Source organism: Cibotium barometz, chromosome 11 (assembly GCF_041138505.1).
Source record: "Cibotium barometz isolate CiBa-2024 chromosome 11, ASM4113850v1, whole genome shotgun sequence".
In the NCBI taxonomy this organism is placed as follows: Eukaryota; Viridiplantae; Streptophyta; class Polypodiopsida; order Cyatheales; family Cibotiaceae; genus Cibotium; species Cibotium barometz.
In genome coordinates, this window is record NC_141056.1 from 27,854,404 (window position 1) to 27,926,492 (window position 72,089).

General features: G+C 38.9%; 2 protein-coding genes across 2 annotated transcripts; both read left to right on the forward strand.

Annotated features, from left to right (window-relative positions):
* The first annotated feature begins 24,608 nt into the window (after positions 1–24,608).
* LOC147633995 (actin-like) lies at positions 24,609–27,368 on the forward strand. Its single transcript, XM_086805074.1, has 5 exons — positions 24,609–24,924; positions 25,363–25,446; positions 25,684–26,077; positions 26,238–26,851; positions 27,123–27,368. Exons 2-5 carry the CDS (start codon positions 25,387–25,389, stop codon positions 27,186–27,188), a joined length of 1,134 nt encoding a protein of 377 aa, XP_086661200.1. The 5' UTR covers positions 24,609–24,924; positions 25,363–25,386; the 3' UTR covers positions 27,189–27,368.
* Positions 27,369–47,065: 19,697 nt separating this feature from the next.
* LOC147633996 (small ribosomal subunit protein eS1-like) lies at positions 47,066–50,395 on the forward strand. Its single transcript, XM_086805075.1, has 7 exons — positions 47,066–47,257; positions 47,373–47,420; positions 47,500–47,605; positions 48,930–49,067; positions 49,176–49,361; positions 49,820–50,020; positions 50,107–50,395. Exons 1-7 carry the CDS (start codon positions 47,247–47,249, stop codon positions 50,203–50,205), a joined length of 789 nt encoding a protein of 262 aa, XP_086661201.1. The 5' UTR covers positions 47,066–47,246; the 3' UTR covers positions 50,206–50,395.
* Positions 50,396–72,089: the final 21,694 nt, after the last annotated feature.

Genomic DNA, 72,089 nt, shown 5'->3' on the forward strand with positions numbered 1-72,089 from the left:
GTAGCAAGGTCGGCCGAGGTCTTGACCAGCCTCGGTTCGATTAAAATGGTGAGCTTCCGGTACGGTGGATGAGGGACCAAGGAAGCGGCCTATGAGTGAAGCGCTAGGTCACCTGCGAAGGATCCTAGAGGGTGCTGACCATACGGTGCTCGGGCTCTGGGTCGCCTAGGATACCCACGCGTGCATCGAGGAAGATATTGGAACAAGGAGTAAGAGTTGTTTTCTGGAACCGGGCATGGATCTGGTTGACTGACCTTGCTGGTCCTCAACGGATGAGTCCATGGCTCTTTTATATGGATCTGTTGGTTGATCTTGCTGATCTTCAACGAGAGTCCATCTTGATAAGTGATTATATTGTTGAGTATTATGGGCTAGGAACTATTGAAACGGCCCCTGTGTGGACAGGTGGTGAGTGTTCTAGTTGCCAATGATGCCATAGATACTCTGATGAAGGAATGATGGGAAATTATGAATCAACTGGATAAATTGGGAGATTGTGATCAGTGGTACTATGGTTTCATTAAAGGATTGTTTTAAAGTTAGCTGATGCTAAGAAAAAGGCAATTTTCATATTGGGTGTGTAAGTGGTGTGGCTAGTTTTATGTTTGCATGAAATTCCGGCTAGGGGGCCTTGGAACTCTTTTCCTTGGTACCCGGGACAAAACCTAACCAAATTCCAAATTGGATCCCATCACTACAGTGGTTGGGCGGTTGGCTAACCCATGGGATCGGATGGGGTTAGGCTGGACTGATGGATCCATAAATCGAGACTCAACTTTGTTTTCACGATAGATAAAGTAAATCCCAGATAGAAATTGTTCTATGGATAGGAATCAACGGCTGTGCCTCTTGGTGGGGAAAAAAGCGTTGATCCCAATGATCCAAGTGCAAGTTTCTACCTTGAATTGACCAAGTACCGTTAAAGGTGCAGTCAGATCAGTTGATCCGTAATGATCTTGACTACGTTAGAGTAAAGAGTTATCCTGGTGGAATCGCCCATGCTTTCCGAGTAAAGGAAGTTTTTCCAGTTCCGGTTTTGGACAAACCGACGGATTAGTCTCTTGTCCGGATATCCGTGGGCGAGGCCCGAGTGTGAGACCCCTACCCACGCATGATGTGCTACTTCCGCTGCTAGTACCCCGAATCCGTTGATCGGTGGGGAACAGGGATCTCACAGTTGGTATCAGAGCGAATTGGTTAATAAAGATCAACTGAGAAGCCAAATATGTCAAAAATTTATCAAGAAGCATAAAAAGGTTGTAATTGTGTGATATAATTCATACAATTTGATATTCAAACTGAAATTCGTAATTGGTAATTGGGTCTTCAGATGGAGGTACCGTAATTATATAGAATCCCTGACTTGTTTGAGGCCTAGACATGATGGTATTTACCTTATAATTCCAAGGGCCGTGACTACCCGTATATACCGAGAGTATACTGCAGCTCTTTACTGACAGAATATACGAGTAAATCTAAGACTTGAAATTATAAGCGTTAATGCTATCCAGAGGATGATTTCGAATGTGGTTGATATGATTTTTAATTCTGTTTGAGAATTGATGAATTGATTTGGATTCTGACTGAAAAATGATGATCCCTGAAATTTGGTTGAAATGTAATAAGCTGAGCGAAACCTCAATGAGGATGAATGGGACGAGTCCCTGTGATGATATTCATAACTGGAATGATGATAATGATTTCAGCAAATCACTATGAGATTAGTGGATTGTGCTGTCAGATTGCTACTATTAATACTTGACCGTTAGATCAAGTTAAGGGATGACAAACTGAGAACTTACTTGACTAAAATTCCCGTGGAGGAATGTTCAGAAGGAAATTTTTCGGTCTAATGGACCATTATCATGTTAAAGATATGAATAATATGATCTGAATGAATTGTTGATGAGTTCTAAGGGATATTTATCCCAGTATTCTGTTGGTTGACCAGAATATAAGGAACCCCAGAATAAAATTGGATCTTAAGAAAAAGAGTTATCCTCTACCTTGCGAGATGAGGACATCTCGCACTTTTTTAAGTGGGGAAGAATGTAAGATTCCTCCCCAACCTTCGAGGTATACAGGAGTAAGAATCTCCCTTTCTGATCTTATAATTATTCCCTCTCTAAAATAAAAGAAAGTTTTGTTTAACAAAGGAAGACCCTTTTTCTAGAATACTTCTCAAGAGTCCCACCTGTTTTAAGGATTCAGAACAATGAGTTCAGAAGTGAGAATCGATGTTTTGGATATCAAGGTTTTGGTCTTCATTCGAGTACGGCCCAAAAGAAGTTCTTTATCTCTTGGGAAGAAGTTATCTCCCAGATATTGTGGACCAAACAAAGTAGGTGATTTAGCTTACGAGCTTCTTTTATCTCCTCATCTCAAAGTTTGAATGCCTTCTATAGAAAAATGTGCCAAACCCAAATCATGGAAAGACGGTAAAACTTCAGTGGCAAGTTACCGTTGGCTTCTAAGTTACGCTAGCTCCTTCCTTTATATAAGTCGTAATTATACTTGTCGTTCACAGTAATCTTACTTCCATCGATCTCCTTTCTTTCTTAATCTCCTTCATGGCTTGGCAACAAGAATTAGTTTTATCCATGATGATTTCTCACCTTCAAGACGCAAGGGAGTCTGTGAAGAAAGATTTTATAGAGCAGTATGAGCGCTCACTTTTCCCTCACTTGGGAACTTCTGTAGCGCAGACAAAATGGCGGACCTATCAAGACATAACTAGGGTAACACCCTGGGGTCAGCAGCACTTTCGTAACAATGTCCGCTTGGCCATGGTTATTGAAGCTTTGGGTTTGGGTCCCCGATATTACTGTGTCATGAGATCAAGGCATCTTGGGTTTTCTGAGCGGGTCTTCTTACTGGCATGTTTTCTTCCTCATGAGAAGATATGCCTCTATCCCGTTTTTGGCTTGCCTCTCAGAGGTTCTTTTGTTAGATCACCTCATACCACTGAGATAGGTGCAGCAATAACCAACAGAATTATTCCCATAGATGAGTTACCTTATACTTGTGCAGCTTGTGAGGACTGCTTTTGTAATCATATGATGGACGGGCTTATGGAAGTGTAAAGAGTTCTTCTATCTTTACTGTATAAGTTCCGAGAATGAATAAAGTTTAAATCTTGTTCTAATTTTGAATCTTGCTCTCTTTAAGACGTTTCTTGGTGGTTAATCTTGATTAAAATTTTTCTTTAAGTCTCATATTCGTGCATCTTGCGAAATTTTCCCAGTTTGCGAGATGAGGACATCTCGCATTTTTTAAGTGGGGTAGAATGTAAGATTCCTCCCCCACCCCCTTTTTGATGTCTAGTATCTTTCCCTGTAATCAATCCCTCTTCAGAAATATAAAGACCTTGTTTCTATCTGTTTTAGCCTAGAGAGAGAAAAATATTCTAGAGAGAGAATATTCAGATTTTGAATATTTTTGGATAGAAAAATATCTCTTCTAATTCAGATGAGTTCCCCTGAAACAGAAATTCAAAAAGAATTTTCCAATGTGCAATTGGAATTAATTGAAAATAGGTATAAAGAACCTTAGCCTAAGGGTCTAGATTTTCAGAAATCTTTAGACTATGGTCCAATTAAGGTTCCTATGGACCAATAGCATCAGTCCATGTGTAGGGAGGAGATAAATCCAACTTGTAAAAAGAAAATACCCAAAAATGAGTAAATGCTCACATGAGGTGAAGAGTTGAAAATGTACAAGGTTTATTAGTAAAAAAACTATGTGCAATATTAAAAATATGAGATATTTTGGGTATAATGATTTTATTATGACACATATGTAAGGAAGGGGAGTCCCTTAAATGCTCACATAAGATGAAGAGTTGAAAATGTACAAGGTTTATTAATAAAAAACTATGAGCAATATTAAAATGATTCCATTATGACACATATGTAAGGAAGGGGAGTTCTTTAAAGGAGGTGCATATTTCACATAAGATGAAGAGTTGAAAATGTACAAGGTTTATTAGTAAAAAAACTATGAGCAATATTAAAATGATTCCATTATGACACATATGTAAGGAAGGGGAGTTCTTTAAAGGAGGTGCATATTTCACATGCTTGAATGAGTTTTAAACTCATAAAAATTGAGATATTTCATCTCTCCTCTCTCCTCATTCAAGTCTAGTTCCAAAAAGTTAGCTTAGCTGACCTAAAAATGGTCAAATATTGACCAAACTGATTTAGAAAATTCTAGAATCAGTTTGTTTGGTTAGGAGCTCAATTTTTCCTATAAATAGAAGCCTCCCCCTTGTTGAAAAATATATAGTGTTTATGCATCGTTACTCTACTCCACCTAAGCCAAGAACTGTGAATTCATTTAATAATTCACTAGTTTTTGGAGCTTCCCTCTTTCTTCAATCCCCATTAGTGGCTCCATCAACATACTTAACCAATTGATTGGTTGGGGGCCTCTACCGTGAACAAAGAATCAAGCAATTTGTAAGGTAATTAGTGAATATTGATCTTTCTATAATTTCTCAATGTTTCTCTCTTCTCAACCCCTCTCAAGCTTGAGAAGCTTAATTGGTATGATTTTTTAAATGCTATTAAAGTTAATTGGTGAATAGTAGTGAAGAGTTACATAATTTAATAAATGCTATTGAAGTTAATTTTTATTTATGTTTAAATTCTAATGGTTTTTATGTAATTTCTCTCTCTCACTCAAGAAATGGTCATACTCATGACCCATTCTCAATCCACATGAAGCTTTTCATAAAGCTTTTCCTTAATCCAAGATTAAGCTATGCTTGAGGATAAATTAATGGCTTTTTCTTATGCTTTTAGTTTATGCATATTGATGATTCAATCCATTATAGATTAATGATCCAATTAGAGATCATTTTAATTATTTCCTTAATGATAAGCTTTATCCCTTAGAAAAAATTGAGATTTATCAGTCATAGCAGCGGAGCTATGGCAAAATTTTTATAAAAATTATGCATAAAATAATTTCATGCAAAGCATAAAAAGAGGACTTCCTACCATATTCTAGGAATTATCATCCTAGATTAATTGAAAGAATTTCATTATAATCATGGAGAAATTGAATTTTAATATCATGCATAAAGGATAATTTTTTTATATTAAAAGTGTTACTTTTATCATTTTTAATTTTCATACATAGAAGTATGCATAAAGGAAATTTTTTTATATCAAAAGTGTTACTTTTATCATTTTTAATTTTCATGCATAGAAGTATGCATAAAGGATAATTTTTTATATTAAAAGTGTTACTTTTATCATTTTTAATTTTCATGCATAGAAGTATGCATAAAGGATAATTTTTTATATCAAAAGTGTTACTTTTATCATTTTTAATTTTCATGCATAGAAGTATGCATAAAGGAAAATTTTTTATATCAAAAGTGTTACTTTTATCATTTTTAATTTTCATGCATAGAAGTATGCATAAAGGATAATTTTTTTATATTAAAAGTGTTACTTTTATCATTTTTAATTTTCATGCATAGAAGTATGCATAAAGGAAAATTTTTATATCAAAAGTGTTACTTTTATCATTTTAATTTTCATGCATAGAAGTATGCATAAAGGATAATTTTTTAATATCAAAAGTGTTACTTTTATCATATTGGATTTCATGCATAGAGGTATGCATAAAAGTTGAATATTTTATTATAAAAGTGTTACTTTTAGCATAATTGAATTTCATGCATAGAGGTATGCATAAAAGATATGGGAAGTGATAAGATATGATAAGATGCATGTGGATATGGATATGGATGTGTATGTATGAATGTGGATATGGGAAGTGGATGTATAAATGAGGATGTGAAAATGGAGATAAGCATGTAGATGTGGATGTATGGATGTGAATGAGGATATAGATGTGGATGTATGGATGTGAATGTGCATGTAGATATGGATGTATATATGTGAATGGGAATGTGGATGTGGATGTATGTATGCATGTGGATGTGGATATGGATGTGTATGTATGAATGTGGATATGGGATGTGGATGTATAAATGAGGATGTGAAAATGGAGATAAGCATGTAGATGTGGATGTATGGATGTGAATGTGGATGTGGATGAGGATGTATGAATGTGGATGTATGGATGTGAATGAGGATGTGGATGTGGATGCATGGATGTAAATATGGATGTGTATGTATGGATGTATGCATGTAGATGTGGATACATGAATGTGGATGTATGGATGTGAATGAGGATATAGATGTGGATGTATGGATGTGAATGTGCATGTAGATATGGATGTATAGATGTGAATGGGAATGTGGATGTGGATGTATGTATGTATGTGGATGTGGATGTATGAATGAGGACGTGATAATGAATGTATGCATGTGGATGTGGATATGGATGTGTATGTATGAATGCGGATATGGATGTGGATATGGATGTGTATGTATGAATGTGGATATGGGATGTGGATGTATAAATGAGGATGTGAAAATGGAGATAAGCATGTAGATGTGGATGTATGGATGTGAATGTGGATGTGGATGTGGATGTATGGATGTGGATATGGATGTGAATATATGATATGTGACGTGAAGGAATCTGAAGTGAAGAGATGGAAAATGATGTGATTGGATGAGTACACATATAAATGAAATGTGGAATAAGTAATGTGGATTGTATGAGGGATAATGTGGAAAAATGAGAGTTAACATAGAAATTGTATTTGTAAACTGTTTATAAATGCTGTTTGTAAATGGGTGTTTTATGTCAAGAATGCTGGGAAAGCATTTTGACCGTCTTGTGATTAAGGTCGTGGAGACCTAACTGATAAAGTTGCAACTGCTGACGGAGAGTCAATGGAGGACGTCTCACGTAGCAAGGTCGGCCGAGGTCTTGACCAGCCTCGGTTCGATTAAAATGGTGAGCTTCCGGTACGGTGGATGAGGGACCAAGGAAGCGGCCTATGAGTGAAGCGCTAGGTCACCTGCGAAGGATCCTAGAGGGTGCTGACCATACGGTGCTCGGGCTCTGGGTCGCCTAGGATACCCACGCGTGCGTCGAGGAAGATATTGGAACAAGGAGTAAGAGTTGTTTTCTGGAACCGGGCATGGATCTGGTTGACTGACCTTGCTGGTCCTCAACGGATGAGTCCATGGCTCTTTTATATGGATCTGTTGGTTGATCTTGCTGATCTTCAACGAGAGTCCATCTTGATAAGTGATTATATTGTTGAGTATTATGGGCTAGGAACTATTGAAACGGCCCCTGTGTGGACAGGTGGTGAGTGTTCTAGTTGCCAATGATGCCATAGATACTCTGATGAAGGAATGATGGGAAATTATGAATCAACTGGATAAATTGGGAGATTGTGATCAGTGGTACTATGGTTTCATTAAAGGATTGTTTTAAAGTTAGCTGATGCTAAGAAAAAGGCAATTTTCATATTGGGTGTGTAAGTGGTGTGGCTAGTTTTATGTTTGCATGAAATTCCGGCTAGGGGGCCTTGGAACTCTTTTCCTTGGTACCCGGGACAAAACCTAACCAAATTCCAAATTGGATCCCATCACTACAGTGGTTGGGCGGTTGGCTAACCCATGGGATCGGATGGGGTTAGGCTGGACTGATGGATCCATAAATCGAGACTCAACTTTGTTTTCACGATAGATAAAGTAAATCCCAGATAGAAATTGTTCTATGGATAGGAATCAACGGCTGTGCCTCTTGGTGGGGAAAAAAGCGTTGATCCCAATGATCCAAGTGCAAGTTTCTACCTTGAATTGACCAAGTACCGTTAAAGGTGCAGTCAGATCAGTTGATCCGTAATGATCTTGACTACGTTAGAGTAAAGAGTTATCCTGGTGGAATCGCCCATGCTTTCCGAGTAAAGGAAGTTTTTCCAATTCCGGTTTTGGACAAACCGACGGATTAGTCTCTTGTCCGGATATCCGTGGGCGAGGCCCGAGTGTGAGACCCCTACCCACGCATGATGTGCTACTTCCGCTGCTAGTACCCCGAATCCGTTGATCGGTGGGGAACAGGGATCTCACAAAGATGTGGTATTTGCAGAATAGCCACACTCAGTGGAGGAAGGAGGTCCATCCACTCTATCATTAGTCGGAGAAATAGTCCACCAACCCACTAGTCAGATTTCCTCTCAAGGAGGAGGAGTTTTCAGAGGATGAAGACTCTCACACATCACAATAGCCTGCTGCTGCGCCACAAGGAAATCCACTTCCAAAGTGAGCACAATAGCTCTTTGATGAGCGTAATCCAATACCTAAGAAGCCAAAATCTTTAGCAGATGGACCACGCAGATCAAGGAGAATAGAGGAGCAGAGAAGAGAATCTGATCTCATTGTCAATATAGCCTTGATGGCTGGGATAATGGGAACAGTGAAGGAGCCAGTCACCTTGGATGAAGCCTTAGAAAATCCAAAGTGGAAAGCCGTGCTGCAATCTAAGGATGACAACCTCAAAAGGTAATTGGTAACAAATGGGTTTGGAAAGCTAAGTATAAGGCTGATGGCTCACTTGAAAAATAAAAAGCTAGGTTGGTTGAAGCATGAAAATATTTCTCAGGCACCTATCTTGCATCTTCACACAAGGATGATTTTTGAAAGTTATTAAATATTTGCTATATTGGTTTCCAGTATGAGTTGGTATAATTTGATGGTCAATGATGGTATCTGGGAGTAAGATTTCTTGGTCTCCTTCAATAAGAGGTGGTTCTTCATATACTGGATGAGTGGGAAGTTGTCCTTTGGAAGGTTTTAATAAGCTAACATGAAATGAATTGTGAATGTGCTAATGAGAAGGTAATTCAAGTTTATATACAATATCATTAATTTTGTGGATCGCTTTAAAAGGTCCATAAAATCTTGGTGCAAGCTTAACAGCTATAGGAATTTTTCAACACTTTGAGTCGATGTTTTTTAATTTTCAAAAGTACATAATCTCCAAGTTCAAAGGATATAGCTTTATGTTTACGATTTTCTTGCTTAACATACTTTTCTTGAGCATGAGCAATGGAATGTTTTATGTCATTCAGAATGGTCGTAAAATCAATAGTGACTTGATCAGCAGCTTCAATTTTGTGAGAAAGTCTAGTTGTCGGAATAGGCAAAAGTTTTCCATATATAGTTTCGAAAGGTGCTTGACTAGTAGCTCAATGAGGAGTATTATTGTAAGCAAATTGGAGAAGATGAATGTAGTTATCCCATGAGTTAGGTTGTTGGGTAACTTAGGCTATGAGTAGATCTAAGATAGTGTTATTAGTAACCTCAGTTTGTCCATTTGTTTCCAGATGGAAAGTTGTTGAGAAATCTACTTTAGTGCCTAAGTTGGAGAATAATGTGATCCAAAAATTACTTCAAAATCTTGAATCTTTGTCAGGAACAATGACTTTTGGCAAGCCGTGTTGTACAAAGATTTGTTTGATAAACATATTTGTGGCTTGTTAAGAAGTCAAAGTTTTCTTACAAGATAAGAAGGATGCTTGCTTACTCAAACGGTCAATTATTATCCGAATCATATTGTTATGACTCGATGTGGTAGGCAAACCTGTGATGAAGTCCATGGATATTTGTTTCCAAGTATCATTTAGAAATTGGTAGGGAGTAAGGAGTCCTTGGGTTTTACCTTTGTAGCTTTTAATCTTCTATAACAAACAGAACATTCAGCCACAAATTTTGCTATATCTTGTTTCAGATGAGGCCAAAAGAATTCCCTAGATACTAATTGTAAGGTAGCTGAAACACCTCGATGACGAATGTATGGTGGTTGATGCATTTCCTCCAGTATGAATTGTTTGAAAGGTTGTGTAATACACAATCTTTTTTGGAAGAAAAGATAACCATCATGGCATGAGTAATCACCAATAGGGTTCTAATTATTGTCTCTAAGCTTAGTCCAAATTTTAGAAAAAATTGGGTTTGAATCATAGGATTCTCTCATAGGACTTAATGGTTGACTTTGAATAACAGAAATGTTATGAATACTAGGATGTCTACTTAAAGCATCGGTCACAACATTTTCTTTAACTGGTTGATATTGAATCATGGATTGAAAACTTTGGATAAATGAAGCCCATTTGATATGTCGATCAGAGATCAATGGTTGGGTCAATAAATGACGAATGCTTTGTTGGTCTGTCTTAATTAAGAATTCAGATCCCATTAAATAATGTTTCCAAAGTCTTAAAGCATGGACAACTATAGCTAATTCTTTGTCATATGTATTATAATTTCTTTCTGGTGTTTAAGCTGACGACTTTCATAAGCAATTGGATGTCCATCTTGCATAAGAACATCACCAAAGCCTTGTCCACTAGCATCAGTAATTACAACGAAGAACGGTCGTTGTTGAAAATCCGGTAATGTAAGAACTGGTGCATTGGTCAATGCTTTCTTAAGTTCAACAAAAGAGTGATCCTGTTGACTAGTCCAATCAAAATGTCTAGCTTTATTAAGAAGTTCAGTCAAAGGATGTGCAATATATGCAAAATTTCTAACGAACTTCCTATAGTAGCTACATAATCCATGAAAAGATCAGAGTTCTTGAATATCATGTGGTCTAGGCCAATTAGTAATGCTTTCGCTCCTTTATGATCTACTCTAATACCATCAGTAGAGACAATGTGTCCTAGATATTCAATTTCTTCTTGGAAGAATTTACTCTTTTCAGGATTGACATAGCGTTGATTCTCTTCTTGAAGAAGTGAGAATACTTTTTCTAAATGTTGTTCATGTTCTTAACGATTCTTACTGAAAACTAAGATATCATCGAAAAACACTACAGTAAAGTTTTGATATTTCAAGAATATCCTATTCATCATTCTGTTGAAAGTAGCTGGAGCATTAGTCAAACCAAATGGCATAACTAAAAATTCATAATGGCCAATTTGGGTCCTGAAGGCAGTTTTGTAGATATCTCCTTCGTCCATTCGAATCTGATGATAACCAGACTTTAGGTCGATCTTGCTAAAGACTTGGGCGCCTTTAAGTTTATCTAGCAAGTCATCCACTCAAGGTATTGGATATCGATTCTTAATAGTAATTTTGTTTAGTGCACGATAATCGATACACAATTGATATGTACCATTCTTCTTTTTAACTGGAAGAATTGGAGCACCAAATAGAGAACTACTGGGTCGAATCAATTCCTTATCTAATAGTTCTTTGACTTGCCTTTGAATCTCCTTTTGCTCAAGCATGTTAACTCTATAAGGAGCTTTACATGGCGGTGAGCTAGACCAAGAATTATTTCAATTTTATGGTCTTCTGGTTGGATGAGGTCTTGGTAGTAAGCTAGGTGGTAAGTCATCTATGAAGCAATTAGAGAATTTAGAAACGAAAGGGTCATGAGACATATTTGATTTTGAGTCATCCTGGGCTGTAAGTTGGTTAGAGACAAAAATAAAAAATGTCTTCTCCTTTTTTTGTATAGCTCTTTTGCTTGAGTATGAGTAAAAAATGGGCCTAATTCACCTTTGTTTTGGCATTAAAGATAAATTTCTTGGTCATCTTTTATTAACCATATGGTATGGGTGTCATAGTTAATATAGGGGTTATGGTCATGTCTCCATGGCATACCTAAGATGACATCCACACCTTGTAAAGGTGCCACTAGGAATGTTCTCTTTCCTTTTAGTGAACCCATTTGTAATTCTAATTATTTAACCTCCTTGGTGCAGTTGTACTTAGTACCTTGAAATACAACTTTTACTTTGTAACTAGAGTACGATGCATCTAGGTTAAGTGCTCTCAATGCTTTCTCAAAAATAAAATCATGCGAACTACCATCATCATGCAATACAGAAATTGATTTTCCTTTTATTTTCCCATTGAATTTTCAATAAAGCATGAATTGAAAACTTACCTTGATCCGAATAGTCGGGATCAATCGTCGTCTTGAGTCGAGCCATCGATGTGGAATTCTTCTTTTTGTGAGGGCAATCTTGTGCGAGGTGTTCTTCCTTATAACAATTGTAGCATTTGAAGATTCGATTCTTTGGTTGTCCATTTGAAGGTTTGCTGTTGTTGTCCTTCTGAATACCTCCTTTAGCCATATCTTTACCCTTTTGCATCCTGGATTTATCAAAAGTACTAGAAGGGAAAGAAGATTTAGTAGATTTTGTAAAAGATGTGTCCTGCATATTGAAATATCTAGATATAGCTATTTTACGTTCTGAATTTAAGGCAAGGTTCATAGCAGTGCTAAGGTCATGTGGATGAAACATTAGGAATTTTTTGAGGTCATTTTTGGGCCTTGTAAAAGGAAGTTTGATCGGAATATTCCCTCCAAAAAGGGGCACCGGATAAAATTTTTACAAACGAACTCCAAATTTGTCGGACCTCACATATTTAGATTCTACTCTTCAAAAGCTATCCATTGATATATAACACGATAGGGTTCAGAGAAGGGACAAGATAGATACCTAGAAGATTCCTTTTTGCCTAAGGAAGATTCACGCTATCCATTGATATATAACACGATAGGGTTCGAAGAAGGGACAAGATAGATACCTAGAAGATTCCTTTTTGCCTAGGGAAGATTCACGTTACCTATCGTGTTATATATCAATGGATAGCTTTTGTGAAGAGTAGAATCTAAATATGTGAGGTCCGACAAATTTAGAGTTTGTTTGCAAAAATTTTATCCGATGCCCCTTTTTGGAGGGAATATTCCGGTCAAACTTCCTTACAAGGCCCAAAAATGACCTCAAAAAATTCCTAATGCATGTTAACGTCAGCCTTAATGGTAGACTTAAGTCCAGCAATTAAATTTTTATGTTGCTCTTTTTCCTTGACTTTTTCAATTACTTAAACTTGTAAAAGAATATCCCAAAATTTGTCAATATAAGCTTGGACATTCTCTTTATCAATCTGGCATAGAGTGTCCCATCGTTGACGTGCTTTAGCTTTGTACTACGATGGTAGAAAATGTTTCTTTAAGAGTTTCTGAAACTCTTTCCATATTGAAGATCAATGTTTACCTTATTTAATCACGTTTCACCATAAAGCCGCACTTTCGATCAAATGATTACAAGCACATTTAATTTTATCCTTTTCTGAGAACTTCTCGTCGTCGTCGTCAGAGAAATAGTCATCTAGTTGGCTAATCTAAGCAATGAGAACTCGTGCATCCTTCTTGCCATCATAATTTTGGAAAGTGAATGCCTTTCGATTTGTGAGTCTTTCTTAGAATTTTGAGCATGCAATGTAGCTTTAATAGTGAGTCTAACATGATCACTTTCCTCCTCATCTGAGTAGGAAGAATTAGAAGCATCACGTTTGTATTTGGTACACTTGACTTGATGCTCTAATTTGCGTCGAAGTTCTCGTTCATTAGCAATTTGTTCTTGAAGCGCTAAGATTTGTTCTTGTATCGTGGGCGGAATGGGTAAAGTAGACATTGCAACTAAATTAAAACGGAGAGTTTAGCTTATGAATCAGTCACAAAATGATGGGTTCAATTCCATCCTGAAAAAGATTTGAGATTTTTTTCTTTTGTGGGAAGTGATGAGTTCTCTTGAAATGTTCTCTTTTGAAGTGATGAGAATAGGCTTTATATATATATATATATATATATATATATATATATATATATATATATATATATATATATATATATATATATATATATATATATATATATATATTTTAAAGCCTATTAGCGAGTTTAATTTGCAAAAAACTTGCTTCAAGAGAAACTAAGAAGTTTTCTCTCCTAGAATTTGGCCATAGGGATGCGCTAAAAGAAACAGAGGTGGATGTGATTATCTATATATATATATATTTATTTAAAGCGTGTTATATAAAACTTATCAAAGCTTTATTAGTAAAAGCTTAACAAAGCTTTTGATTGATTAACCTAGCGCAAATTAGCCCCCCGCCTTCTCCCTGATGAATTCGCACAGCGCCACCCGTCGGGTTAATTTGAAATTATTTTTCCCTTGGAAGTAATAATCCAGTCGCCGTGGATAGAAAAGGGAAGGAAGAAAGAAAAAAAATCTTATTAACTAAGTCCCTTTTTTTGTTGAAATTTTCCAAACTCTAGACAAGGGGTTAGAGAGAGTGTAAGATAGAGAAAAAGAGTGTTAGAGAGAGAGAGAGAGAGAGAGAGAGAGAGAGAGAGAGAGAGAGAGAGAGAGAGAGTGGGGGGTTAGAGAGAGAGAGAGAGAGAGAGAGAGAGAGAGAGAGAGAGAGAGAGAGAGAGAGAGAGAGAGAGAGTTAGAGAAAGGTAAAGAGAGTTAGAGAGAGAATGTAGAGAGAGAGAGAGAGTTGGCTAGCTTGAGAGAGTTAGAGAGAGTAAGATTGGGTTAGAGAAAGGTAAATAGAGTGATTTAGAAAGAGAGAGTGAGTGTGTGTGCGTGTGTGTGTGTGTGTGTGTGTGTGTGTGTGTGAGAGAGAGAGAGAGAGAGAGAGAGAGAGAGAGAGAGAGAGAGAGAGAGAGAGAGGGAGGGAGGGAGGGAGGGAGGGAGGGAAAGGTAAACAGAGTAAGTTAGAGAGAGAGAGTGAGAGAGAGAGAGAGAGAGAGAGAGAGAGAGAGAGAGAGAGAGAGAGAGAGATTGTGTGTGCTTGAGAGAGTTGGCCAATTCAAGAGGTTTAGAGAGAGTTAAAGAGATGTTGAGAGAGAGAGAGAGAGAGAGAGAGAGAGAGCCACAGAGAGTTAAAAAGAGAGAGAGCTAGAGAGAGTTAGAGAGTGAGTTAGAAAGAGAGCTAGAGAGAGTTAGAGAAAGGTAAAGAGAGTAGGTTGGAGAGAAAGAGTGAGTATTAAAGAGAGAAAGAGAAAGAACTAGAGAGAGAGTTGGCCAATTTGAGTGAAATAGAGAGATATGAGAGAGAGAGAGAGAAAGTAAGCGATACAGAGTGAGTGCGAGAGAGAGAGAGAGAGAGAGAGAGAGAGAGAGAGAGAGAGAGAGAGAGAGAGAGTTGGCCATTTCTCCCATGCTCTTCCTTGTTGCCCTGTTCTGTCTCTCTGTGCCCATATACATGTTCTCTTCCTCCCGTTCTTTTGAGCTTACTTGCCCCCACTATCTCCATTATTATTTTTCGCATGCATTCTCTACGTGCATTGTCTCATTCGAAAAACTCAAAGTCAGCAGATCTCCTCTCTCTTCCTCTCCCCCATTGATAATAGCTGCTTGAGAAAATGTATGCATCTTCGGTGGGTTCTAAACCTTACAACCTATTATATGGTTATCAACCAGTTTGAAACCTGTGGTGGTAAAAACCCCTTAGAGGTGCCCCAACTATAAACTGGTTTTCAACCAGTTAGACAAACCATGAACCAATTATCAACCAGTTGCAAAGCTCTTTGTTGGAAATCACCTGCTTTGCTTGTAACCTCAAAATAGGATAATTATCGGGTTTAAACTAGTGGTTGAAAATTGATTGATGAATTACCATATGTGTTGAAGCGATTTGTGTATGTGTTCTTCTAATAATTTGAAAGATGTGTTGCTACTAATGAATTTCAAAATGTGAAGGCTATACTTTAGCACAGTCTTTTAGTAGGCAAGGAGGGGCAGAAGTAAGACATGAACATGTTGATCTGAGTGAGGTTGTGGAGGATAGGTTTCATTTTCAGATGTAGAGGAAACCCTAGAGCAAATGTCTCATGTGGGAAGAACGCATGGTGAGTGTTTTTTGATCTCCATCATCATGCTTTCTGATGATGAGACCACACTATTGATTCAATAAGTGTTATCATTGTTGGCTTGGAAGAAGGGGAGGGCGACGTCAACAAGGAACCAAAGAGAACCACTCTGAGAACTAAGGTGAGTGTAGGAAAGCCGTCACTCGTCGTGAGGCATGATGGAAGCTCTCTAAGTGGGCACAATCACATTGCAAGTGCAGAACCGGGGCAAGAATGTACTAATCGCATGACTCATTCTAGGACACCAAAGAGGAAGGGTTGTGATGATCAGGTGAGATAAATGTTCAACTATCACCCATGATGTAAGAAGCAAGCTCTCCAAATGGGAAAGCTTGTACTAACCGTGTGATGCGTTCTAGGACGCCAAAAAAGGAAGAGTTCTGATGATCAAGGTGAGCTTTATTTATGAGTCATCTGAAAAGACCCTAACCAAAGTCCCTAGTGCTAGCCAATTATATTTTCTTGTTCTTGTAGTTGAAGAAACTTCACTGGATGTGACCTTGTAGCAACTAGCAAAGAGGAGGAAGAAGAAGAGAAAGACTGATGTTTTGCTGCTCTCAAGGGATGTGCAAGAGAAAGAAGATAGTGCACCCAAGAAATCAGCAAACAACTACAGCATTTGGGTTTGTAGAGGATGAGAACAAAGAATCCAGAGTTAGACATGAGCAAGCATCATGTGAGAATGAGAAGATAGGTATTGCTGGGCTAAAAGAAGCCAACGATTTAGTTGGTCGAACCTTAAAACCTAAGGGGCACAAGCTATGCTTGTAGCCATTTGTAAACAGAACACTCCTCTTTTTTTGCTCCTTGATCTCCTAATATATTTCAAGTTTCATTTTCCTAGTATCCCTCCACATTCCTCTTTTATTTTCCTCTCTATTCTTCTATAATTCTATCATCTTTGTCTGTGCGTTGTTTCCTTATTTATCCATGTCTATGTGTATCATGTTGCTCATGAAATTTAGTGCTTAGGAACTTTGCATGCAGGAAGTGTGTAGGTTGGGGTGTAAGTGGGCATCTTATGGTTTTGATTGATGAGTTGTTTATACACTGATATATGTTTTTTGGTTTGAGATTATTGAGATAATACGTGTGGGAATGAAGATCTAAAGTTTACTGAATTAGGTCTGAGTTAGAAAGCTCTAATTTGAGTCTCAGCAGGGTCTGACAGAGTCAGCTGCAGTCAACTGTGTGTTTGGTTTAGTTAGTTGATGTTGTAAAAGAGTAGATTTTGTCTAGTTTGTCTATGAAGTCTAGGATGACCATTAGAGAGTAGTCAAAAGTCAGTTGGATTGGTTGTGGACTAGATGATGGTTTAGGTCAGCTGAGGGCTGATTCAGATCAGTACGGTGTTAGCTAGGGTCAACTGAGTATCAATAGGAGTCAATTGAGGTTATACAAGGGTAGATCTTGTCTTTTTGGGTTGAAAGGAATTGATATAGGGTTTTGTTCTCACTATCAGATTTTTAGTAGTCAGTCAACAGCAAGCAGACAGATTTGTAGAATTGAAAGGGAAAGTGTTCCAAAGTCAGCAAACCATCAATTATTGTCAGCCTTAAGTCTGTGGAGTTGAGTCTTGGTGGGATTTAAGGTTTTTGAGGGAGTGGAAGTGTTAGAGGGCACTGGAGTGGTGAGATCTGACTCAAGGCTCAATTAGATGAGGTAGCTAAGTCAGATTTTAGTCTCAACAGGGAAGAGATAATAGAACCAATGAAGTTCTAAAGTAAGGAATTTGAATTTTGCTGATACTAGAGGACTTTTTTGGAGCTTGGAGGACATTTTTCTCATTGGGGTCAACGGCATACATCCGACTCAGGTTACGGTCAACAAATGATCAGTTGAGTTTCATTTGGGAGCTGTTTGGTCAACTGGGTGTTAGCTGAGGTCAGTTGAGGACTTAGGAGTGAAGATTAGAGCTATGGGAGATCAGATCTGACATGGGAGGACAATTGGAGGAGTTAGTTGAATCTGTTTGTTGACAGGTTTTGAGGTGTCTAACTATGTCAGCTGAAGGACTTAGGATATCAACTGAGTTGATTGGTGCTCTAGAGGATTCATATTTAGAGATCCCTTATGTAGAGGATTCATATTTAGAGATGCAGCACTTTTCTAACCATTTTTTACATTTTTTATTCTATACATCACTGAAATCTAAAATCTCCCATGTTTACATTTAGCCCCTAAAATTCTCTCATGCATACATAGAGTGACACACGTATATTTTCTAAAGTATATGAATACATCAATTGAAATTCACAAAATATTGAATATTGTTGTCTCTTTTTTTTCATTAGAAATATGTCAAGTATACTAACAATTGGATGGAATATTGTTTTACATAGCTTTGTATCTAACAAGTATGCTAAAAATTGAATGGCATACTATTGTACACAACTTCATGTACCTCAATAGATAGGACAAATAGATTTTTGTTAACTGGGTGTGTGGGTCAATTGGAAATTTGATTGCTCATACAAGATGCGTTGCTCTGAAGATCGCCGACTTGTCATCCCACAACTCGTAGGTTTGCTCATCTTTAGGTGCATAGAAGAATACTTTCACAAAAAAACAACCTCGTGCAATGGCATTCCCCTATCCGTCCTTTGTAGATCTCTTATAGAGATCTTTCTCCTTTGTGCATTTCAAGATGTAGAAGTCCACATTCTATGGATTTCCTTTTTTGGCTGTCAACCAAAAAAATTGTCTCCTACAAGAAGGTCATCACTAAGGGTATCATGGTGCCCTTTGTAGGTGGCCTCCTCAATGTTTGCGATGTTAACATTAATGTCAACATTCTCTTCTTCAATGCCATCTACCAATGGTTCAAGGGAAATGTAGTCCCATCTATGAATATGAGATTGATTTTTCCATCTATGCCATAAGTTTTCCATACAATTACTACAATAACATGATAATCGATGCACTCTCAATGATGTTGCATCGTGCTGAGAGTATGTAGAGACTGAATGTAGGGATCTTATATTTGTTATAGCCTTGACATCCCATGTCTCATCTCTATCTATATCACCTAAATTTATCTCCCAAAAGACTCTACTAACGTACCGAGCTTGTGATGCATATGTGGACTTGGATCCAATGGGGTGATCATTTCTTGCAAAAACTTCATGACATTAGCTGCACATTGGATCTTAGCACCATTAAGCTTGAGTTGTTTATGAGTTAGTGCTCTTTCTATAGCCCCTACACCATTGTGCTCTCCCTTTCCATGACCAGAGCCAAGACCAGAGCCAAAGAAATTCCAAGTCATTTGCAACCCTGTGATGGCAGTGTACCTGGAAACAAAGTAGAAATGCCTTTTTGATTTGAATTAAGATGCATCACCATCAAACCAAACCCAATGACGTTGTAGGGGAATGCCAAAAGGTAATACCCAATTATAATGTAGCATGAAACAATGTTGCACAATATGGGTATCATGCTTCTTATCATTAGAGATATAAAAGTGTATCATTTTGTGGATGTCACAGTTGATGTTACCTGAGATTGATTGAGAAGGTGTATCAGATGCTTAACATAAGATTTTCTACTAAGGCGCTTGCAATATACATCCTTTTTGTTGGGTGAAACACGAGCATGGATTAACCAAAAATTGAAAACAAGCTGTTTAACTTCATCACTGATTATGCTTACTGCACGGGCTTGCTAATGGCATGAAGATAACGGTAAAATAACATTAGGAGAGGTTTGCAAATGCTCTTTAGCTGCATAAAAATTATGTCCATATATGTTCAGCTACCTTGAAGCATCTGCAATGTTAAGAGAGGATGTATTTGTGCGGGTGCCATTCATAAGAATCATTGGAATAAACCTTTTAAGAAATACCTCCTGAGAGTTTTAGGCACTTTCACTGCTTCAAGTGTATTTCGTATGCCCTCTATTAGATTTGTATGGTTCCATAGTGGAAAAGTGCTGGAAATTTCCTTCATGGAGAAATGTCTTATTGTTCACCCGACACCAACTACGAAGGTTTAGCACTATGGGATGTAAGGGGAAAAGAAAATATCAACTGGGTCAGTTAGAATTATATCCCCCCATAGGATTCCCATTACTATATTTGGGTATGCATCCCTTTTTGTGTTTTGATGAATCAGGGTTAGGTCTCCTAAACTGTCTTCAGTTAGGTTAATTTTGTATTGAAGAAGAGAGAGGGTTAGTGTAGATAAAAACAATGTTAGAGTCTGAGGAGGGACCCGAGGAGTTACTGGAAATGAACCTATCTCCGCCGAGGCGCATTCGATGAGTTGCTGTAATTCATCCGGTTGATTGGTTTTTTGAGATCTTTGTTGGAGGGAGAGCTGGCATTCCAGTTCCTGAATCCTAGAATCTTTGGTGGTAAGTAGTGTGGAGATGGTTACTTCCCGCGTATCTCGAGCAGTGGTGGCCAGCTCTTCATATCTTCTTGCAACTTCCTCCATTGCAATCCTGGAAGTGGTGGTTTGAAAATTAGCCTCTTCAATCTGCTTTAGCTGCTCCTCTGCTAAGCTTTGGCTACTAGTTAATTACTGGTGTACATGCTCAAGCACCTGTTGATAGCTGACCAGCATCTGATTGATCTCCATCGACTTTATCGTGATCACCTCACTGAGGGCTTTCAGTTTCTCAGCATGTGCTTTGTTCAATTGTTCTCTTTCTATTCTGCTTTAACATGAGCTTTGTTCAGTTGGAGGATTACCACTTTCTATTCTTCTTTAGAAATGTCTTCATTAGTGCATTGAGCTGCCCCCTGTATATCCTTCTTCATTAGCTTGGAACGTGGCATGGGCTTCCTTTAGCTATTGTGTATGTTGCTCTTCTTTCTCCTTGGTATGTGCCACTTCCTTTTGAAGCTGTACCTTGGCTTGCTCTAATTTGGCCTTGAGCTCCTCATTTTCTTTGGTGGTGTAGACTATATTGCTGATTAGCCTATTATTGCCCTCCAAGGTTTGGAGCCTTTCCTCCTATTCTTTAGCTACCTTTAAACTCTTTAGGATCACTTCTCTTTGTGTGTGGCATTCGTTGCGCGGCTAGTTGCTTCTTAAGCGCCTTTACCTGGTTAGTGGAATCCTGGACTTGTTTCCATAATTTGGCATCCCTGTCATACGTCACATGAGCAGTAAGTAAATGACATCACCATACCCTTTGCTCTTGGGTCCAAATATTTGCACTTGTGGAGGTTGAGCCTTCTGTTTGGTGCGTTGTAGAACATGTCAATGCCTTCCATGGTCTCTTCTAGGAAGTGATCAACTTTGAGATTGTGCAAGAAGGAATCTTCACCTATTGTGTCCTCAGTGTCCATTCGCCTTTGCTTGCTGGGACTTGGAGTCTCATCGACTCTCTTTCTCTTCTCAATGTCTTAAGCTTCTTGAGTTGCCTCTGGTTGTGCTAAGGTGGCCTCTTCATTCCTCTCACCTAGATGTGTTTGTGGAAATTGTTGTTCCGCTGGAGCCTTGCACCAATCTCTGCTGAGGTGGGCTAATATGAAATTATTGAATCGCAAAGTGGGGAGAGGTTTTTGAAGACTAACTGGGCAAGTCTTGAAAGGTAGTGCGTGTAGTGCTGACTCTGGAATGGCACTTGCTGTCAAGCTTATATTTTCCCTTTCTTTTTCTTCATGTTGCTCCAGAACCTATTGAAAGGATGTGATATCCTAGGCTACCTCTTCTTCCAAACGTTGCATCTCTGATTTAACCTGTCGGAGGCTTCCCCGCATCTTTTTACTTTTCTTTAAATTCTTACCACCTTTCAGCTCTTGAATTAGCTCCTTAGTCTCCTTTAGGACCACTTGTCCTGTTGCAACTCTTTTGGAATGAGGGTATATACAAATATGGCACAGCGGAAAGAGATAGCAAGACAATGCAATAGATACACAATGGAGAGAATTTAAAATTCTGATTATACCAAAGAGGTACAAGTGATGGTGCTATCCACCCGTGTGCTCTCAAGTAGAGCTTAGATGGCGATCTAGACAGACTCTAGATGGAGTTTATACGAGGTGTAGAAGGGGGTGGATACTCACAAGCATTGGATGCCTTAGCTCATGACAACCATATCCATATATAGTATTATAGGCGGTGTGGTAGATGTGTATACAACGAGGGCCATTACACTGTATAAACACGATCATCACCCGCATATCAAGAACGCGGCCCACCAACCACCGACCACCGTGCCCGACTACTGGACCTAGTATTTGAGGGAATATTCTTTATACCATTGCCTCGAGGGCTCCCGCCCTACTAGCCCTCCTTGGGACCCCCTAGCCAGGGTGATGCCCCAAACCCCAGCTGACGCTCATACCCCTGACCATCTTTAACCATCATCAATGGTCATAATAATGACCCCATCGGCGTCTAAGACGGGGTTCCCACTAAAGACATATGCACCATGGCTACTCGCCCAACGCCAAGTCGATGAAGATGCCGAATGAGATGGTCCTTCCCCCAAGAGCCTTGGTGAAGATGTCGGCATAGTTTTGCTCTCTGTAGAGCAATACTCTAGCTCCACTATCGACTTGGCCCAACGCCAAGTCGATGAAGATGCCGAATGAGATGGTCCTTCCCCCAAGAGCCTTGGTGAAGATGTCGGCATAGTTTTGCTCTCTGTAGAGCAATACTCTAGCTCCACTATCTCATCCTCTATTAGCTCCCACATATAATGATACTGCTCAATGTGCTTCATGCGAGCATGAAACACAGGGTTCTTAGAGATAGCCATGCAACTCTGATTGTCACACCACAAGACTGTAGCCTCCTTGATTTGAACTCCCATGTTAACCAAGATTCTCCTCAACCATACTACCTCACATGCAGCAAAGCAAGTTGCCTTATACCCAGTCTCTGTGGAAGAAAGTGCCATTCTAGGTTGCTTTTTGCTGGTCCAAGAGAAAGCACCAGAACCAAGTGAAAAACAATATCCAAAAACTGATTTCCTAGAATCACAATCTCCTGCCCAATCTAAGTCACAATAACCTGTCAGAGTGTCACCCATGCTGTAAGTGATGCCATACTCAAGAGTACCTCTGATGTACCTAAGTACCCTCATCCCTTCCTTCCAAACAATGACTCTCTCGTGGCTTGTTGGAAAACCTACTCTGCACACCAACTGTGAAGCTAATATCAGGTCTAGTGTTAGTGAGAAAAATCAAACTCCCCACCAACTTCCTATACTTCCTGATGTCAACAAGTGATGAAGAATCACTTCATGTTCACTTCCATTGGCGTAGACACAGGCTTGCAGTTTGTCATCCCAAATGCTTTGAGAATCTCCCAAGCATACTTTTGCTCTGTGAAATGAATATTTTACCTAGACCTTAATCCCCAAAAACAGAAATGCATAAGACCCAAGTCTGTCATCTCAAACTCATGGCTCAGCATATCCATTGTCTTCATTATCACCTGAAATGTTTAAGTCATCTACATATAAGACAACCAAAACAATCTTGCTACGACTTTTTAGAACATACAAGTTAGCATCAGAAGCACTTCTTATAAACTCAATCTTTTTGAAAAATTGGTATATCCTGTGATACCATGCCCTTGGGGCCTATTTCAGCCCCCCGTACAATGCCTTCTTCAGCCTTTAAACTTTTTTTTTCTGATCTGGGCATCTCAAAACCTGGTGGTTGAGCTACATATACCTCCTCCTTGAGATGGCCATTCAGAAATGCTGATTTGACATCCATGTGAAAGACTATCCACTTTTTGTGAGCAGCCAAGGTAAGTACCACCCTGATAGTTGTCATACAAACTATGGGAGCAAAGGTTTCTTCAAAGTCGAAACCCTCTACTTGTGCAAATCCCTGATTCTCCGTTCTTTTCATCAACAAACCGGCAATTGAGAGAAATTGCAAACTCAAGCAAGAGGGGATGTTATGGGAATATATTTTAAGCCCTCTTATAATATTATTCTACCCTCTTAGATAATTCGGGAACGCTTATTATCTTTGCATCATGCCAAATTATGTGAATATCATGGGTGATACCATTATAAATATTAATACGTTTGGTGGATATTGACGTATGTTTGGGGTCTCCAATGTTTGTTTCAGGTGATTCGTATGTAGGGGTGATTCCCGAGTTACTTACACCTGGCAAACATGTGTGTGATGATGGTTTGTATGCTTATGGAATATTTATTTCACCAATTTATTGTTGATTATTTTATAGGTGAAGAGGAGAGAAGTCGCACAAATTTATTATTTGGCACACCATTTTGTAAACAAACTTTGTATATACATGTGCTAGCTTGTGCACATTTTGATTTATTTTGTAAAAGCCCTAGTTTATCAAGCATAGACTTGATCTTTAATATTTGGTAAAACGTGATATGCTTTAAACCTAAGCCTCAATTTATAGGCACTCTATTTTTGAAGATAAGAGAGTGTCGTGCAAGAAAGGCACTCTTTTCGTATTTTTGGAGGCTATGGCTTAAATTGGAATAAAGTATCTCGTAAATACTCATGTGCGGGGAAAAATTAGGCCATACACACATGAGGGGGGATGATTGCACCCAATCTTGGAGCCGAATCTTTGTGAGCTAAGTGTTTTTGAATATTTTGGTCATGATCATGTGATGTTTGCTGAATTGTTTGAATTTAAATCAATTCTTGCAATTTATTTGATTTCTATCTCCCTAGAAATTTAGATCCGTGACTCTCTCTCTCTCTCTCTCTCTCTCTCTCTCTCTCTCTCTCTCTAATAATAATAAAATATATATATACGTATATCCCTCAAATAAGTAATATATATATATATATATTACTATATATATATACACGGAAGAAAGGAGGAGCTTCTACGTGGGGCAGCTAGGAGCCACCGAGTGGCATCTCCCAAATAAGATAAAGAAGAAGTCTCCCAAATAAGATATAGAAGAAGAAGAAGAAGAAGAAGAATAAGAAGAAGAAGAAGATGGTCTTTTGTCTTATCCTTCAAAACAAGGATGGTTCCAATTCTTATAATTGAGAACAATGATACAATGCTTTCAATGATTAGCTCCCTTAAGCTCTGGTGATGTTGCAAAAGATTGATGCTTTTCCAACTCAAGTTGGAAGAGGCGGATTTCACAACGCAAGCTTGTTTCATTTTGGCATTTAGGTGAGACCATATGAACATTAACGCACGAAGGCCCTTAAATGGCTATGAGCCCAAATGGGAAAGGAGTTGGCGGCCCGCGTGTCAAGAAGCGCCGCCACAGTAAAAGCACGGCCACCTGTTCCTACAGTTTCATTCTTTACAGTCCGATAAGCATCCCAGACTCCATAGCCAGATTGCGGGTAGTGCCCTTCCGATCTTCTTGCAGGTTTTCTTCTCCTTTCTAGCCTCTCTGATCTGTCTTTGGTATTGTCTTCTCTAGCACTTCTCCCACTTACATGCCGCTGCACATCAGTTAGCTTCATACTGCTCATCTTGGCATCATTTTAGTAGCTCTCTGTATATCAAAATGCATGCATTCATCTATGTTTACAGTTAACGATTATGTCTGCAGCAGTTCAATTGATTGCAGATGCATTGTTGCCAAGCACATGCTTTTTCTGCAGTATTTTGATCACATAGAGAAAAAAAGCTTTTTCATGTATGGATACTCCAATGCGGATGTCTGCACTCTGTGAAAGCTGCTCTATAAAATACAATGCTTCCTCTCACCCCCAAAAAAAAACTCATATATTTTGAGCTTAGTATAATTCCTCTTGTATCTACATGTAGTACTGAAATAAGTATATTTTTTAATGTTTTGCAGTTGGACAGGCAATTTTCCTTTGAAATGGGAGATGTCGATGAGGCCCAGCCTCTGGTTTGTGACAATGGGACCGGTATGGTCAAGGTAAGCAAGTGTGGATTTGATAACGGGGCTATGGCTTAAGTTTTTTTGAGGGGATAATGAAGCTATGTGTTGCAAGTAGGAAAGGCTTTGACATATTGATGATGTGAATTCACATGATTTTATATCCTTTGGTGCCTAATGCAGCTCTGAATTAATGTACATTCACTGCATGCTTTGTATGCCAATTGATGACAGACTGAAGTGGCTGGCTTTTGATGTGTAATGCATGTTGTGCAGGCTGGGTTTGCTGGAGATGATGCACCACGGGCTGTGTTTCCTAGTATAGTCGGAAGGCCACGACATACCGGTGTCATGGTGGGGATGGGACAGAAGGATTCATATGTCGGTGATGAAGCACAGTCTAAGCGGGGTATCCTCACATTGAAGTATCCAATTGAGCATGGGATTGTAAACAATTGGGATGATATGGAGAAAATCTGGCACCACACTTTTTTCAACGAGCTTCGGGTTGCCCCCGAGGAGCACCCTGTGTTACTTACAGAAGCCCCTCTAAATCCAAAGGCCAACAGAGAGAAAATGACACAAATTATGTTTGAGACCTTTAATGCACCTGCCATGTATGTGGCCATACAGGCGGTGTTATCCCTATATGCGAGTGGCCGTACAACAGGTAAACATTCTATCCTCATGTCACCTATTGTTAGTTTGACATATATTGACATCTATGGTGTATGGGATCCTGCTTGTCATCTATTGTTTGACATATATTTCTAATATGTACTTCATCCCTGCTCTTATGCTAAGCTCCACTAGCTTTTCATGTGTTGCAGGCATTGTTCTTGATTCTGGTGATGGTGTGACCCATACTGTCCCAATCTATGAAGGGTATGCATTGCCACATGCCATCCTTAGGCTGGACCTTGCTGGGCGTGATCTCACTGATGCCTTGATGAAGATCCTTACTGAAAGAGGGTACTCATTCACAACCACGGCCGAGCGAGAAATCGTCCGGGACATGAAAGAGAAGCTTGCCTATGTGGCTTTGGATTTTGAGCAGGAGCTAGAGACTTCGAAGAGCAGCTCTTCGGTGGAGACTACTTATGAATTGCCTGATGGCCAGGTAATCACGATTGGAGCTGAACGCTTCCGATGTCCAGAGGTCTTGTTCCAGCCATCCTTGGTTGGTATGGAAGCTGCAGGCATCCATGAGACTACATACAACTCTATCATGAAGTGTGATGTGGATATTCGCAAGGATTTGTATGGAAATATCGTTCTTAGTGGTGGATCGACGATGTTCTCTGGCATTGCTGATAGGATGAGCAAAGAGATTACTGCACTTGCTCCCAGCAGCATAAAGATCAAGGTGGTTGCACCACCAGAGAGGAAGTATAGTGTCTGGATAGGAGGATCTATACTGGCATCCCTAAGTACATTTCAGCAGGTCTGTTGCCCTACCTAGTTGTGGTTGGTTTGAGGTATTTTCAGTCTAGTGGCATGCATGCTTGAGCTTGTTCAATGGCTTGCACGCGCGTGTATGAGAGAGAGAGAGGGGGGTACATATCTGCTTGCATCCCCTTCTCATATTCTGTTTGATGGCATGCATGATTGGTTTTTAGTACACATGCATGCCATTCTCTCCCTTTTGAGAAGATGTTTATTGATGTTCCTTCTGAGATGATGCTCACCATGAAATCTTGTTTCACTGTGCACAGATGTGGATAGCGAAGGCAGAGTACGACGAGTCGGGACCTTCGATAGTGCACAGGAAATGTTTCTGATATGATGGTGTGGATCCCTGTCCTGCTTTGCATAGTTGTAGCTTTTTGAAGTGCTTAATAGTCTCTTGGTCACATTGAGATATGCAGAGAGACAAGTCTTATGTTTCTATAATCGTCTAATATTTCTCCAAGAAAAAAAACAAACAAATTGTAACGTGTTCTAAGACAGCTTTTTGAGATGCTCTTTCTTGACCTTGTATATATATGTATATCATGTATATGAAAACCACATACACTAGATGAGGTATATATATATAGACCGCATATTCCTGGATTCACCTAGGTATATATATATATATATATATATATATATATATATATATATATATATAGACTCCGTTGGACACCCACACGCTTAATAGCACAACTTTAAAACCACAAATTTGAAATGGACAACTTAATACAACTTGAAATTGAAATGAAATGAAATGGAAAGATGGACACCAGCACTGGGGCCGGAACGGGCCGACCCCCCCCCCTCAATATATGATATATTTATCCAGAGTATTTAACAAATACAATGCTCCATGGGTTCCAAGAACCAGATGATGTCCATGTACATATGAAAACAGTACCAAACAAATAGGTTCGAAGTCGATGTTCGAAGTAGATACTCGAAGCAGAATGACCACTAGCGTGGTCCAGTCTCTACGGTCCTGTGCTTTCACTGATTCCGCGGAGAGCGCCTCACTGGTGTTCCGAGACCACGCACAAACAGGCGCTCTCGTACTAACACCCGGCTCTCCCGATCTCAGCACCTTTGGACCGAGGTTCTCCAATAGAGCTTGGACTACCCGGCACCGAATGGGTGTTGGCCGTATATATATATATATATACATACATATATACATATATACATACATATATACATATATATATATAATGTATGTATGAGTGTATGAGTGTGTGTACACGTGCACGTATAGGTATTCACGTGTATGTACATACATGCATGTGTGTGTATAAATCACGTGTACATACATGCATGTATGTTTGTGTGAATATATATATGCACAGGTATGTGTATATCTACAAAATGTGTGCACATGTACATACATATGGACACTTATGTACACACATACTTATATGCATGTACATACATACATGTATGTGTGCATGTATGGTATACATACAAACGTATACATATATTATATATATATATGTGTATGCACCCATGTATGCATCAAACTTTAGAGCTATAATTTACAGATATAGCTAAGAGTGGCACTATGGTGCACAAATATATGAAGAGTTAGCATTAATATAGCATTAATATTGAAATGTCTTTCAACTCATTCAAAAGATTGTATATACATAAGTGGAGTCCTTGATTTTCAATGCACTTATAGTTTGTCACCTCTCTACCTATATGTATGTCATGATATCATTCAAAATTTATTGAGTCCCAAATGGTGTAATGCATCCCTTAATCAACGATGAAACAATATATATTTTTAATGATTTCAATATGAGCTTAATGTGTAACCACTTAACTAAGTGACTTTCATAGGCCCACCCTCTAGGCATAAGACTATCAAATATCACATTCTTTACTAGTGGAATTTACTTGAAAGAATAGAAATTTATAATAGGGGAGTGTGTTGGCTTTGTTTACTTCACCAAATTGTAATTTTTTCATTTTTGTTAGAGTTTGAAATTGCGAGCTTTGATACATCAATTGCACAAGGCTTTGCTAAATAAATGTGAGGATTTTCCCAAAAAAAACCTAGCAAATGGCTTACATTCACCATTACCAAGGCATAGCTTCCAAGTAGAGTAAAACTCAGAATGGGTTAAAGTTTGCGGAAATTAAATGAGAAAGTATCCTCATTAGGAGAAATTTAAAGAAAAAATGTAAAAGCATTCGTGTATCTTTTGGTTGTGAGTTAGACATATAGAATTTAAAAAAAAAATTGGTTGGAATTAGATAAGAACAACACACACACCCTACCATTTGGAGAGGGGGCTTGAACCCATGACCTTGAGACTTTTGTGAACCACCTTAACTACTCTTAACTCGCGGTTGACATACACATAGAATTTTTGAAATTGGCATCTACTAACACCATGGCTCTCGTGGAAACATGGCCCGAGCTAAATGTGTGCAATTTCTTTAGTGTTCTCTACTCGCAGAGCCATCTTCTACTTGTAGCTTGTTCATGCAAATGGTAACCCAAGCTATCCGGTGGGTATCCATGATTGAACTTTGGTTCACATGAAGATTTAAAAACCTTGCATTTACTACAGCTTTTGAGGTTGCGTAGGAGATGTTGGAGGGTGTAAACAAACTAGAAATTGCCACCTACCCAACAAGCATTGGTTTTCAAATTTTGGGCCGAAGGGGAGACGGTTGCCTACTTGGAGTCCGAAACCTAGGTGGTTGGTATCCTATTTCTAACCACCCTTCCTGTGTAAACACGCCCTAGGTTACACACTTGATGGATAAGTCTACTTCTTGCCTTTAGTAGTGATATGAGTAGTCTTCGCTTTGGCTTTTTTACATTATTTGGTGCTTATGCCCTGACCTACGAATGGATCATAACCATCTTGTTCTTGCGGATGCTACGTCTTTGCATGCATGAAGAATGTGAAGAAAAAGAAGGTGCCATGTAGCTTTTTCTTCTTCCTCCTCTTCTTGTTGCTTGAAAATGAAGAAGAAGAGGAAGATGAAGAGTCCACATTGTTTCTTCTTCTTCTTCTTCTTCTTCTTATTCACATGCTTCATACATGTCACATAAGAAGAAGACGAGAAGAAAAATCGTGGCTTCTTCCTCTTCTATTTCTCATTGTTCTTCTTCACTAGTCTTCTCATGCATGAACAATGTGACGAAGCAAATGCAGAAGAAGAAGTAGTAGCATAGCTTTTTTCTCTTGTCCTTCTTCTAGATCTTGAAAGAAAGGACAATCCCCATGGAGAAGAAAGAAATGACAAGGAAATGCTAAAGGCTTACCGAGATGGAACTCTTAAGATGATGTACACTTATGGGTTATTTTCTTCTTCTACATCTTTATCTACAACACATAGAATATTTAATTAGCAATATGGTAGGCCAAACAAAAAAAAAAAAGGAGATGGGGGATGAGATGACTCCTAGGAAAGGAAAGAGAAGAAGAGGCCATTCTTTGCAATCCCATTGATAAGAATACAGAGACTAAGAAGAAGGTGGTTATTTGCATCTTTCTCTTCTTCATCCTCTTTATTGCAATCCCATTCTCTAAAAAGAGGCCATTCTTTGCAAGCCTATTGACAAGAATAAAAAGCAAAGAAGAAGGTGGTCATTTGCTTCTTTCTCTTCTTCCTCCTCTTTATTGCGATCTCATTCTCGAAAAATTGCAAGAGATTTCAAAAGGGAAAAGAATAGTCACTTCTTACAAATTTCGAAAAAAGTCTTAAAAGAAAATGAAGCTTGAGTTAGGCCCCAAGAAGATGGGAAGATACAAGTTACAGCAATAGAAACATATAAACCATAAAAATTCAAAAATAGCATTCAACTACTTCATATAAAGCTTGATATGAATCTAAACTATCAACAAACAACCCAACCTTAAGCCTAAATAATATAAATACACCCACAATACAAGCATCCATCAATTGACAAAAAGAAGAAGAGGAAGAAAAGCTTGGACACAAACCCACAAATTAAAGAATAAGAAGAATAGGGGCTTGGAGAAGAAAAAGAAGAGCTTATAGATAATCCCACGGATTACATAATAGTTTGGCACACCAAGTGAGTAAGCCACAAGCCTACATATATCCAAAGATTAGGGTTAAGAACTACAATAATGAGATTAAGAAAAGCCCTTTTAAAAAAAAGGCCCAAATCAACACATGGATCAATACATGAAGAGAGAGAGAGAGAGAGAGAAGAAGAAGAAGAAGAAGAAGAAGAAGCCCTTTTTAACATTGTAGGAACAATCCCAAGAGACCAAATATGATCTATCCAATGGGAGTGAGATTCGGACACAAGACGTGTTGAATAACAACTCCATGAGCTAATCAATCTACCACACTTGGGTGATAGAAAGGTTAGCCCATTTTGTTTATTTACCCACACACCCAATGAAGAAGCCATTGAGAGAGAGAGCTTTACCTTGAGATTTTGATGGTAGAAAAGATGGAGAGGCATGAGGGCAAAGCTTGACTTTTGTTGGAGAGTATGGAATATGAGGGGTATTATTAATAAGATTGAGAGGGGTAAGTATGAAAGATTTATCGACAATCATAGATGGGAGGTTGTCTTAGTGGAGAGGGAGAAAGAAAAAGATGGAGCTCATGATAACGTTTTAAAAAGATCCTAGTTGTGCATGGGTAAAAGAATTAAATTGAGTAGAGCCTTGATATTTTGTGGATTTCCAAATAGCAATCTATGTTAAGAAACATAAATTGGATTATAGAGCATGCATATCAATCAAGATATCAGGCAATTAATAGCATAACGCCTTCAAGTGTGCCTTTTCTCTCTCAAATGTATTCATATTGGTCCATAATGCCTTCGAGTGTGCCTTTTTTCTCTTGAATATATATCCATATCAATCATGTATTCTTTAATAAGGAATCCAAAAAAAAAACCAAGCTATGTGTGCATTGAGCCTTTGAGTATGCTTTTTTGGTCTCAAATGTATCCATATTGGTTATTGTATTTTTTTTAAAGAAACCCAAAAGAAAACAAACCAAATACATAGTGCTTAAAATAAGAAACCATTATGCATGCACATTGAGCTCAAGAGTTATGTATAGCACAAGCACAAGAGCATATAGAGCTATTCATAATCTCTATGCATATCTCTATACATATCTCTATGCATAGAGATATGCTGAGTGCTCTACAAAAGCTCTATAACTCTATTCATAGAGATGTTCATAAGATATGTAGTGTGCTCTACATAACCTCTATACATAGGGGATGTATAGAGGTTAGAGATTTATGCATAAGCTCTATGCGTATAGATTATGCATAATACGTATAGATTATGCACAGAGATCTGTTATGCTATTCATAATCTCTATGCATAATCTCTATGCATAGAGATCTATTATGCATAATTTCTATGCATATAGATTATAATCTCTAAGATCTATGCATAGGGCATGTATAGAGATTATGCATATAGCTATAATTTTTATACATAGGGCATATATAGAGCTTATGCATAATCTATAAACTCTATACTCTTATGCATATAGCTCTATGCATAATCTTTATGCATAGAGCTATATGCATAAATCTCTATGCATAGAGCTATTACATAGAGCTTATGCATATATCTCTATGCTATAAGATGTATGCATAAGATATACATAGATATCTACAAGCTCTATGCATAAAGTGCTATATAAGATCTATAAGCTTATAGAGCACTCTATGTAGAGAGAGCTTATATAGGTATGCATAGAAGTATTACAGATAGCTTATACACATAGCTCTATATTATAAGCCATATGCATAGAGATCTATAAGCTATGTGCATAGAGCTATTATATAGACATCTACACATAACTCTATGCTACAAGTTGTATGCATAAGATATACACAGAGATCTCTATACTACAAGTTGCATGCATAAGCTTTACAAAGAGCACTATAAGCTCTTTGACTAGAGCTATCCATAAGATATACCTCTATGCCCTATTTATAGCTCTATGCATAGAGCTATTACATAGAGCTTATGCACGTAGCTATATGTACATAAACTTTATGCCCCATTACATAGCTCTATGCTATAAGCTATATGCATAAGATATAGAGATCTATAAGATTATAGAGCTAGGTGAAAGCAAGAATTGGTGTCATTCTTTTTTGTGGTTTTAAGCATGAAAAAACAAGCACCTATTCAAAGGTATGGAAGTTATAAGTATAAAGTGAATTTGCAATATTTACATTAAAAATACATTAAATAAATCTTTTGTTTATTCACGTTTCAAATTATGAGTGTGGGAGTAGTGGGTAGTACGAGTTGGAGTGGTGGGTTGTAACTAAAGTACTAGTCAAATGCATGGATTTTGGCACTCTGTTTAGTTTGGACCCTTGTGCAACCGCTCTGCATTGCGCTCATCTCCTTGCCTATCCTCACCATACTTGCCGAGTTGAGAAACATAAGGACTTGGATAACAAGATGGAGAGGTCGAAAAACAAAGAAAGGATGTTGCGTGGAGGTGAAAGGCCTCGTGATAACATGGGATTGAGTTAGTCTTGGTCGAGTTTCAATCGACATATTAGATTGTGAGGTTGGAAGGAGTTTATGCACATGCTCAAAGGGATGATAGTATTGGCCAACAAAAGGCAAGATCCTATGATGGATGATGTGTCAAAAGCATCATGCTCCCTTGAAGTAGCAATGCAAGAATTGCATCATGTGGCGAAGGAGTCTTAGAGAGAGCACAAGAGATGTCTGGTCTAAGAGACGAGATATCGGATTAGATACAAGAACTCCTTTGTGAATTGAAAGAGAAAGGGGTAGCACCACTAACTGTCTCACTAGCCAACAAAGTTTAGCAAAGTGTTCACTCATGTTGACATGTCAAGCTTTAGAAGAAGGTTGATCATGCAAAGGTATGATGTATACACCAAACATTGTGTTGTAATGCAAATTGTAACTCATGCATGATGTTCTGTAATGCCTTGCATATGCTTTTCATATCTTATGCATGACATTGCATTTGTAGGTTACGTGGCCCTTATGCATGATGTGATTCAAAGAATTCCTAGTGGTTATAATTTTTCTATTGTGTTTTAGAGCATAAAGTCCTCTCCTTGAAGCATTAACATATTACATCACAAATATCTAACTAATTGCATGCCTTGAGCTTTTTTAAAGGTCACAACATAGCAAAAAAAAAATTACAGCATGTGCTTCTCTTGAAGTTGTGATTCATAGTACAATACAATGCTGTAAAGAACTAATATACTTTGTAAACACATATTTATTGTACTCCTTGTGCTGTTAATGTATTATGTTATGCTTGATACAATGTGCTTCTAGCCCTTTTATGCTTCATATCACAATCTATATGCTTTAGAGAGGAGATTGTATGAAGAATTTGCACTATGATATAAAGCATTCTATGTGTTTTCTTTGCTTGATAGCAGAATGAATATTAGTTTATAGCGTGTGTTTAAAATGTTTTATGCTTTCTATTGGTGCTTTACAACACAATAAAGTGTTGTAAAGCACCAATAGACTCTGTAAACACATATGTATTGTACTCCATGTGATGTTAATGTATTATGTTGTATGTGCTTCCAACCCTTTTGTGCTTAATATCACCATCTATATGTTTTAGAGCACAAGAGGAGAGTGCATAAAGCATTTGCACTATGGAATAAAGCATTTTGTGTGTCTGCTCTGCTTGATAACAGAATGAATGTTAGTTTATAGCATGTGTTTAAAATGTTTTATGCTTTCTATTGGTGTGCTTTACAACACAATACAATGCTTCAAAGTGCCAATAGACTCTGTAAACACATATGTATTGTGCTCCTTGTGTTGTTAATGTATTATGTTGATAGCATGTGCTTTGAGCTCTATTATGCCTGATATCACAATATGTATGCTTTAGAGTACAAGATGAGAGTGCATTTGCATTTGCATTATGATGATATAAAGCATTCTATGTTTCTGTATAGCATGTGTTTAAAATGTTATATGCTTCCTACCACAAGTGATGTGCTTAAGAGCACAAGTAGAAAGGGAAGGTGTATGGTATAAAGCACTCATGTGGAACTTGTGTTTTTCCTATTGTGCATCTTGCTTGTATACTGTGATGTAAAGCACAATATGTGCTCTTAAAGCACAACAATATTGTGTGGTTGTTCTTGTTCTTGGGTCCACAAATTGCCTGCAAAGTATCATGTGTCCTATACTTATACTACTGACTATTTATTATTGCATTCAAACTTGTGTGAAAAAAAGATGTACAAAGAAGAGGTAGACTTTTCAAGTTTCTATTTGCTTCTAAAGGCCACGACTGAACATGGGCACCTTCGTGGTGCTCATGCACTCCCTCCAATTTTCTTAGTTGGTACAGGAGACGTGGTAACAATAGGTGGCTGTGAAACCTATAGTGGTTGTGGGTTCCCTTTTCATGATGCAGGAGCGTTGCAATGCTTCTCTTTACCTTGTGGTCATGTCTACCACTACATGTGCTTTGTGTTATTGTGCTCTCGGTTTATTTAATGTAGAAGGAATGGTTGTGGGGAATCCATCCCCCATAAACCATCAAGATGATTGGTATTAAAGCAGCATCCATGCCCAAGATATCTAGGAGCACAAGTAAACATCAAGATATTATAAGGCTACTATGTTATTATGTATGTATGGTTGATTCCTTTCCATGCCATAGATATTGCCTCCATTGCAAAGATGTATGCTCATGGTGGTGTGGCAAGGAAGGTGAAAACACAAGCACTGTGAACACCCATGACACTTGTGGTATAACTCAGACCAATAGTCTTGGAATATGCAGTAGTGGGAAACATGCTGATCGTGTGCCTCTTTTTGTTTGCAGAACAATTCCCTAATGTAGTGTTCAAGTATGATGATATGGTGCAAGTTGATGCCTTCTTATTAGTAGAAGGCAATCAGTGAGTTTTGCAGAGCAAGCGATTACTTCAAACAAAGGTAAAAGTATATATTTTGCACTCAATGCACGTTTGGCTTCTGTGGTATATGTCCCTCAATGCATGTTCGTGGACTAACCTAGAGTAAAATGTGGCAGGTGATAAAGAGGGTGGTGTAAAAGAAGGTGCAGGATCATGTGTAAAGGTAAAGGAGAAGAAGTATTCAATAAAGGCCTCCCTTGAGTTTGCCAAAGAAGTATTCAATAAAGGCCTCCCTTGAATTTGCCAAAGAAGGTCCTCCATCAACCATGCTTGAAGAGAAGACTGGGGACAAAGTGGGCACACCTAGAAGACAAGGGACTCGGTCTAATGCTGAGTGGAAAGAAGAGGCTGCTCTGGATATTGCAAAGACACCAAGGAGGACCTCTCCCAAGAAGTCTCCTAGGAAGGCAGATAGCCCAATCAATCCCTCCTTCAATGAGTTTGCTGCTCCCTTGTCCTCTCGTGTCCCAAAACATAAGCCTCGTCCTCATAAACCTAGTCAGCTGGTCCCAAAAAAGAAGAAAAAGAAAGGCAAGAAAACCAATGCCATGTAGCCATCAAAGCAATTATGTGTGTGTGAGTTGGCATATTTGCCATATGATGAAATTGGAAAGTAGTTAACACGGCTGTGGTGGGCTTTTGCATGCCACAGATATTGCCTCCATTGTGAAAATGTATGCTCAAGGTGGTGGCAAGGAAGGGGAACGTGCTAATCTTGCGCCTCTTTTTGTTTGCATGATGAAGAGGGTGATGCAAAAGAAGGTGCAAGATCATGTGTAAAGGCAAAGGAGAAGAAGCATTCAACAAAGACGTCTCTCGAATTTGCTCATGTGAAGACTTTGGAAACTATCAAAGAAGGTCTCCATCAAACATTCTTGAAGAGAAGACTGGTGGCAAATTGGGCACACCTAGAAGACAAGGGACTTGATCTGATGTGCTAAGTGGAAAGAAGAGACTGCTCTAGATATTACAAAGATGCCAAGAAGGACCTCTCCTAGGAAGTCTCTTGGGAAAGTAGAGAGCCCAATAAATTCCTCTTCCAATGAGTTTGATGCTCCCTTGTCCTCTCTTGTCCCAAAACGTAAGCCTTGTCCTCATAAACCTGGTTAGCCGGTTGCACAAAAAAAGAAAAAGAAAGGCAAGCAAACTAATGCCCCGTAGCCATCGAGCAATTATGTGTGTGAGTTGGCATATCTACCATATGATGATATTGGAGAGTCCTCTCCTTTTTTGTATTCAAATTCTTATTCAAATGCCGATTTCAAGCATCCACACACAACAAAAACTACTTTTTCACATATACTTCTGTTTTGTAAAGAAATATACTTCTTTTTGTAAAGGAAGATACTCATATTTATATGAAATGGTTAATATGTCAGCTTTGGGTATCTTAAGCTTCTTATACATGCCAATTATTTAATTAAACACTTTTGTATATGTATATAAAGTGTTTTGAGTCTCCTCTAAACCTATACAATATTTGTCATGCTGTGTGCTTTATAAAAGATAATATTTGTGCTTTATAGCAAACAGAATCTTTGTTTAATAGCACATAGTCAACTTAGGATGGTGATGGAAACACTTATAGTACCACGTGGTTTAGATAACATCTAGGTGCTTGATAGCACACTAACTGCAAGCTTTACAACACACTAACTGTGAGCTTTATAGAGATGTTGTGCTTTGAAGCGCACAAGTTAGTATAGGTATCATGAATGCATAGAGCGAACAAAGATCTGACACTGTGCCATAACTATGAGCTTTATATTACTATTGTGCTTTGAATCACACATGTTAGTATAGATAGGTATCATGAGCTTTATAGGTGTATCATGAATGCATAGATAACAAAGATCTATGTGCTTTATATAGCACATTGACAGTGTGCTGTAACTATGAGCTTTATAGTACTATTGTGCTTTGAATCACACATGTTAGTATAGGTATCATGAGCTTTATAGTAGTGACTATGTGCTTTATAGCACTGATTGTGTGCTTTACAGCACACTAAATGTGAGGTTTACAACATTGTTGTGCTTTGAAAAGCACATAGGTTAGTATAGGTATCATGAATGTGCACATAACAGAGATCTATGTGCTTTATAGCACACTGACTGTGTGCTTTACAACACATTGACTATGTGCTTTATAGCACACTAGCTGTGTGCTTTACATTTCGAGTCCTTGTAGAATGTATGCTTTATACACACACAAACATGCTTGCTAATAGCATTTGCAGCAACCCCTAAACCTAGTTAAACTAATGTGTAAGGAATTTGCAAGACTGAGAAGATGTACTTTGTATTTTAAAACATCATGGGGAAAAAGAATGAAGTGCAAGAGAGTAGACACAAAATAGATTTTGAAGTAGAAAAAATTCTTGGTTACAAGTAACATGATATTCGGCAATGTCATATGGCATAATACTGCCATACTGTTGAGAATAGGATCATGAACCTTAGAGGACAAGTAGTATTTGTTAGACTCCTTGTCCATCTTTTCCATTGGAAACTTAATGGATTTTACTAAATGAGATAGTTCTATACCCAATTTTATCTCCTAAAAGAATCATAAAACTTCCTTCTTTTGAAGGCTATTTGTGAGTGTTGTGCCACTAAGTGTATCCTTCAAGAAAGCCACTACATCAGCTACATTTTTCAACCTCACCCCATTTGTCTTAAGTTGCTCGTGTGTAAGATTCCCTTTCACAATTGTTCTGTGCCATCATGTTCACCTTTTCCATAACCAAAGCCAAAGTAATTCCAAGTCATCTCTACATTAGTGAGACCATAGTACCTTGGCAACAAAATAAGATGGTCTCTTTGCCTTGAATTGTACTGCACACCCATCTGACCACACGTAGTGCTAGCCTTGTTCTTGCAACCACTTTACATGCAACAAAAAACAATGTTGCACAAAGAGTGTGTCATGATTTTTATCATCTGAAATGTAAAAGTTTCTCTTTCATCAAGGTTTCCTCTACATCCTCATCTCCACTCTGGCCTTCAATAATGGCTTTGGTTACATGGCGGCGGTAAGTGATGTGTCCAAGATTGATTATAAGCATACAGATTGTGATTTATGTAGAGAGTGAGCATCATGTGTTTGTGTTATGCTTTGCAGATTATAGAGCAAGTTATAGCATGTGCTTTGCATGTGTTTTCTTTGTGCTTTGTAGGTTATAACATGTGCTTTCAAGCACACAGATTATGGTTTGAAGCTTCTTAAATGTGCTTTCAGGCACACCAACAGCTTATTATATGTGTTTGGGTTATAGCATGTTTTTTGCATGTGTTTGCTTTGTGCTTTACATGTTATAGCATGTGCTTTCAAACACACGGATTATGGTTTGAAGCTTCTTAAATGTGCTTTCAAGCACACTAACAGCTTATTATGTGTTTGGGTTGTGCTTAAAAGAAAAAGGGCGATCTTTCAAGCAGAAAGAAGGATCCTTGTGTATATTCATTGTGTTTTCAAGCAGAATATACATGATTTCAAGCAATAGGCAAGGGCTCATGTGCTATATTTATGCTTTCAAGTAGACTGTCAATGATTTGAAGCACAAAGGATGTAGTACAAGTGCTAAGAGGTTGTACTTGGATGTGCTTCTTCTACGTTTTGTAGACTCTATAGCTCATTCCATAGAAAGTACAACATATTTTATTTGCTATAAAGCATGTTTTATGTGGTAGAGAGAATATATTCTCTACTTATGAGCATATATAAAGCACATTAAACACATACTTTGTGCAGAACATGCAACTACTACGTGCTAATGAAAGTGCAGAAGCCACTCATGTAGTTAAACATATGCTTATAATTATGTTGATTGCCTTAAATCTTATGTGTGAGTCATCAAGAAAATGGATAGGGTGCTCAACATATACCCTTCTTATGATTCTTTGGGGGAAAATGTCTTTCTCATATACCCATCACATAATAGTCTATTTTGGGCTTTGTAAAGGGTTTGAAGGTAAGGCTATCCCTTGGTGGCAATGCACTAACTAAATAAGTTATTGTGCTTCTCTTGACAAATAGTTCGTTGTGCTAGATTTTGGATTCTTTAGCGATTGTATTGATTCCTTAAGTGGCATAAGAAATTTCTTCCTTGCATGATGCTGCTCCTCCACAAGTCTTAAAATGCGTGGGATCTAGACGCATGAGTGATGGGGTAAGGTCATCCCTTGATGACAATGCACTAACTAAACAAGTTAGTGTGCTTCTCTTGATAAATAGTTCATTACTAGATTTTGGATTCTTTAGGAATTGTATCGATTCCTTCAGTGCCATAAGAAATTTATTCCTTACATGCTACTCCTCCAAAAATCTTGAAATGCATGGGTCACACAACACTTGTATAATCTCAGACCATGTCTTCTTCCCAAATCTCTTCCAAGTCGTAAACAATCTTGTCAACAAGTTTTACCTTCTTAGTACTCTCGTCGGATTTGGGCTTCAGCTGAAGTTTTCTTTTCCTCTTCTCCCTTTGTTCTCCTCTCCTACCTACTTCCCATGCCCTTATGGCCTTCCTTTGAGGTGAGCTAAATGCTAAGAGTGAGGTAGCAATGCTAGCCCTCCTCGTCGTATGCATGCTACACCTAACCTGATAAGAATTAGGATCAATATGTACCCCTTCCAAACCTTGCAAATATGAATGATACCCACTCCATATTCAAGCTCTTGTATTTCTTGTATCCCTGAACCCATGGAGAGAAACTAATTCAACATCTTCCTCTTGTAATACTAGCATGTATGTGTGCTGCATGTGTGTGTGTGTGTGTGTGTGTGTGTGTGTGTGTGGAATCCCTTGCATCTATTGGCGTTTCAGTAGATGATGATGATAAGGTGGAAGTCTGTCTACGTGGTCTCGGGCCACAATACAAGGCGTTCAAGACGTCTATTCAGACTCGGGAAAACATTCCCAATTTCTTAGATTTGGTGTCTATGTTGATTATAGAAGAGAAGAGCTTGGGTGAAGACCAACAGACTTCACAAAACAAAGAGTTCAGAGCAACAGGCCTTCTACACAAGTTCAGGAAGAGGACGAGGTAGAGGAGGCGTGGACACGGCCAAGGAGGTGGCTGAACAGGTAATCAAAATTATGGCCACAACAGCAACAGCAACAACAGTCCCAAAATTCACAAAACAACAACAACACGCAGGTGGAAGAGGCCAATTCAGAGGGAGGGGGAGTCAAAGAGGTCGTGGAAATTGGCAAAGGCAGTATAATGATACACGTGGATGCTTTTATTGTGGTAAGCCTGGACATGTGCAGGCACATTGTTTTATAAGAAGCAGGCTGACATGCAAATTGGAAAATTGCAGCAAAACAACTATGCATCCTCGAGAAGAAACAATGAGGATAATGAAAGGTTGTTTGTTATGCAGCATGTCGTTAATGCCATGTCTAAAAATGTTGAAGCAGCACATAAAGATGATGTATGGTACGTTGATTCAAGTGCTTCGAACCACATGACAAGTCATGGGGAGTGGTTCAAGGAGATGACAAACCTTGAAAGACTAGGTTTTGTAGAAACAAGGGATGACACTGCTCATCCAATTGCCCACGATGGAGATGTGCCAGGAGTGGTTCGGGGCGTGAAGTTGCAGAAAACAATTTATGGCGCGAACATTTTCCTGTAGTTTCACGTGGAAACTTCCTACGTCGACTATTATGATTTTGGGTGCAAAATACTTATCCAACCGTTCCCAAAATGGTTGTGCCATAGGAATATAAGTTCAAGGCATAGTCTGTGGCTTCTTATTTTTTAGAATTTTATGGATTTTTGGAAAAGAATAAAAATAGAACACTAACCTGCTCATTCACGTTGATGCTTCCAATGATGCAAATATCAAAATTAACTAGAAAAAACAGTGAAGCTCTATTCCAAGACCACTCCACCACACATATACACAACAAGCACAACCAATTTCACACGATGTTTTACTTCCACACAATTCTTATCCATTCATTTCCTACACAATGCACTGCTAGAATATAAAGGCAATCTTGAATCTTATGCAATGGGAGCTGAAACTCCAAGAGGAAGGAAGAAACAAAGTGTTTCCTCGGGAACGGTGCCAATAATGTTATGGGCTAGCTACCACACCTCTAAGAGGGAACTCAATGCATTCACCTAAAGGTTAAGCAATAGATCACAACTATCGTAGGGCACTTACCAATGCTTCAAACTTGAGTCCCTTGAGACCTCCAAGCTCACTTGTTAAGCTCCACCTCCACGCTGTCACCGTAGAGTCGCTCACACTGTCGCATAAGACAATCACTCTCTCTCACTCTCCCACACATGCATGAATCATACAAGCATAGAAGAGGCACAATGCTAGAATGCTCTCTATCTCTATCTCTCTCAAGACACAAAGAAGAGCTCTCTATAGCACAGAAGGGGATTATGTCTTTTCATTTATGAGAAAATGCCTTATATACATTTGGCCCTTATTCACACTTGGGTGTCCAAAAATTACTTAATTAGGGCTTGGGTGGCCAATATCTCATAATGTACAACTTTTATAGTGCCGTTTCATGACACTTATTAATGTCCTCAATTGGTACATGTTGACTAAAGTTGACCAGTGGAAAAGTCAACCACTTTAAGTTGACCGGTCAAACGATTTCCGAATCAGGCATGCTTGGGCTTGATGGAAAGCACTTGATATATACTTTCATGCTATGCGATCACTTTTCCATCAGCTCAAGGGATTTATGTGACTGGGCCAAGGTTTTGTACAATCTGTCCCAAAAACAATGTGGTGGAAAATGTCAAAGTTCACCATCTTTGCAAATTTCGAATCGGGGGTTCTAATGCTTGTTTTAGGAAGCTCTTTAGTAGTGCTATCTAACACTCCAAACCCCTTTAAAATAGCCCTCACCGTCTGTGACTGAATTAAGCTTTTCTACACTACTTGCGTGTAATCAAAATTGCCCCACTAGTCTCGAATGCATCAAACTTGACCACCAATGATCTTACCAATGTCAAATAGCATGTATTGACTCAAGATAAGCATTTGGCATTATATTTTAAAGAAATTTTGGTGTGACTTTTGGGCAATTGCTACCAAAACTCAATCCAAAATGTGATCACAAATAATGCCCAAGCATAGGCAATATGCATATACCAAATAATTGCAATCTTTTCCACTTTTCTTGTGCCATTGCTTTGCTCCAAATACAATTACCAACTTGTGTCATGTGCCATTGCTTTTCTCTAAATGCAATTACCAACAAGATGATTGTTGGTGATGAAGCATGTTAAAGCTTACTAATCTCCTAGCTAAGCTCTTCCAACCCTTGTACCCAAGTTTGAATTCATAGGGCTTAAGTTTGGGCCATGTCTTCTCGCCAAGTACCTAATCCCTCACCGTACCACTTTACCAAGGCACTCATGGCACGATGAGTTCAAGACACACAGTCCTTGCCTCTTCTCCTTATTGCCAAGGTACCCTCACCACATATTTAGCTTTGTACTTATGCAAGAATCAATTGAAAGCTTATAAATGGATGAGAGTGTAGATCACTTACAATTGAACGCATGAACTCATGCTATACAAAATCATGGCATATATCATATGCCCATCATATGATTCCCCTTTTGATCCATAACATGATCCATGTAATGTAGCTCTCCAACAGCCCTATGCTTTCCCAAAGGGTTCCAGTACAAAGCCCCTCACCCCATGGGCTCAAGAAATCCATGGAAGGCATCCAAATAAACCATAAGTATGTGCCATGTCCATCAAAATGCATCCAATAAGCTTAATGCAATTCCCTTTTCACCATGGAAGGCATCCAAATAAAGTATTAAGCATGTGCCATGTCCATCAAAATGCATCCAATGAGCTCAATACAATCCCCTTTTCACCATAATGCATTCAATCAAGCCAATACTAAGATATTATTGCCAAATGAACCACTAGTTTGGTGTGGATTCAAGAACAAACTAATCTATGCATGTATGGCTATTATAAAACCCTCATGAAATCAAGAAAATAGCATAGAAGCTCCATTGCCACGGTTTCTTGATCAAAGAACCTCACAATTGCAACCAATAGTGCCATTATGGTGAAAAATCAAGCTTACTATGAAGAAAGTCACCACTTCTCGGGAATAGGTAGGGTTTCATAAAAAAACCCCCAAATCTTGAACCTCCTTTGCAAGAAATGAGCCATTGAAGCAACAAATTGATGGAATATGCTTGAGGGACTCACCAATGATAGAAACCCTAATGCTTGCAGTTGATGGTGAAGAGTTCCGTCTTCCTCCAAAACAGGTTGCTCTTTTTTTGTTGTTGCTACTACAGCCTTCCAATATCGTTTCTTGCTCATGCTTGCATTTGATGGTGAAGAGTTCCGTCTTCCTCCAAAACAAGTTGCTCTTTTTTTGTTGTTGCTACTACAGCTTTCCAATATCGTTTCTTGCTCAAGAGGCAAAATAATAAGCATTAGTTGAAGCTTAAGCTCACAATCGCCTATGGCTAACCCATTTCAGTGCTCAATATAGTAGTGGATTTTGAAGAAAACAGGTTTGAAACCCGCTTGTTTTTGTGTGCTTCAAAGGCGAGCTCGAAATGAGGTTATGATGTGCTATTCGAAACTAGATTTGGTTTGCTTGAGAGACTCACCAATGATAGAAACCCTAATGCTTGCATTTGATGGTGAAGAGCTCCGTCTTCCTCCAAAACAAGTTGCTCTTTTTTTTCTTTTTCTTTTTTCTTTTGCTACTACAGCCTTCCAATACCGTTTCTTGCTCAAGAGGCAAAATAATAAGCATTAGTTGAAGCTTAAGCTCACAATCGCCTATGGCTAACCCATTTCAGTGGCTCAATATAGTAGCGGATTTTGAAGAAAACGGGTTTGAAATATGCTTGAGCTCGAAACGAGGTTATGATGCGCTGTTCGAAATTAGATTTGGTTGCGCCTGCAAATGCCAACTCGAAATGAGGTTATGATCCGCCTGTTGTGTGCTGGTTGCTACGCCTATTGTGTGCTTCAAATGCCAGCTTAGAATCTGTTGTGAGCAGCGCTATGGAGGAAACAAACACGGTGTTGGGAGTGGAGGCGTCATAAGAAATAGCTACACTGCTCCTCCACTGCTCTCCGTCTCTTTCTCCCCTCAGACCTACATTAAACCCTAGATGCACAGGTGGCCATAGCTCCACGATGCATAATTTTTTTCCCTAATTTTTTTTCTCTTACAATAAAAATTAATCCCCTCACCATTTTTGGTCCCATCTCATTTAATTGAAGCTTCCATCATCACCACTTTTCCCAAATTCATCAAACCTAACTCAAATTTGATACTATCTTCTCACTCCAAATCAAGAATCATCAAATCTATGCAATCTCATGTAATTTTGCCAAGAAATCAAGAAATCCAAGGAAATTTCAAGAAAATCAAGAAAGGTCAAAACAATCGAGAATTTCTCAACACTTCTATTGATCATAACATCCATAATTGAAACATTTCCATGTTAAGATCAAGATTTCCAAGAAATTTTCAGATGAAATTCAAGAAAATCAAGAAGATCAAGAAAATCAAGAACTTCAAGAAAATACTAAAAATGGATAAAAAGCATGAGCTCTGATACCACTGCAAGAAGGAGGCCCGCTCATTACATGGAGTAGACAACATGAGTGTTGGTCACCATCCTAGAATCTCATGAAGGGAGAAGCTCACCATGGAAGCTTGTGCCATAGGCATCAAGGTAATGTGTATTCATAAAAGATATTAAAGATTGGTACAAACTATCCTGTAAGTGACTTATATAGTCACTTACTCATAGGCATCAAGGTAATGTGTATTCATAAAAGATATTAAAGATTGGTACAAACTATCCTGTAAGTGACTTATATAGTCACTTACTCATAGGACCTTTCACACATGTGCCACCCATAAACTCAAGTCCTATGCCCCATATCATGTGCCTAGGCCCTCATTCCACATGTGCCTAGGCCCTTGTTCCACATGTGCATGTGTAGTACAACCAAGCACATAATTTCCTACATTACACTACTAGAAATCATGTCCACAACATCACCACTTTTGACTTGAAGAATGTGGACTATGCAAAACAAGACATGTTATTATGTATTCAAGTAAGGTTATAATTTTGATACCCTTAAGTTCCATCATATTAATAAATAAAAACTACTAGAAATCATGTCGCCAACCATGTCTGAACTAGAAGCTTGCTCATTTAGCATATGCTTGTGTATATAGACACTTTTGTGGGTCTTGTATATAGTCGCTCATTTAGCATATGGTCATGTATATAGTCGGTGGTTTATGGCCCCCTTCATAACCATTCTACATAGTCCCCACATAGTCTTTCTACCTTTTGTGTGTTATACTACTAGACGTGGCTCATGTGGTGAATTGGCATTTTCTTGTTTTATCAGCCAAAGGCTTCATTTTCCATTATGGCCTCTTAAAGAGTTTTGCCTATTGCATTGGGAGAGATAAGGGCTTCTACCCATCGGTGAGCAAACAAGTTTACTAACGATGTTGTAACTCTTATCACTCTTGGATATAATTATTGAACATTGGTATTCTTAGAGAAGTGGGGTTGTTTCTTTCAACCCGGAGGTCTCAAAAATTATCCTTGTAATGTTGAAAGTTGTGCCTCATAAAGTTTCATGGGGGGGCATCTTGGAGGTCAAGCCATGAGCCTTGGTTAGTTGAAATGTAGAGAAATTACCAATTTTTTGATTGGACATGTGAAATTTGAACATACATGGCGAAAGGAGACTTTATTTATAGCTAGACCAAGATGCACAAAAGACAGGTCATACTCAAATTCTTAACAGAGAAACCAAGATGCACAAAAGAAAGAAAGATCGCACTTAAATTCTTAACATAGAATATATATTAGTATGTAACATTCATGCAAATTAAACCTAGTTTATGGGGCTTGATTCACCTATTCCTCACTCCTCATCTAAAAAATCGAGATGAACATGAAAGGTCCATCGTACCCTTTGTTTGAGTCTTTACAGATCACACAAACATTTGCATGAGGTGAAGTCCTTGCTCATGGAATTGACAACCAATTGCATTCTCGACTTGTCCAAGAAAAATCTTCCCTATCCCATCCGAAAATCTTGCACCACAATGTTTTGAGCTTTCTGGCATGAAAGTTTGTTTTAGATGTTCCCATGTTTTGCTTGTGTTTGGTCAACTCAAAGACCCTAAGGCTAGTTACACAAAGCTTTGGGTGCCCTTTGCTGCTCAGGTTATGATGGCAAAACACAGGACGGACGGGCGGGCGAGCGGGCGGGATGGATTTGGTGCGACGGCCATATGAAAGCCAATGTGAACTGTGATCTTGCTCTAGGGTTTTTCGTTGCAATAATAAGTATGCAGACAAAACCTAACATGGATTCTTTTGCGAAGGAGCCCTCTTCGTGCTGTATCGCGTAGCTTTCTTCGCCCCCGTGAGGAGCGATGGCCGTCGGGTAACATTATTCACATCCAGGGTTCCTGTACCTGGAGTTTCCTTTTTGCAGACATTTCTAGGGTTTTCCCATCTCGCAGCTCTCTATCGCTGATATTTACAGGTTTTCCTTGCAGGAAAAACAAGCGCATCTCCAAGGGCAAGAAAGGAGGCAAGAAGAAAGTGTAAGTCTGGTCTCTGTGTAGTGGCGCTTGTGTTGGAGCGTGCGTTTGCGTTTTCTCATCCTTTTACTTGGTTGTGCAGTGTTGACCCTTTCTCCAAGAAGGACTGGTACGATGTGAAAGCCCCCTCTACCTTCAACCAGCGATCCATCGGCAAGACCCTAGTGACCAGAACTCAGGGTACCAAGGTTAGATTGTTTGATCTCTCTCTGCTTTGATATGAACAACTGGCTCATAAGTTGATACTGGATTCCTTGTTTTCTTAACCTGACTTCTCTTCACTGTTTGCCAGTATGTGTGTATTAATACTGAAATCCGTAATCCTCTTAATAAATAAGAGATAGGTCCAGCGCCTTCACAACTAGAGAGCTCTACGCATGTGCCGTTTGAATACATCCCCAGTTTTGATGATCACTTTGTGGTCGCAGAAGGGTTGGGCAGCTATGGTGTGAAAGGTCAAGGGCTGACTAGAGCCTTGAAAGAACCTTGAATTGTTTATGTGCTTTGAATGAGAGGTTTTCATCCCATATGTTATAAGGCAATTTGGCTAAGATGTAAGTAATCTCAGGGCTCCAGTAATGGAGCTCCCATCCATTCTGAGCTCACCTGCTTACTCCATTGTTTGGTGTCCAACGATCTCTGGGCCATATGTGTGTTTGATGGGAGATTTACATGTTAGGGGCTGTCGGATATTCAAGCAGTGCTGCCTTCTTTTTACTGCCAATGTTGGTCCATTGAAGTGTTTGTGGGGCAGTATCGGGCAAATTAATACTCCAATCACGAGTCTAAGACACCAGCATCCTCTTTGTTGCGACCTCTTTTTTAGGAAATGCATGATTTTGATCTGCTGACAGCGATCAGGCATGGTGCAATTGAGAATGTTCACATCTTTGGTCTGTGCTTTCATTGACTCATTGGCTTCCTGTTCACTGATGCGATGCTATGCCAATGAACCATAGTTAGAATCGGCAAGGTCCTAATGGGATCATCCTGTTGATGTAAAACTTGCCTGGAGACACAGGTTCATTTCTGTGGAAAACGTAGTTGTTGGGCTAGGGACATTGTTTTGAGCTTGAAAATGTAACTCTGCAAAACTTTTTGATGGATTCAGTGCAGATGAGGTATTGCTATTCAGCTGTGTTGCCAACCAGCTCCTTACTTTCTAGCCTGTGCCTTTCTCAACCTGTCCATGCTCATGCTAGTTTGCATGAGTTTTTTCTGGGGTGAAGTATTCCGATGTAATTAATCCTATGATGTAGCTACTAGTATCTTGACTTCTGTTGGTTATTTCTTGATCTCGTTTTATGCCTTCTAAATGCCTGACCGGTTTCTGTTAGGACTTATTGATAAACTGTGCAGTCAAACATACAATCGTTTCATTGTTGAACCCTTCCAGTAGGTTGTATACACTGCTTTGAGGGCATATACAAGCTAAAAGTGGCTGTGGTGAGCTGAAGTCTGATTGCTTTTGAAATTCTGGTTCGGATTTTGAGATTTTGGGGTTTCGTGCAGATTGCTGCAGATGGACTGAAGGGTAGAGTATTTGAATGCTCTCTTGCTGATCTTCAGCAGGATGAAGATCAGTCTGCCCGCAAGATCAAGCTTCGGGCCGAAGATGTCCAGGGCAAGAATGTACTCACTAATTTCTGGGTGAGTAGGGGAGAGAGAGAGAGAGAGAGAGAGAGAGAGAGAGAGGGAGATGGGATGAGTTTTTGGTTGTTTTGGCTTTTTGCTGATCATTAGTTGGTCTGCTGACAGGGGATGGATTTTACGACCGACAAACTGCGTTCCCTAGTCCGGAAGTGGCAGTCTCTGATTGAGGCTCATGTGGATGTGAAGACTACAGACAACTATACTTTGAGGATGTTCTGCATTGCTTTTACCAAGAAACGTCCAAACCAGATCAAGAAAACCTGCTATGCGCAGACGAGTCAGATCCGACAGGCAAGCTCTAAGTTGGTTTCTGAAGTCCTAATTGGGGGAAGTTTTGGGAGGCAGCAACCATGCATTAAGGATGCTCCATGCGGCATTCATTTTGAAATGCATACATGCAATCCTTGTTTGGAAGGTTACTTTGGGGGGGTTTGGACAGCATGAATGCTTATCCTTATCTTCTCCAGTGTTGATGGGTTTTGTTTTGTGGGCTGGAGTTTATCTTCACGAATGCTTAGTTTTCTTTTGGGTAGGGGGTAGTGGGGGGCTGATGTCGTTGGACAGCATGAGTATATGTTCTCCTTTCTCCACTGTAGAGATCTTCATGTCTCCTGGGTTGGTGTTTTCATACTAGTCCCATGGGCTGTCTTGCCATGAGCATCCTGTTGTGTTTTGCACATAGTTTCATAATTTCATGATCTATGTTGAAGATTGAGATTCTGCAGTCTTATTTGTAAACTGTTTTGCAGATCCGAAAGAAGATGACAGAAATTATGGTTCGTGAGGCGCAGTCTTGTGACCTGAAGGAACTTGTGGCAAAGTTCATCCCAGAAGTTATTGGGAAGGAGATTGAGAAGGCCACTGCTGGTATCTACCCGTTGCAAAACACTTTCATTAGGAAAGTGAAGATTCTGAAGGCCCCCAAGTTTGACCTGGGAAAGCTGATGGAGGTAACGATCTGTTTTTCTCTAGCTTTGAAAGAATCCTGGAAAGAAATGTGCTGGTGGTGGTTGAACACGACATCGCTGTTTGGCAGGTACATGGAGATTACAGTGAGGATGTGGGTGTGAAGGTTGAAAGGCCTGTAGGTGACGAAGCTGAGCCTAAGGTTGAGACTGAACTAGTTGGGGCTTAACTGCTTAATTTTCAGAGAGTTCGAATTTTGAATTGGATAAATTTTCTTGACTGCCATTAAGGCATTTCTATGCGGATTTTTTTACTCTGGTAGAGTGGATTTAGTACAAATATGATGTGGCAACTAGGAGGTTGCATGTAACATGACCTGTTTTGATGTCTAAATGCCATGTTTTTAAGTGTCCTGCTTATTTTAGTCTTTGAATGATCATGTGCCTCGTGGTTGTCTTCGAATGATCACGTGCCTTGTGGTTGATTAAATTGTGTGATTAAAGTTCTAGTTATCTTTTAGAAATGCAGGTTTAAGGGTCTGGAAAACTGACTCCACCCCTTCTTCCCTTTTGTTCAAGGATTGGTGATAAACCTGTCCTACCTCTCCCCCTTCTCAACATGTTTGGAAGTCAATATGTTGCTAATGTGAGAAAAATGTGCTTGTATTAATCCCCTTTGATACGGGATTTGTATGTCTACAGTTACAGAAAGCAATGGTGGAGAACTACTCATTTAGTACACTGGCACCATTTTGAGATTAGGCTCATTACACATCGCCATACCCCTGCCTGCCCATGGTGATGTGGTGGGGGTATCCACCGCCCATAATTCATGGGCAGGCAATCTCCCCTGCCCATACATGTGCGGTGGGGTATGTGTAACGGGCCTTAGTATGACAAGAAACTTCAACACCTTACCATTAGGGTGGGTTATAAATCTGCTGGCTGTTGACGATGGTATGAAAAAGCTCACACAGCACAAAAAAGAACAGAAAAGAGAGATTAGTAAGCCAAGGATCGATAAGCCATTGAAAATTGGCATGTACTTAAGATTACTATGCCACCAATACTCGATGCGTACCTAGCACCTATATACCACGAGAAATCACCTCCTTGTGCTTGGGCACTTGCATTTTCCGAAGCTAGACCATTACACCTTCCATAAACAAGTGAACCTTACAAAGGTGACCGCCAGCGCGACATGGTCTTTGCACCACAGCGTAAAAAAGCCCTTAAAGTAGGACAACCGCAGAAGTGATGCTAAAAGTCTTCTTTGGCTCTATGACGTGTTACTCCTCCCAAATGTGCAATTTTCTTCCCAAGGTAGGAGCCCCTTCCAACACCTCCACTTCATTGCAGGTAAAGGCATCTTTGACTTTCAAATACCCATCCATCTGTTGTCCACACTAGGGCCCATATTAACCCTCCAAAGCTTGGTGAACTCTAATAACTCAAGTTTATGTTTCTACAATCCTTGGGCCTGATAAAGGGGATTTGTCCACCCAACACTAGTCCTTAAATCGTATCGTAGAAGATAATATTAATTGCAACATTAGTATGCATTTTTACCAGAATAATTAGCATGCACATATCTAGAAGAATCAAACATTACAATGATCTGATTAGCATCTCTCCAACCAAGCAAAATGGTGATTAGCATCTCCAACCAAATTATCAATGACATATTTCTCCATTGTTTAGTCTCTTGTGTGCCTTAGTATTTAGCAATGCAAGAGCGGGGTTAAATAAGAGGGACCATCACACATTATACATCATTAGAGGGGTTTGAAAATATCTACTACTAAACGCATTGGCCCTTTCTCCCTTTGATCAAGAATGTTGAGAAGGGCATACTCTTAACAACTAGAGGAGCATGAGAGAAAACTTTAACAATACCCCATAGTCACACCTCACAGCCATGTAAACACTCATCTCCTTAGGAACTAACGCCCAAGGTTACTTATGTTCAAAGAAAACTCCCATTAACTTAGATAGTCTAGCATGGGTCTTAATGTCTAGTATTCTTAGTGCACTTTCATCTTTAGGCCTACATACCTTATGCAATGCAAGAGAAGAAAAAATCTCTCTCCCCTATTTGCCATTTCGTAAAAAGGCTTGTCCAATAACTTTTCCATTAGTCAACAATGTATTTTCGTGAAATATCAATATGCCCTTGGGTAATCCCAGATGCATGAACATCTATCTGTTGTTGATTACATAATAGCCTTATCTAGTCACCTTAAAGCACCTGTAGCCATTTATATGGTAGTGATGTGTGGACGTAGGCTAATAATGGGCTTGCTAGGGCATGCCTAGTGGTCAGATTTGTTGATGAGCACGTATACAGTTCGTGACCGAAGTGATGGAGACATCACTGCGATATATCTGGTACTCTAAGCCATGTGCTTTAGAGGCTGGATAGGTATGAGACATTGGCACATAACACTTGTTCAATTATTGCCACATGTGCTATGAGTGACACAGAGCTATGGCATGCCCGATTTGGTCACTTGAATTTTAGCAGTTTGTTGGCAAGAGATGGTGTTAGAGTTGGCAAAGCTTGAGGCCCCTATCAAATATGTATGCAAGGGCTACATTTTGGGTAAGATGGAATGGGCATCACTCCCGAAAGATGGACCAGTAAGGGTTGCCCATAAATTATAGCTTATATATTGTATTTGAGGCCCCTATCAAATATGTATGTGAGGTGCATTTGGGGCAAGATGCAATGAGTATCGTTTCTGAAAGATGGATCAATAAAAGGGTTGTCCATAAATTACAGCTTATACGTAATGATGTATAAGTGTGGTCCTATGAGAACATCATCGATTGGGGATATACTTCTATTGACTACTCCAAGCACACTTGGGTGTATCCTTTGAAGGCAAAGTCAGAGGTTTTTACATTCTTTAGAAACTTTGTTTCTGTGAGACTGAAAATGTGTCTACATGTATAATTGGTACCTTTTGTACAAATCGAGGGGGGGGGAGTATATGTCAAAAACTTTCATGCATATATGGCTGGAAGAGGTATAAAACATCAATGCGTGGTGCCTTACATAGTAAGATATACTTAAGGCTTACTGCAGACAAGAACCTAAAAAATGGTTTAAACTTTTACATCTTGCAGAATTTTCTTATAATTTCTTTCTTATAATGCCCCTTATCATCGAAGCTTGGAATATCTCCCTTTAAGGCCTTGTATGGACAAGAATGTATTACACCTTTGACTTGGTCATCAGATCCTCTAATTAAGATACCTATTATGTTATTATCTGTCTCAAAATCTCAAAATCTTAGCTTGACGTGATGATCTATTTCATCCAGCATCATTTGCTTTGTGACCTGAGGAAGAATAGACCTTTCATGGAGATGGCATGTTGTATTATTAAAGGCAAAGATTTGTCTCATATTTTTTTGGTTAGAGGCAATTATGTGTGCCAATTATGTGCTAAACAGATGCCCCACCAAGGCCTTACAAACAATTATCCCTTATGAAGCTTGGGATGGAAAGAAGCCCTATGTAGCTCATTTGCATGCTTTGGTTATCTTACCCTGCACTTGTGCCTAAGCAACAATGCAATAAGCTGGATGATAAGGTGGTAAAATGCTATTTTGTGGGATAGAGCTAAAAAAGAAAAGGGTATAGACTCTTCCATCTAGCCACAAGGGAAGATTTTTGGTGAGTAGAGATGTTGTCTCTACTCACCAAAAAAGAAAAGGGTATAGACTCTTCCATCTAGCCACAAGGGAAGATTTTTGGTGAGTAGAGATGTTGTCTCTATACAACTTAGTTCAACCCCTACTTTTATGTAAAAAACAACAAAATGTATGCTCACATGATGTCGTTGATACACTCCTACCTTTGTACAATGCCGGGTAACCATATGGGGAGAAAATGAATGCTCAATAAGGTGACGAGCATCGGCCCATACTGGTTAAAAATAAGCTTGAATTTCAACCCAGAGATTAGTTTATTGATGAGGCAATTATGGATAATGCAGTGGATGAGGAAAGGGCAGCCATACAAGCATCCAAGGGTATGCCGAAATGAGGTGCAAACATTATGGGATAGCAAATTAGCTACTCCTTTTCCTAGCAAGACAATTGCATGTTCTCATCATGCATCTTATTCTTTTATGGATCATGCTCTAATTGCAAGTTATGCAATGAAGAGGAACTGTTTTCCTTTGAGAAAGCACATGAAAATAACCAGTGGATGTACACCATGTAAGGTAGGTATGACTCAATCCTAAAAAATGATCATTGACATGTTAGATGAGTAGACTCAATCCTAAAAAATGATACTTGGTATTTGGTAGATTTGACTTATAGTAAAAAGGCCATGTACAAAGTGGGTTTATAAGCTTAAGCGTAAAGTTGATGGTAGGTTGTAAAGGGTTATGCTAGTGAGGGAGAAGGGCATAGATTATGTTAAGACCTTTTCTCCCATGTCTTGTATGACTATAATCGGGTTATGCTAGTGAGGGAGAAGGGCATAGATTATGTTAAGACCTTTTCTCCCATGTCTTGTATGACTATAATCGGGTGTATTATTGCATTGGCAGCAGATCATGGTTGGAATGTACATTAGCTGGACATCAAGATTGCCTTCTTAAATGGTGATTTTAATGAGGAGGTTGATGTACTAGAGCATGGTATAATAAGATAAATACATGGTTGCAAATGGTTTTTACAACAGTCCAATTGAGAGTACCCTACCCTCTATGTAAAGAGGGGTAATCATTGTTTTATGCATTGATGACATGTTACTCATAGGCTTTAACGAGGAGAAGGTTTCATCCTTCAAGGTTGAATTACATGTGTCATTTGAGATGATAAATTTGAGCTTATTATATTATTATTTGGGTATATAGTTTATGCAGCATGATGATGGTATTGTGATGTTGCAGTCAAAGTACATACAGATATTGCTTATATGATTGGTCTTAAAGACTATAAGCATGTTGCTACACCAATAGAGATAGGTTCTAGGCTCAGTCTCCAGGATGTAGGTAAACCATTTGATGTATCAATTTATTATAAGGTTTTGGGTGCCTCATCTATCTATGCACATCTATCTATGCAATACGAGGCCATCCATTTAGTTTGGGGTCTCCAAGTTGAGTAGGTTTATGCACAATCCCCCAGAAGTAGACATTAGGCAAGCTACCAAGCGATTATTTTGATACTTATAGGGCACTGAATCTCTTAGGCTATTCTATGCTAAGGGGAGTTAAAACTTGAGGATCCAAGCTCCCGTGGAGATGGTGATGGTGGGGGTGAATTAATCCTATACTAATTATAATGTGATTAGTGCTAACGTGGATGATACCTAAGTGCAATCATAATGATGAATAAACTAAACCAATTAAGCTTTAGACTCAAGCACAATTAGGTTACAAGATTAAGACTTGTACTCATAAAGAGGATTGAGAGCTTGCTTTTATTTCATTGCTTTAAAAGTGACTCCTTTTATATGAGGTAGGTCTAATAAGGCTTGCTTTGAGCTTATGGGATTTCTTTGGCTAGGTGAGTTGATACTCTAGTATCACTTATTTCAGCACCCCTACCCTTGACGCTACATTGGGTACAATTTTCAGGCTTTCACTCTCCTCTCTCCCCCCTTGTGCTACTTTGGCACTATAGCTACTTTGGCCATAAATTTTAGCTTGAGTGCATCATATGGCCTTATATGCTAATTAAAACACTTTTTGTAGAGATAAGAGGGGTGAGGAACACCATGGCCTTTCTCATCTTTCTTTGTCTTCCATCTACAACATCTTTGACCTTGATGTAGTTTGCTTGATTCTTTTTATGGTAGTAATCTTCTTCTAGGTGACTAGCTTTTTCGTAAAAAATCACGGACAAGATTTGGTTTGTGTTTGTTGTGACTTTTGTTCTTTGTGTGACCAAGTTTTCCACAATGATAGCATCTTGGAAGTGAAGAGGTAGATTGATTTGCTTTGAAATTTGCCACTCTTTGGCATAGAGTGCTTGTGCACTTGACTATGAGGTGAATGTTACTTTGTCCTTGAATTTTGATTCATGCACAAGCCAAGATGATTCTATGTATTGAAGCTTAGTGTTAAGTACATTTTTAAGTGTAGCCACAAGTGATTTATATGGTTCTTTCTCACAACACTTTTTAATATAGTACAACAATAGACTCATCTTCTTCAATAACTTTCTTCAAGGAGCTTAGTTATGCCATGCTCTCTGTGTCCTTCTTCTCAAGCTTGTAGAATTGCATGAGGAGGTTAATCTTGGCGCTCTTTGAGTCGGTGCTAAAAATCTAGTTAAGCTCGTACCATGCAAATTTGGCACCTTGATGCCGGCAATGTGACTAATCACATCATCACCAAGGTTTCAAGCCCAATGTTTTATTATTCTCAAGTGGCTCAACCTCCACTTGTTCATCCTCAATTAGGTACACCAAATCCACTTTGCCATGTAAAAAAACCGTCACATTGAACCTTGAGATAATTTCTACATGCTCCATGATGAGAAGGGGGTCTTACCTCCTTGAGCCTTGATTTTAGTGCTCAGGCGCAGTGTCTATTCCTTTCATGAATTTCTTTCAATTTATTAGGATTATATCGAATGCAAGAGAGAACTAGAAGGCAATGCAAATGATGAATCCCCACAAGCTTACTCCCGTGGATGAAATGGCTCAAGATTTGATTTGTGGAGTGGCTTATAGCAATGCTAAGCTAGACCTAAAAGGGCTTAACCCAATTTTGAGTATACAGGGGGAATCAATAAAAAAACCAGTCATGTGAGGACAACGATGATTTCAGGTTGTTGCAGCCAACTAATTTTATTGAGATTCCTAGGCTATGTGGTCACCTTGGGGTGAGGAAGATTCCCCTAAAAGAGTCTGGGAAGTGGTGCAAAGGATAGGGAGAACCAAGGATTACCAATCTGCACCTCTCACCAAGTTTGTAGATAAGGTGGGCCAATGAGGAGATTAGTGAAATAATTAGTATTAATGGAGCTGAGAAATAACTAATACAAGTGAGGTGAGAGAAGATCAAGGGGATAGGGATGGCTTTGGTACCAAGTTAGAACTTGAGGATCCAAGCTCCTATGGAGATGGAGATGGTGAATTAATTCTATAATTACAATGGGATAGTGCTTAGCTAAGCTAAGCTAAGGTGGAACTGAGAAATAACTAATACAAGTGAGGTGAGAAATAACTAATGGAGCTGAGAAATAACTAATACAAGTGAGGTGAGAAATAACTAATGGAGCTGAGAAATAACTAATATAAGTGAGGTCAGAGAAGATCAAGGGGATAGGGATGGCTTTGGTACCAAGTTAGAACTTGAGGATCCAAGCTCCTATGGAGATGGAGATGGTGAATTAATTCTATAATTACAATGTGATTAGTGCTAAGTTAAGCTAAGCTAAGGTGGATGATATCTAAGTGCAATCATAATTTTGATGAATAAACTAAACTAATTAAGCTTTAGACTCAAGCACAATTAGGTTACAATATTAAGACTTGTCCTCATAAAGAGGCTTGAGAGCTTGCTTTATTTCATGGCTTAAAAGTGACCCCTCTTATATAAGGTAGGTACAAAAAGGCTTGCTTTGAGTTTATGGGATTTGTTTGGCCAGGTGACTTGGCACTTTAGCATCACTTATTTCAACAAGGGGGATAATATTCAGCTCCATGCTTTTAGATTTCGATTGGGCCTTTCGATTGGGCTGCTGGATGTTATGATGTGTGAGCGTCGACTAGTGGCTTTTTCTTTCATGATGTGTGAGTCTCCACTAGTGGATTTTGTTGAAAATACAAGTGAATAGGGTGTGTGCGGGAACAAGCCCTTGGTTAGAGGCTGTAAAAGAGGATGTGTAAATGTGAAAGAACCTGTGAAAAGGTGAGAAGAATCTACTAGGAGAGAATAAAGGGTAGCATGAGAAGATTTAGGAAATGTGGAGATATTCTGGGAAGTGTGGAGATATTCTAGGAGATATTCTGGGAAAAGTGAAGAGGTGGAGAGAATCAGGGAAAAGAGGTGGAGTGAATCATGGAGAAATCAGTGGGATTAGATGCTTGATGTAAACTCTATAAAATGAGGCATTGCCTTAATGAGAATTTGCTGGTTTTTGAGTATCCATGCCTACATTAATCTATTTGCTAATTACCCACTAATTACGTCTTGTTAATGATGTTGATTCTAGTGTTTGATCCACCATAGCTCATCACAATGCTCAAATTTCAACATGGTATCAGAGCCATGCCTAGAATCCATTAGGTTTATGAGCCCATTATTTGCTAATTATCCACTAATTATGTCTTAATTATTTACTAATTACCCACTAATTACGTCTTAATTATTTGCTAATAATCACTTTGTTAATGATGTTGATTCTAGTGTTTGATCCACCATAGCTCATCACAATGCTCAAATTTTAACATGGTATCAGAGCCATGCCTAGAATCCATTAGGTTTATGAGCCCATTATCTAATTAATCAAGATTAGTAGATAATTAGGAAATAATCAATTTTTAAGCTATTTTTAAGAAGCTTTTTGTACCCCCAGTCGATGGAGGAGCTCTAGCTCCTTGCATACTTTAAATTAGACCAAACCCTTCTAGCCCTAGCTAGGTATCTCACTTGTCTTCAAGCTCATCAAGTCAGCACAGCAAACCGCCAAAGCGTTTAGGAGAAATCATCATTTTTGCTGGCGCCGTCAATTTTTTGAGGAGTTTTTGCCATTGCTGCTTCATCAAATCAAATCTCTCCAATTCCTCTTAGCCTCGGGGGTTTTCAAGCATGCTCTACAAGCTGGTGTGAAGACAGAATTCAGTTTCATCAAGTCTACAGTGAGATCCAAGCTCTTAATCAAATCTGCAGGTGACTTTGGTAAAACAGAGATTAAGCTTTCAATATTTGGTCAAATCTTATATTTCTTGGCTTAATCCTCTACGAGACTCATTGCTATTGATGCCTTTGAAAGCATTTGAGCTCATTTTAAGTCTAAGGCACCAGATCTGGACTCCCCGCACACTTTGTTTTTTGCACACAAAATAGTGGATTAATTTGCTAATCGATGATTAACCAGTGCTAATCACTATATTTTGGTGCAATGTTCAAATTAACCATTAGGTATCTGATACAGATCCCTATAACTTTAGATTGCAAATCAGAGTTGGTTTGATACTCCAACCATTCTGTACAAATTGGTTACCCTCGATTTAATGCAATTTCTGGTGATTTTATGCTGATAAATTTATTGTAATCATCTATTAAACACTAGATTGAGTTGTAAAAGGGTAGACACTACCCTTGAATCTTGAAATTGGATCAAGAGGTAAGACCCCCTTCACATCACCATGAGTACAGCACACAGGAAATAGCCAAATTTAATGGGGAGCAGTTTTAAACATGGCAGACGAAAACCATGTATTTGCTCATGAGGAAAAATCTGTGGGGATTAGTTGAGGGAAGAGATGAATGCCCAGAGAGAGGAGAAAATGAGTGGAAGAGCAGGAATAAAAAAGCATTGGGACTTATTGCGCTCAGTTTAAATGATGAAATCATTCATCACATCACAGGGATACAATGGGCAAAAGATGCATGTGATGTGATGAAATCATTCATCACATCACAGGGATACAATGGGCAAAAGATGCATGTGATGTGATGAAATCATTCATCACATCACAGGGATACAATGGGCAAAAGATGCATGGGATGAACTCAATAAATTATTTGGCACACAAGCTAAAAATTCAAAGATAAACCTGTTAATACAATTCTACAAATTGGACATGAAGGAAAGTGAACCTTTAATCACACACTTGAATAAATATAAAAGCATTAAGCAACAGCTGGCAGCTATTGGCAAAAAGGTAGAAGATGATGAGGCACTAGCAGTGCTTCTGAAGAGTGTGGACAAAGGTGAATATGAAAATATTGTAGCAACACTAAAGAATGTACCTGAATTGAAGCTACACGACATAGAAGCAGCTCTACTAGAGCGAGAGAGAAGAGGCAAAGAGAAGAAAGGGCTCGACTCAACAGCAGGAGAAGAAAAAACATTTTTCACCCGAGGAGGATTCTCTCAAGGACGAGGACGAGGAAGAGGCAGAGTAGGAGGAAGGATCTTCACTTGCAACAATTGTGGAAAGCCAGGTCACATGGCAAGAGACTGCTACAACAAACCCAGTGGAGAAGGAACGACATCGGCAAACTTCATGGAGGCTCCAAAGGAAGTGGAGTCGAATTATCTTTTCTGAGAGAGAGAGAGAGAGAGAGAGAGAGAGAGAGAGAGAGAGAGAGAGAGAAAGAGAGAGAGAGACCCCACAACCCAATGTAACCTGCCCCAACAAAGTAAAACCACCTCTGAGCCACTGATGATGTAGGCCACACGGTAGATGTATGTGTGAGCACTTTAGTCAAGGTCGCAAGCAACTATAGTAAGCCTTGGACACATAGAGAGAGAGAGTGTCAAGGACTATGAGTTTAGGGACTCGAGGCATTGGTCGCAGGCTATTAAGTAAGAGAGAAACTTGGTATAGGGTCCAGGTGTGCTAAGATAACTTGAGGGGAGGTATGCTAGGCACTAGTCGCGGACTATTAAGTAAGGGGAGGCAAACTTGGTATAGGGTCTAGGTGTACTAGGAGTATTCACTTGAGGGGAGATGTTGAAAATACAAGTGAATAGGGTGTGTGCGGGAAAAAGCCCTTGGTTAGAGGCTGTAAAAGAGGATGTGTAAATGTGAAAGAACCTATGAAAAGGTGAGAAGAATCTACTGGGAGAGAATAAAGGGTAGCATGAGAAGATTTAGGAAGTGTGGAGATATTCTGGGAAGTGTGGAGATATTCTGGGAGATATTCTGGGAAAAGTGAAGAGGTGAAGAGAATTAGGGAAAAGAGGTGGAGTGAATCATGGAGAAATCAGTGGGATTAGATGCTTGATGTAAACTCTATAAATTGAGGCATTGCCCTAATGAGAATTTGCTGGTTTTTGAGTATCCATGCCTACATTAATCTATTTGCTAATTATCCATTAATTACATCTTAATTATTTGCTAATCACTTTGTTAATGATGTTGATTCCAGTGTTTGATCCACCATAGCTCATCACAATGCTCAAATTTCAACAGATTTTGCTTTCATGACAAGCGAGTGTCCACTAGTGGTTTTCATCTTGGCGATTCATATATATCATGGGGCTCAATAGAGCAGCCAATAAAGTAGTTAACAATGACTACTTCAAGCTATGAAGCTAAGTACATGGGAGCTTTTACAAAGATTGTGAAGTGTGTATGGCTCATATGCCTTTTGGTAGATCTTTGTGTTAGACAACAATCCCCCACCTCCATCTTCACTGTTAGCCAAATTGCATTAGCCATTGCAAGAAACCCAATATTTCATGTTCGCACAAAGCATGTTGAGGTCCATTATCATTATGTCAGGGAGAGACTCATTGCAGGAGAGACTCATTTTTGCAGGAGAGATTAGCCTGAATTATGTCTCTACACATGACAATGTGGCAAATATTCTCATGAAGGTTCTCTCACAAGAGAAGTTTGAAGCTTTTTGCAAAGCTTTGGGCTTATTAATTTTTGGGGATTGATCAGCCACATGATCCTTGTATATGTTTACATCACTAGGGGGGCATGTAGCCATTTATATGGTAGTGATGTGTGGACATAGGCTTATAATAGGTCAGGGTAATTTTTTCCTCCTTAGGAGGTTTTTTTCCTTGAGCATGTGTACACACACTTATATGTGTGTAAGTGTCCTTATCATGTCACTTCACTTCACTTATTGCATTTGTGTGTGTGTTGCTACCTTGGTCTCCACCACTCCAATAACACCATCTTCAATTGAACTAATTAACATGGATTTATGAATATTATATAGCCTTGACTACACGATGGTATACTTTGCCTTAGTAGCTACAACCAATCCCATTCCTTGTGTAAACCATGTTGGGTTAATGTCTTCTCAACACTTGTCTTCTCGACCTCCCTAATGAACTCCTGCACGTTAGCCACAAACTTCCCCCAGTCATAACCACCAGCCCAAAACTTCCTTGTCCATCACATTAATGGTATTCTTAATTTTAGTAATAATTTCATCCTTGGTTTATTGAAAATGAGCTTTCATTTGGGAAATCCCCCCCTGCACTTTTCTCATCAACAAGAGGTCTCATAGGACTAGTTAAAGGCAAAATGATCAGAGAGGGTGGAGGTGTAGTCTGGCCAAATCTTAACAGTATGTGGCACCCACTTAGCAACATCCCCCTTAGGTGTAATATTAATAGTATGGGGCACCCACTTAGGTGTAATCCTAGTAGTACGGGAACCCACTTAGCAATATACCAAAGTATAACTTTTCAAGCTTGGAGCTCCCACTATATTGGAGAAGCCCAACTAGGTGAAGAAGATCAATCATATCCACTAACCAACCTCTTATACAAAACTAACCTTTCCCATTTCTTCCCTTTAGAGCTAGCGATAATGTTTCTAGCCCTTATTTTCTCTCTATGCTTTTCAACAGTGTCAAAATCACCTACCATCATTAAGGGCTTTTAGTTACTAAATTGCTCTAGTAGCTAGTGGCACATTTCTACATGTAGCTTTGTTGTGAGCTTCGTTTGCGAGCTTTATTTTAAGAGTCCCATACACTTTTAACAAACTAAACTATTTTCCTTTCAAATGAATATCCAAACTAGTATACTTCCTATTACGTGATTGGTAATCAGGAGTGGATTTAATGCCCTATATAAACACGTTTTACCATGGTCACCCACTAAATCCCTTCTCTAATCCTCCATAGAAGAGTCCCATACACATTTACCAAAATAAACTATTTTCCTTTCAAATGCATATCCACAACTAGTATACTTTAGAAAAATCCATGCATTTTGAAAAAAAGTAAAATTGACATCTTTAAATTAATTTTGGAAATTTTGATGACTTAGGTAATTTTGATGACTTTGGTAATTTCACTAAATTTGAAAGAGAAAGTGTTACTACTACTCAAGGCTGATAATAACACATATGGAGTGTTTACAAACACCATTTAAGCTACAATGTAACCAAGAAAAGATCCATAAAATTTGAAAGAAAAGTATAAATCAAATTCGAAATAGTAGGGTACTAGCATACACTAACTCATAAACAAAAAGTGACCATCATAGATCCAACTAGTACTCTAATAATCTAAACTCACTGGCCTTCATCACAATCCTCAGATGTTGACAAACTCTCCTTTGCCTTAGCACACACATTTTCTAGAATCTAATCTTTTGTGGCACTTTTTACTCAGTGACCCGTGGAAAAACTATCGTGTCTGATAGTTTCGAACGCACAAGATCCTTCTTGTTACACATCCATAATTTGTTCCAAAAATCTCTATAAACCTTAGCATCACTAACATTTCTCTTTTTGCATATAGGTGCCCAATATTGTATTAAAATCCTCTTATAGTTTTTCAGATGATCTGTTCATAGCTATGTTACTCTGAGCTACACCCAACCATATAGGATATATTGGTTCCGATGGTCAAATAAGAACAAAGTCTCTCTTTTTGTCATCAACCATGGGCTGAAAAGCTTGCTTCGGCCTTTTACTTTAAGGTTTGCAATTGTGATCACTCATTAAATTTGTCTAATCCCCATAATTCATCATCAATATCAATAGTTATATTATCCATCAATATCCTCATGTGTATGACCAACCATCATAAATCCAAACTACACCATCTTAAATACTCCTTTGGCAAAATCAACAACGATAGATAGGTGAAAAAATACCGATTCTTGTTCTTTGAGGCACAATTGTCCAATTGTAACATCAAATTCTCTTGCAAATTCTTGAATTTTGAACTAGGATCTATGTTCAACACTTCTGTTTTATTATCCCAATATCATTAAATGTAGTTGATGAACAAGCACCCATGTATCCATCATGCAGGTAATGGTGATGAAGAGCCTTTCAAGAGTTTAAAGCAATCAACTATGTGCTAGTATATCTAGGTATACCATCATTGACAAGATCTCCATACTCATGTCTATCACACCTCTCACGATTTCTTAGACACAAGGCAAGAGGACCTATTATTATGAATTCTGGATCAAATGGCCATAAGCCGATAGAAAAATGTCCATAGTGTCCTTGTTCATGTCCATGGGTTATCATTCCCATTAGTGACATTGGAAATTGTGTTGACTTGTTAGTCTCCTTGGAATGCACCATCAATCTTAGGATCACTGTTTTCTTCTGGTCCATCTTATCATGTATTATGCATATGTACTTATTAGGATTTAATTGTGAGGTTAATCTCCAAGTATAATAGAGGTTCATACAACTAAGTTGTTGTAACATGTGGATTTTCTTTGACACATCAATTTATTACATTCATCTTGGCACTTTGTGGCTCCTCATTGATCCTTTATGCCACTGCATATAGTGCACTTTGAAAACTTGCTTGTTTTGGCAAGGCCTAACATGCTTAAATTATGTATTCCAGATCTTACCATGTTGATGTTAACATTTCTTTCTGATTGAGTTGCTTCAACTCGTCATATTTACCTCATTCAAAATGTCCACATGCTTGTAGACATGTGGGATAACTAGCTGGGTTTCCCTAGAACTATCTGCCATTGTCCTACTCTTGTGAGGCATCTGCTCAGAATTGTTTTGTAAAAATTATTGGATTATTTCCCTTCCTAGTTCAATGTGATCCCATGCCTTTCTTATAATCCCCTATTTTTCGTGCATTGACCTTCGTATACCATTCTCAAACTGACCATGTCCCTATAAAATGTTGTAGTTAGAATAACATGCATCTCATACCATACCCTTGAACATACTTCATATACCATTCTCAAACTGACCCTATCCCTATAAAATGTTGTAGTTAGAATACCATGCATCTCATACCATGCCCTTGAACATACTTCCACAGCATTGAATGTGAAGCTATAGTGTCTTGAACATACTTCCACACCATTTTGGATGGCTTGATCCACCCCCACCCCCACATCATCTCCCCCTAAAACTTTAAAACCAACGGCCTTATATAGAAAGATCAATAATATGACCCCTTTCCCAACATATTCTTCTTTGACCTTTGACCACCACAACAACACAAATTTTTCTCTCCAACTCTCATGGATTGAAATTACATCATATGGCACTACTCTTGAATCAATTCCACCATCCATGGCTGAACCCAAACCTTCTTGAATGTCACATGTTACACCCAAGTTCTCTAGAGAATGCTTACACCAATTGACAATGCTATCAACCGCATCCACTAATTTACTTACATGTAAAGTTGGGAATGGTAGTGCAATGTCATGGTTGAAGCATCTTGGTCAATGCTCATTGAGACATGGTATTTTCCAAGTGTCTATCCATGGCACACATCTTCCTTATGGGTTGCATGTATCTTCCCTATAGCCACCACCATCACATTATTGATGATCAACTTGATATATTCTTTGTGAGAAAACTGAGATGCTGTTTTCCCTACTCATAGGAAAATACATTACTTCCGTACTTCAAATTTGATCAAGCATCCAAAATTCAGTTATAATCCATCATTAATATCATCTTCTTTCACTTACCACTTGATATAGAATTGGTCAATTGTCCAAATCTATACACAATGTGAATATCTTTGAGGTCATAGCCAGATGTCCAAATCCTTCCACTCCATCAAATACATGGACCACTCTTTTTTTGTGGGATTATAACCCAAATATTTGTGTATATTCCATCCCCGCTTCCAAATGCCACAACTCTCTAAAGAAATGGTTAGGTATCCAAATCTGTCTCTCATATGGAATTCTATCATATCCTAGTTTTATGAGCCTAGCCATTTGTATATATATATATCCCCCCATCCAATACCACTCAATATACATTTGGCCATAAAAAAGGTATCTATCTTTTATGAGAGAGTGCTAGAACATATTAAAGTAACCTTACCTTAAGCTTAATGTTAAATAGGGAAAGTATAAAAACTTCATGTACATACTTGCTTAAGACTAGTAATAGTGATTAGACCATTTTAAATTTTAGGACTTGCTTAAGAACTTTGTGTACATATTTGCTTAAAAGAACCTGCTTACTTAAGAACTTTGTGTATATACTTGCTTAAAAGAACCTGCTTAAGAACTTTGTGTATATACTTGCTTAAGAACCTGCTTAAGAACTTTGTGTATATACTTGCTTAAAAGAACCTGCTTAAGAACTTTGTGTATATACTTGCTTAAGAACCTGCTTAAGAACTTTGTGTATATACTTGCTTAAGAACTTTGTATACATACTTGCTTAAGACATAATAATAGTGGCTAAATCATTTTTAAGTTCTGGTTGGCCTAGTGTGAAAACTAGTCACATGTGAATATAAATTAATCTTGAGTAAGAAATACACACATTCATTCCCGTAATAGAATAATTGTGAGCTCTTCTATGATCGCTTGTATGCTAGATGGATTATTTGCTTGAATAGGTTTGTTTGTAGGTTAGTCCTTCTCATTAGCTTCTTCTCCATTCACCTTTTGTGAGAGAGAACCCAACATAATAAAGGCCACTCTCTTCTTGCCTCTATCTAAGCATAAAGAGCTCTTTCTTCACCCCCATAGCTGTGGAGCATTCAGAGTGTGACAATAGAGTGAGGACATGACATGAAAGACCCCTGTCCCCTCAGCGCAACGAATTCTGGGGTGCTAGCAGTGGAAGTAGCACTTCTTGCGTGGGGCAGGGTCCCTCACTTGGGGCCTCGCCCACGTATATCCGGACAAGAGACTAATCCCTCGGTTCTTCCAAAATCGAGAACCCGAAAAAACTTCCTTCGCCCGAAAAGCACGGGCGATTCCTCCAGGATATTTTTACTCTAACGTAGTTATGAGCCTTAACTAATTGAACTGACTTGACCGAACCCGTAAGTCCCATAGTCAGATCAAGGAAAAGACTTGCACTTGGATCATAGAGACCAATGTTTTTTTCCTCATTCAGAGGCACAGCCGTTGATTCTTTTCCATAGAACAATTTATCCGGGATTTACTTCATCTATCGTACCATAACAGAATTGAGTCTCATTTTAGGGATCCATCAGTCCAGCCTAACCCCATCGAGTCCCGTGGGTTAACCAACTGCCCAACCACTGTAGTGATGGGATCCATTTATAAGCATAAATCTCAAGGTTTAACCTCAAAGATTAAGCAGCTAAAGATCCCAAGTCACAAGACCTACAGAACGTAGTGGACCCTAAAAAGGCTAAAGGACCGAAACGAGAGTTTGAAAAGAAGAAAACATGAAAGAGCACACAAAAATCTAAATTACGATTAATTGTCAAGGACAATGATGTCATGACCATTGAAAATGATTTGGACTCTAAAGGTGCATCCCTTATGGAGATAGCGAGCGATCTACAGCTCAAATGAGCTCTTCCCAAACAAAAGAAGCCTATTGACTATACAAACCTTCCTAATAATAAACTAAAAGAGTACCAGACCCCATGGTGAAACAAGCTTAAGAGTTTGTGAGGTGCAGGCTGAGAAAGTAGTCACGTATAAACCACTGACCCTGTATGAGTGTATCCCCTAATCATAGAACCAATGAGGGAGCTTGAGAGCTTGCCAAAGGCCTAGATTGAACCCCATTCTTAAGAGGTTGCAAAAAAGATCTAGTTTTGGACCCTCTGCATTTGCATCGATTCACCAAGTTCCCACATTGCTAGATGCAATGAAAGGAGGACTTAGTGTGAGAGAGGCAAAAGTTAGCCTTTCATGGGTCATCATAGTCATCATAATATCTTCTCTAAGGAATTCATTTTAGCCCTATGGGTAAATTGAGTGCACATCCCTTACACATTGGCAGGTCTAAGTCCACCACCTCTAAGTGAATATGAACCAAGTGTGTGGATTTCTCCCATGGGACATAACATGCCTCATAGCCTTCTTGGCTTGGAAGTCCAACTCTCAATAAGTTCTCTTTTACTCTAGGAAATTCTTAACTTTGTAGAGACTTGTCTGACTAGATGAGTGGGAACCTAAGAGACCACATAGGTGATCTTGAAGAAGAAGAGGATGAGCCATGTCACATTAAGCGCTCTACCCAAAACAAAAGGACAACCAAAAATACCCATGAACAAGCTAGGATACTTTTTCAAAAGCAACAAAATGGACTCTTTGTTGTCGTCTATGAATGAACATCAATCCTGCGATCTTGGATGGTGGTGCTAGCATTTATATAATCACCAAGGGGATAGCTAGGAGCCCAAGGGAAGCCCACCACTTATAGGCACAAGCCTCATCATCCAACTTGTTGATTGGGGAACATAGCCAAACCATTGAGCATCCAGCAAGATGCAAAGATTTAAAAAACCAGCAATTATGATTAGAGAATGCTATGTTTAATTTTGTTTCTCTCTATACAAACAAAGTTCTTTTTAGATAATTATTGATATTTTAGAAAAATCTATGTATATTTGGTTGAGCCTTGAATTTTAAGTATTTCTAATACTAAAAGTATTTTACACTATTAAAGATAAAAACTCGCAAACTACTTGGGAGCATGTTTTAATCATTGGTAGTTGAAACTCTATGTGGCAGATAATATGTTAAAAAACAATTTGCTCAATTCTCCATGCAAACTACTTGGGAGCATGATTTAATCATTGGTAGTTGAAGCTCTATGTGGCAGATAATATGTTAAAAAATAATTTGCTCAACTCTCCACCTCATGTTATTTTTGCACAGATTACGGATGTGCTCAATTTTGTAAGGCTTCCTTTGTAAGGAATAGACGTTATGGGTGAGCACCTGAGCACCCAACATTTTCTAGTTTAGACACCGTTGGATGGTGGCCAAGTGTGGCTAGTTGGTTAGAAGAAGGCTTATGTGAGCTATGTGTTGGATAAAGAATTAAGGATACACTATTCTTTGGTTGTTGCGACATGCATTTAAGGGACCAAACATTCTCAAATGGTCGTTAGTAGTCTAATATGGTCTTAGTCAGATGATATGGTTGGTTGGTCATTTTGGACCAAGTTGGGGTAGGCCAACGTGGCCGACCTACATCCATGTCGACCATTGGTACTATATATAGACTAGTTTGGTATAGTGAGTTAATCTCAATTAGTTCATTGTGTTCAAGCACTCTTGTAAGATATCCTCAATCCATAGTATGTCTAGATCTAGATTGCCATCAAGGCTCCTTACCCCGGAGGACGAGTGGGCTGACATAGCCATTGGTTTGTAATTAAAGCTTGCAAGCAATAATATTATTTACTTTCCACTTTTCTTTTTGTAATTCAATGCTTTGTATTGTGTTGATCGTGCTTTAACCTCACTAAATATACATGTGTGCAATAGCCTCTTACCTTTGAGGAGTTTGGTGTAATGTTAGTGGAGGAGGAGATGTGTTTCAAAGAGAAGCCAGAGATGGTAGTGGCACTACATACTCCATTGTAAAGGGCCTGCAAACAGAATTGGCTAGCTTGAATCCACGTTATTTTTTTCTTATATTTTTGGCTCCCCCACCTCTCTTTGCTGCAATCGTCATGGACCCCTTCTCTCTCTCTCTCTCTCTCTCTCTCTCTCTCACACACACACACACACACACACACACACACACACACACACACACACACACACACACACACACACACTTCAATGCATAGTCATTCTCTTTTTCTCCACAACATGAAGTTCATTCTTCACAGACATACTCTTTTTCTCCATAGTATGAAGTTCATTCTTCAACTGTATCTTTTGTGCCTTGGTTTTCGTTTCATAGTGTTTTACTACCAAGGTGTCCCACGCCTCCTTGGGGGACTTGGCATCATGTATGTGCCCAATCATGGTGTCCTGTATACTAATAGAGAGCCAATACATAACTTTTCTGGCTCCTTGGTTCCAATCCTTGAACTCTTTCACATCTACAGCAGTCAGATTGATCTCCGATATCTCCGGTGCCTCTTCATGCTCACCTTCTATGTAGTCCCAGTAACCCTTTCCCATCAGGAAATTTGTCAATCTGAACCTCCAAGCATGGAAATTGTTCTTGTCAAGCTTCTCAGCAACAATCTGGTTTATGCCATCATTTGACATCTTGCTAGACACACAAATTTACCAGAAAGAGCACTTTGGTCCTGCACAAACTGCTCAGAGCAGTACTGTACTACACTCAAATGTCACAACCAGTGGCCTCAATGTGCATACATACACCCAATGGCAACTGTTTGACCTCCTTGCAGCACACACAATGTCTGCACAACCAATCTGTCTTCTTGCAGTTCTTAAAATAGAGTTCTGCATAGAATCGATGACTTACCCGCAGTGCTCGAAATCGCCTACTTTCCAAAAAACGGAGGTCCTAATGCGCCTGAAATGCGTTTTCGACCCAAAAAATTAGTTTGGTAACACACTAAAGTTGCCCTATAGCTTTACTCCCGCGAAGAAAGCTCCTCAATCAGAGATCGTTTGCCGGTGCCTCCCGTAGAGCTCTCCTGATAAGGGTGTAGTCGCTAACACAAATAGGGAAGAGTAGATGAAGCTCTTACCCTCGTACCGCTTCCTGTGCTTCTCTTGCTTGTAGCTCAGCCCTTAGCATGAACCAGGCTCTGATACCATGAAAAGATGCAGGGGAGAAGAGAGCTTGAGCTCTTGCAAGCACACACACACTCACAAAACCCTAAAAGAGAACACACAAGGTGAAAGGCTGAAAATCTTCTTCTTCTTCACACACCACTCAACACACCATATACAAAGATAAGAGTACACACAATATGAAAAGGTACTCAACCAAATACATACTAGGGTTCTCTATAGTGTGAACCCAACTAAATGAGCTGACGATATAACTATGCCAGTCTCTAGAATGGCTGTCACACGGCCTGTCATCCCACTGGCCGCATATCACCCATGATCTCACCAACCATGCCAGTGGTGTAAGTGTGGGGCCTATCCCCCAGGCGGGTCATCAGTGTCCACCGCCTCACTAGTGATCTTGATATCTCAACACCAATCACATGTTCATCCCATAGACTAAATGCCAATGGAGGACATCCTTAAGAAGATTGCATATAATTCAAATGGGGTTGAATATGAAAACATCCAGGAAGAAGAAGATGAACGAGCCTGCCGTGTATATCAATGATCCTGCAGGTAAAGCCAGTGGATAGGTACAACAGGGTACCACTTCACAGAATTGCCAAGGTCCACGAGGAGAAAGAGGAGGATTGGACATGGTATATCCACATGGAGATGGAAAACTACCTCAAGTCACACCAGTCACAAAGGTGTGCAATCCATACATTCTCACCAAAATACTTAGCCATGCAGGAAACATTTCACTACCCCAAGGAACTCAGGAGGAACAAGAAGAATCATAAGACCAAGCACAACAAGAGGTCATGGTGTATCCGGCACACCTCATAGTAGAGTTGCAAGAAGGACATGCTATCCTTAAAGGCACAAAAGAGATCCTAAAGGAGATAACCACAGAAGCCAAGGAAGGTAAGAAGCCACGGAAACCCATGAAGATGAGAGGCAACCTCCAACAAGTGGAAGAAGAGACCAAGCACCTAGAACAGGAGGTGGCCAAAGACATAGCATCATGGCAGAACACCAAACACCAGTGAAGGTAACCACCACCATTGACCCCCAAGCATAAGCTTCACAGAGAAATTGTCCTCGAAGTCCATGGTTCTAGTGTCAGTACTCCCAACACCACCTTCCAGCCTTGCCTCTTTGGTTTTCAAAAACCTTTCACCTCTACATGACCCAGTCTTCTCAGATCTGTCATCCTCAGGTGAAACAAGTACACCCCAAGAAAAGGGAAAACAACAATTGCCACAAGGAGTTATAACACAAGAGGACAAAGAAGCCTCATCATACCATCTAGAAGCTACTCCGGGAAGAACAAATACCAAAGGTGGAAAAGCGAAAAAGGTAGGTTTGGACCCTTATATGATATGGATTATGCATTGTACCATCTCAAGTGCTGATCCCTTCATATTCATGTATTTCCATGCAAAGCAATACTTAAATTCTCTTATCAGATTTACTAATTCCTTTTTCTCATTTAGGGTCATGCCTAGTTTAGGCTCCTCGTCAGGTTTGGTTACCTC

Coding starts and splice junctions, on each gene's coding strand:
- LOC147633995 (XM_086805074.1), top strand. CDS start 25,387: ATGGGAGATGTCGATGAGGCCCAGCCTCTGGTTTGTGACAATGGGACC. Junction 25,447..25,683: donor ATGGGACCGGTATGGTCAAG/GTAAGCAAGTGT, acceptor CATGTTGTGCAG/GCTGGGTTTGCTGGAGATGA. Junction 26,852..27,122: donor CCCTAAGTACATTTCAGCAG/GTCTGTTGCCCT, acceptor CACTGTGCACAG/ATGTGGATAGCGAAGGCAGA.
- LOC147633996 (XM_086805075.1), top strand. Junction 47,606..48,929: donor CCAGAACTCAGGGTACCAAG/GTTAGATTGTTT, acceptor GGTTTCGTGCAG/ATTGCTGCAGATGGACTGAA. Junction 50,021..50,106: donor ACCTGGGAAAGCTGATGGAG/GTAACGATCTGT, acceptor GCTGTTTGGCAG/GTACATGGAGATTACAGTGA.